Below are 70,035 nucleotides of genomic sequence, written 5' to 3' on the forward strand. Positions count from 1 at the left end.
TAGTTTTATGATTAGTTTCCTCTTTTTCCAAAGGGAAACTTCATACCGTACCAATTACCTTATCTGGAAAATGGAGATTAAGACTGCGAGCCCCACCAGGGACAACCTGATTACCTGGTATCTACCCTGATTACCTGGTATCTACCCTGCACTTAGAATGGTGTTTAGCACATAGTAAAGAGCTAAACGAATACCATAATCATGATTATTGTTATTATTATTATCATTATTATCATTATTATTACCACAGTGAATACAAATAAGCTAATGTGTGGTCTAGTGGGTAGAGCATGGGTCTGGGAGGCAGAAAGACCTGGGTTCTAGTCCTAGCTCTGCTACTTGTCTGCTATGTGACCTTGGGCAAGTCACTTAGCTTCTCTATGCCTCAGTTACTTCATCTGTAAAATGGGGACTAAGACTTTGAGACCCTTGCAGGACATGGACTGTGTCCAATCTGATTAACTCAAATCAAGCCCAGGGCTTAGAACAGTGCCTGGCACATAGTAATTGCTTAACAAATAACATAAAAAATCTAATTTAGTAATCTTAATCCACTTTTCTTTCAGGCTCCCCTCCAGAGCTGTCTATCCTCAGAAAGGGAAATAGCCAACAGGTGAGGGGAGAGGAAGATGAGAAGGAAAACAAGGAGGAAAAGAAAAAAAGAACGAGGAGGAGGAAGAGAACGAAGAGAAAGAAGAGAAGAAAGTGGTGGTCTGGACAACCACAAACTGGATAATCAGTACTTGAATTATCAGTTAACTGTCAAATGATTTTTTAGTTTGCCTTCTACAAATCTTAGGGGATGTGTTTTCTTAAAGTCACAAGGATTATCTGGCTAAATTACAGGAGAGCATATAATGATAATAACTGTGTTATTTGTTATTAATCACTTACTGTGCCAAGCTCTGTACTAAACACTGTAGTAGATACAAGATAATCTGGTCAGGCAGGGTCTCTGTTCACAGTCATTCATTCATTCATTCAATAGTATTTATTGAGCGCTTACTATGTGCAGAGCACTGTACTAAGCGCTTGGAATGAACAAGTTGGCAACAGATAGAGACAGTCCCTGCCGTTTGACGGGCTTACAGTCTCAGTCCCTCTAGACAGTTAGATTTCTATAAAGAAGAAACAAACCTGTAAAGTTCCAAAATTTTAGTCTGTGAGCTGATGTCTAATTTGAGATGAAAAATAAAATTGCTCCATAGATAACAATAATAATAATTGTGGTTTTTGTTAAGCACTTACTATGTGCTAGGCACTGTACTAAGTGATGGGTGGATACAAGCTAACTGAGGCAAAGTCCTTGTCCAACATGGGGCTCACAGTGTGCGGGCCCCTTTGTCACCCCAACACTGGGATTTGGATCTTATGGCACTTGAGAGGTTTACTCAAATTCAGTTATGCTACAAGAGTCAAGGAACTCACATCACATTTCTATAAGCAGATCAAAGTGTTCTTAAGTCATTCATACCAGCATATGCTTCCTCTATACAGTCTTGCACATTCAAAACTCCTCATGCTCACACACAAACATACCTTTTCACACTCTTAGCTACCCATCTAAGGGCAAGATGCTGTTCTGGAAATCACTGTGTGTGGGTCTTCGACAGTGGAATCATCCTGAAGATTTCGGTTCAAAGGCATTCTCTATATACTAAACTTGTCTTTGACCGTTCAGGTTCTTTATGTACCAGACTTTTGTCTTATCTCTTAATTACTTCTATTATCCAAACTCTCCTCATGTGCATATACAGGAAAATTTTGGTACACTGGGATATATCATTGAGTTTCTTTACAGTCTTCTCCAACGTCTTCTGTCCCTTTTTAGCCATAGTAATAATAATGTTGGTATTTGTTAAGCGCTTACTATGAGCAGAGCACTGTTCTAAGAGCTGGGGTAGATAGAGGGTAATCAGATTGTCCCACGTGAGACTCACAGTTAATTCCCATTTTACAGATGAGGGAACTGAGGCACAGAGAAGTTAAGTGACTTACCCACAGTCACACAGCTGACAAGTGGTAGTACAGTCATGTTCTTCCAAATATATTCACATACACACAAACTCATTGTGGGCAGGAAATGTGTCTGTTTACTGTTGTGCTTTCCCAAGTGCCTAGTACAGTCCTCTGCACAAAGTAACCACTCAGTGTATATCATTGAATGAATACCCATACACCCTCTTTGAAATGTATTACTCCCCACTTCCCATCTAACTTTATAATCTCCACTGAGGCCCAGCCCGCACACTTTGCTCCTCTAATGTCCACCTGCTTATTATATCTTGATCTTGTCCTGCCTCATCATTTTACCTTGCTCATGTCCCTCTCTAGCCTGGAACTCTCTCCCTCTTCATATCCAACTGACCACATTCACCATCTTCAAAGGCTTACTAAAATCACATCTCCTGATTATTAGGGGAGACTAATAATCAAACATTATTTGATTATTAGCCCCAATTAGCTTGTATCCACCCAGCACTTAGTACAGTGCCTAGCACATAGTAAGTGCTTAACAAAAACACAATTATTATCATTGTTATCTATGGAGCAATTTTGTTTTTCATCTCAAATTAGACATCAGCTCACAGACTAAAATTTTGGAACTTTACAGGTTTGTTTTTATATCAAAATAATCAGGAGACTAATGTGAAATCACATTCCCTGATTAACCCCTCATTTCCCTACTATGTGCCCTCCCTTCTGCACCATCTATGTAACTGGGTCCACACCGCTTGAGCACTTTGATTCTCTCCCCACCTCAGCCTCATCTCACCCTTAAACATTATGATGCTCTGATACTCACCCCCTCCACTTAGGTACATATCCTTATACTCTGACATTTCCCCAGGTGTAATTTATGCTAATGTCTATCAACAAGAATGTAAGCTTCTTGAGGGCAGGAATCATGTCTACCAAATCTATTGTATTGCTCTTTCCCAAGCACTTAGTACAGTGCTCTGCACAGAATAAGCACTCAATACCATTGATTGGTTAATTGATTAATTTTGCTTTTAGTCAATTCATCCAAAGTACTTTACAAATGAATATCTTTGGGAATAAGTCGGTGCCTTGCACAAGGTCCAGGGCAAGTTGGTGGTGAAGATGGAAGAAGCTGAGCAAATTTAGAGAGTCTAACATCCCTAGGGCCATGTTCTAGGTCCTTGAATTCATAGAAGGATCTTGAGTCTCTCCTGACTGCCATGGATTCATCTTATAAAAACCGTCTGGTCATCAGCAAGCTCATTCTATTTCCTAGTGAACAGGAGTGTTGGACACCAGGACACTGATTAAGAATCTGGAACTCTAATTGTCTGCTGGTGGATTGTCTCCTTGGGGAGGCGAAGGATTGAATGTGGATACTGGGCAATAATTGTTCCTGTTGTTCTGTAGTGCAATCTTTCTAAGCAATATCATGGCTTATCTTCCAGGACAAATCACATCATGCTACTGAGCAGTATAACTATTCTCAGATAAAAACTGAAATGGAGAACTTCATCTCTCCACTAACAATGAGTGTGAGAAAATATGAATCCCACCCCAGTTAAACACAAAATTCGAGGGTTTTGATTAGCTGCATGTAGATCATACATGCAGAAGGTGAATGATATGCCGATTTTATGTTGGGTATTAATGTTGTTTAAAATCACTTCATCCTGGGTGGAGTCCCTGATGATTTATTTTTTGTCAGTCAATTCTGGTTCTGAAGTAACCATTATATGGAAATACTAATACTTAATATTATTAATACTAATAAAATCTTTGTAGTGAGCTTTCATTTTTCCAAAGTGGTTTTACACTGATTTTGTTTGTCCTCACAACATCCTTGTACTCCACCTGTCCTTCTACTCTACCATTCTCCTTATCTGTAATTAAATTTAATGCCTGTTTCCTCCCACTTACTATAAACTTCTTGTGGCCAGAGATCGTGTCAACCAACTCTCTTGTAGTGTACATCCCCAAGCACTTACTATAGTGCTCTGCACAAAGTAAGTACTCAATAAATATCATTGAGTGGTTGATTTGATTAAGTATTTAGAAGGGGCAGGTATTACTATTCCCAGTTTACAGGAAACTCAGGAACAAACTGATTAAGTCATTTGCCTGAGTTCACTTGGCAGATTATTGGATGAGCTGAGGGTGGGATTGTCTCTATTTGTTGCCGAATTGTACTTTCCAAGCTCTCAGTACAGTGCTCTGCACACAGTGAGTGCTCAATAAATACACTTGAATGAATGATTCTTGATGTTCAGAGCTTTACCCTTTCCTATAGATCATACTTCTAGCAGACCATATGTCTATGTCTGTGTAATCCTGAAAAGATATTAATTCACCAAAATATTTTCGAAACTTGAAGCATCATCCTCCCACTGGAGTATATAAATGTGACTAGGCTCCAAAGGAAAAACTCCTTGAATTTCAGTCACTTTTTCTCCATGCTGAAACTGCATTTCTGTTTAATCCCAGTGGTCCCTTTGAAAATTTACAAGCAATGTAACAGACTTTGGACATCAATCACCAACCAAGGAGAACTGCGGATAGAAGAGAGAGATTTTGCTCACCTGTTTACTAAAAGGCATCATGATGGTCATGGTTCCTTACCAGTCCTTCCAAAAGGCTTAATAACAAATGGTTAAAAGGCAAACTCATTAAAATCAATTATTGATGGATCATTCATCTGCAATTCAGTTATCAACAATCCAGTTGTCAACAAAACTTACCCATATCCCTAACTCTTAAACCCTAGTCCTGTCGCTAACTCTAGCTCCACTTCCAACTGGTAATTTAAATTGATTGTGAATGTTTGATGCTAGTATGCGAGCCCCATGTGGGACAGGGGCTGTGTCCAACCTGATTTGCTTGTATCCACCCCAGCGCTCAGTACAGTGCCTGGCACATAATAAGCACTTAACAAATACCACCATCCTCATCATTATTATTATTATTGTTAAGTAGGATTGAAATTTATCTCTAACTCCCCTTTAGTCTCTTATTTTCCAAGCTCCATCATGTCACCTCCCATGACACAACATTGAGAAAAATAAAAATCCACGGAATCGGCAATGTTTGATAGCTACTGAATATTTCCAGTTGTCATTTTTTACCTTTAATGGGACTTTGTCAGTATTCATCTCATTTAATCTGTTAGAAAGTGGGAGATCAAACGTTATTCAATCATACCAAGTCTTTGATATTATCTAGCACATGCCAAATTGCTTGCTGGCAATGCAAAGTCAAAGAGCTGTTACACAAAATTAAACCTTAAAATTTTGTCACTTGTAATTGCCTGTGAGTTGTTGATCTCAATGAATCATAGTGGATTTGTAATGTGGTATTGCATAGCACTGCTTAGTTAACTTTTAAATCTGGCAAATGAATTTTCTCTTTGGAACAATGGACTATATATTGCTTTCTTGATTTACACAAAATCCAAAATGTCATATCAAAAATAGTAGTGAACTCCTGTAAGGGTTATAGCAGTACATAAAATAGAGGCATATAGTAATCATAGCAATTGCAGGAGACTAAACAGCTGCCTGGCCTCTACTCAAAAGAGCCTCTGTTTTTAACACACAACTTGAAAGCCTCTGGGTTTACTTTAAAAAAAAAAAGGAAAACATGAAAATGTAAAGGGACACATTTACATAGTAAGTTATTAAATATTTAGGAAATAACATTTAAATAGAAAATAATATTCACATTTAAAGTAAAATCTCTAAAACATTTCTATGTCTCTATTTCCAGAATATCCTCCATGTTCCCTAATGCATTTAAAAGCATTTTTGAAAATGGTATATCCTTGTGACCTTTTGCATATAAAAATACTCCTTCTATTTCCAGGGATTCTTAAATGATCATTGCCTGATGCCTGTAAACACCATAATGAGACAATATTCTTTCGAATATTGGATTTTACATAGTACTTAAGATTATATAGTTCATTATAAAGGTGACATAGGTAAGAATGATAATTATTTAATATATTACTAGATCACTGGCTGTGTGAGAGCCACTTAAAAAAAAGCAACTAAATCCAGAGACATTTTGAAACTAAGATTCATTTTCTTATTTGTACTGAGAATTGTTAAATGTGTTCAATGAAAAATTAATTAATATGTGCCTGACCTCTACGTTCCTAAAATCAACTACATTTATCAAAGAACTTCTCTTTCCTCTCCGCATTTTCGGTCTATGAGGGTCATAAGTTCAAAGTAGATTTTCTTTTTTTCCTAAGGAAATACATTAGAGCATCACTAGGAACTATTTAAATCGTGTGAATTATATAGTGTCGATGGCTTACGTGTCCTAAACCCGTGTCCACTGCCTACCACAGGGATTCGCCTAACGATACTGGGAATGTACTAGACAGACTTGGCGCCTGACACCTGAGGAGTCCCAGAGCAGGGCTATTGGATGAAGCAGCACTAGATATTCTGTTATATTCGTTCATTCATTCACTCGAATTTATTGAGCGCTTATTGTGCAGAGCACGGTACTAAGCTCTTGGAATGTACAATTCGGCAACAGATAGAGACAATCCCTGCCCAACGACGGGATCACAGCCTAAAAGTTATATGAAGGGAGCCTCGTCCCTTTCTGATATGAGCTGAAGCAAAGAACTCTCTGGGGCTCTTAATTCCAAGGAGAAATTTCTTTCTAGCCTTCTATCCTTCAGTCGCCTCCTTTGCAGCAAGGGTTCAACTAGCAAAGTGGACACACACAAATACGCACAAACACACACAGAGAAACACACATATACTCCCTCACCCCACCGGGGCCGCGATCCTGGCTAGCTAAAAAGCTCCTAGGCGCACATCCTGAGACGTGCCCAGAAGGAAAACCGAGATCCTGGGGACTCTAGAGTCCTGCAGGGAACAGTCTGAATTTTCCCCGAAAAAAAAAAGGTCGCCACCCGAAAAACCTGCCCGGATTAAAGCTCTGGCCAGCTCAAAGATGATTCCTAGAAGAGAAACGCAATTGCCTGAGCCGGGACCGGCTGGACAGACCGGCCGGGCATGGGTCCCAGGGCTAACGTGGGCACAGCAGAAATTTGTAGGAACGGCCCGGATGGTTTTTTAATTCCTCTTATCAACTACAGCTTCAATGCCCCGAGTCCCTTTCTCCCAGTTAGGGGCTTACACATCAGGGCCCACCATCCTGCTGGATCCGCAGGACCCTCTGGAATTGGTTCAAAGCTGCTGGGCCTGTGAAAGCCCGCGGGCTAGAAGGGTGGATGGGGGCCGAGGCCGGAACTCCTGAGTCCCCGCAGGCGGGAATTCGGAAAGAAAGAAAGAACCCTGGCACAGTCCAGGACTAAGAAGTGAGGCAAGATCGGGGCTGGACCAGGGCTGCCGCAGGAAGAGGACATGGGAGAAGAAAATTGCCCGTGCCTTTGTACATGAATATGTGACTGCATCCTCGGGTGTGGATTCGAGAGTGTTTGGGTGTGAATTGTTGTGTTTGGATGTAAATGTGTGTTTGCGTATGCGTGTTTAAGCGTGTGCATTTGAATGTGGATGGGTGAGAGTATGTTTTGTGCAAGAATGTGGGTGCAACTGTGGCGCGGCCGGCCAGTGTGATGAGAAGTGTTTGGGTGGGTGGGTGTTCGGAGGTGTGAATATGAGGCAATGTATGCTTGCGTGTGTGCGGGGGATGAGAGGGAGAAGAAGGTGCTGATTTCTCCCTACAAGGGAGTCTTGGTGGGTCCGTCTCCGCGGCTGAACTTTGTGGGTTGGTTTTACGCCCGGTTAAGGCACCCAAACGCCCTGTGGGAATGTCTTGGGAATCGCCAGAAGAGAAAGCCCGAAAAATCCCCGAGACAAATGCCTGGAAAAACCTTTCTTCCCAGACCACTGTTCCCTAGCCAACTAAAACCGAGGCCGACCCAGAGGCAGGGGGATCTCTCTTTTCTAGTTCCCCTTTTCCCTCCTGCACCTAGGAATGAAGAATTTGGCTTTTCCGAGCTTTTTTTTTAAAAAAAAAAAAGAAAATGCCCAATGAAAAATTACTATATCCTTCAGACCTGCAACCAATGCTAAGCTCTAAGGAAATCAGCTGGAGTCTGATTTATGAAAGGATTTGTGTGTGTGTGTGTGTGTGTGTGTGCGCGTGTGTGTGAGTGTGTGCGTGCATGAAGGTGCTTGCGTTATCCTCGTATGTGCCCGGGTGTATGTGAGTGTATTTGCGCGTGTGTGTAAGCGTGCATTTACGTGTGAGTGCAAGTAGTGCGTGAGAGCATGTAAGCGTTTGTGCGCATATACATTTACCCAATCTGTTTTTTGATTATTTTTTTTTTCAGGAAAACATCATCCATGGGGACTGGCTATTCCCACCTCTTTCGAACTTAGGACTCTTCAAGGAAATCTCACCAAGAATAGAAACAAGATCTGGAGTTACTATTTGCAAAGGACCCTCCCCTGGCTCCCAAAGAAAAGCTTCCAGGAATTCCTGGACCTTTCATTCTGCCTCCACCTCCCTTCGAAGCCTGGAGGCAGAGGAGGGGAAAGGAAAGGGAATCGTTTGCCTCTAGAAACCACGCGTGTAGCGGCAAATAGAACTTATTTTCTCCCTCAAAATACATAGAGACGCCCCTCTTTCGGGGGTCCCTCGCTGCCGGTGTCCCTCCGAGGCAAACCTTGTGCCTCGCATGGGCAGCAAAGGGTCCGTAAGCAGCGCTGCAGCCAGGTCTGAGTTAACAGGGTTCTTGGGCTTGTCTTCCCACTGACCGCAGAGCCAAGACGTCGGCTGGCCACAACCTGGCCCCAGGCAAGCCCTGGCCCTGACAGTCCCCGACCCCCGGCCTGCAGGAAAGGAGAATGTCACTCAGTTTCTACCAACACCTTATGGAGAAGGCTCGATTTCGGTAGTCTGCAGAGGCCGGTCATTTCCCCAACAACTGCGGAGACGATTAAATCTGTAACCCACGAGACACCAAACCATTTCTTAAGGAAAAAAAGAAATCAGCCCACCAACCTGCACCTTAATATGCATAGATAAGTAATTGAATAAGTAAATATTTCTCGGCATCTGGGTGCTAACTCCTTTCCCCCACCCCCAATCTCCGCCCCCACCCACCCACCCCCCTTCCACTCCCCTGCCAGGAAGATCTGTGTTAGAAAATCCTCGCTAGGTGGTTCCCAACTTCCATTTGACATTTGTTAATAATTACACCTACCACCGTTATGCAAATGCTAAAATATTAAGCAATACTAATGCAGGTGTTGGGATATCGTTACATTAACAATCAGAACTAAGTAAGCTTTCTGTCAAAGGCGATAGAATCGTTTTCCTTTCTAAGAGTTCTGAATGGCTCTGGACAGCTCGAAAACATTTTATCTCAATGGCTGCAATGTGAAATTAGAGCTGTACTCTAATGTATGTGTGTGCACTCGCCCGAATACATGCATGCGTATGTGTATGTGCGTGGGGGAGGGTGTTCGGAGGGGGGGGTTATAAATGGGTGAAAGTGCATGTGTGCTATTTGTGTTTACATATCTATGCATGTGTGACTACGTGTATGGGTGTGAGTCTGTTGGTGGGTGTGTAACCTGGATTTCAGACGAATACAATTTGCATCACTGCAGCATTTCTATGAAGTTTAAAAAAAAATCACAGCCACGATGGTCCTGTTGTGTCACTGCCTTCTCCGCCCCATGAGTTTCCGGGATTTCTAAGGATGGGGTTCAGTTTGGTGTTATGTCTAGGTTTATTTGTAACCATGCCTCTTAGGAGCTGCGAAGGGGCATGGGATCGGGAGGGGTGAGGACTTCTGGATTCTTTCAGAAAGGAGAAGAGGGAGCCGCTGCAATCTAATCTCTCTCTGTGTCGCTCTCTCTTCCTTGTCCTGCCCTCCACTCCCTGAACTTGGTTAAACTTCGGGAAGCGGAAACTGGGAATATTTTGTTCCCCGAGAACTCATTACAGTGGAATCTCGATACAGGGTATCAATTTCCTGCTCTAACTAGAGCATCTAATGTATCAAATCCTCATTTACTAACAGTCTTAGCCTCGGTTATGTCAGCCAAAGGTCAGCTGGCTATGCCCAGCAGGGCAGTTGATTTGTTTAATATTCTAAAGGCTCTTTCCCTTTTTAGGCCCCCCTCAAAATAAAAATCAGAAAGGCTTTCCTATGGTTTCCATTCAAATGAGAGGACAGGCAAGGAAGAAATCCCGAAAACACCGAGAGTTTGTGGTTTTGTTGTTTGTAAACCTTTACAGATGGTATGTTGTCATGCATCTCCCGAGGAATGACACCTAGATATTCTGGAGCCGGGGAAGAGAGAGGGGGGAGAGAGGACCGAGGGGCAGGGGGGTTAAATGAGAATTGTCAGCACTGCCCGCAGGGATTCAGGTAGCTGTTGCGTCTCCTCGAGTCGGCCCGGGAAGCAGAGAAGTCTCAGGCCATTCGGCTACAAATCACAAACGCAGTGTTTCTCCGCGGCCTGTCCGGGAGAGCAAATTACGGATATTGAGGGGGACGGAGGAGATGGGAGGGGGGTGAAGGAGAGCTGGGCGGAGGGAGGTGCGGGGCGGGCGGGGAGAGGAGGAGAAAACCTTCATTCAGTCTCTCCAAAACAAAACCTCAGCAAAAGAAGAAGAATCAGGGGGCTGGGGGGGGGGGGGGGGAAGCTCCGGCGACCTTGCTTTCCAACCTTGCAGAGAGGGGCAGCGGCTCCCTAGTCCTGTCCTGTTACCTGGTGATCCATGAAGTCGCCTCCTAGATTAGGCAGTCTTTGCTGCCGGACGCTAAAACACTGAGCTGAGCAAGTCTGCCGAAACACAGAAAAATAAAGTCTCTTCACACAGACACATAGACACACACACACACATAGACACACACACACACACACACACACACGCATTTACACACAAACCTACAAGGGCTTAGACATTAACCTACGTACAAACAGGCAAAAATCAGTTGTCGGAGAAACGGAAGGATTTGCACTTTCTCCCGTTAACTCCATATAGAGAAAATCCCACATTAACCCAGGCTCACCCACACATGCCCACTTCGCGCCCACATTTCCACCCACCCCTTTTCTTCCTCGCCCACTCCAGGGCCGGGACGACGCAGACGGGCCGGGGGGGGTCACTCACCGGGCTGGTGCTAAGAGTTCAGACAAGCCTGTGGACTGCGGCCCTTAGGGGCGGGCAAGAGGAGGGCTGATGGAAAGGGACTGGGGGAAGGGGCGCGGGGAGGGGAAGGGGGGATCCTCTTTGGTGTGGGGACAAGAAGACCCAGGGCTCGCTTTCCCCCGCCTCCACAGCCCGCTGAGCCAAGGCTGAAGACGCAGCTGGGGATGTCGCCGAGTAGGTCATGAGGGCAAGACACCTTCTCGCCCACCTCTCGGGGAAACTAAGTCCATCCCACTCGACCCGAGGTGGAAAATCATCTGGAAGCAGGTCCTTTCCCCCAAGGAAAGCAGCGGCTAGAGCCCCCCTCCACCTCCCAAATCCCAGGGTCACACAGAACTTCTTCCTGTCCTTTGGGAAGCTTCGAGAGGTGCGTGGGATCTCCAGCCCACGGCCCTCGGCGATGCCCAGTTTCTGCACCCCAGCTCCCCTGGCCTCCTACCCCATTGGGGACAGCATAAATAAAGCCCTGTGGCCTCTCTGTGGTCCTGTCGTAGCCTTCCCCCGACCTTTTCCCCCCACCGTGGTTCTCTCCACTCCTGAGCTGTACGTTCTCAGAGGTGGTGAAGGCCGTGTGCTGTCCGGAGGGGTCCACGCCACAGCCGCTCCCCGGGGAGGTGGGAGGGAGCGCAGAAAGGGCCTTGGGAAGAAGGGAGGGAGTGGCAGGGGGACTGGAGGGCAAGATGCTCCTTATTTGGCGTTGATAAGACCGGAGGCAGTTGCCGAGCGGGTTGGCTATCCCGTCCTCTTACCCACGGTCACGGCAAAAAGGCGTCAACACGCCCCTGAGAAAGAAGTCACGGATTCGTGGAGATGTCTGGCTTTTATTTTGCTTTCTGCAAAAGAAAATGAAAACACACATTCTCTCTCTCTCACGCACACACCGATACACACACGCTACTCTCATATGCACACATTCACCATAAATCAGAGGGGTTCGCAGGTTAGGTTTGCCCCCATATTCCACCCCGCAATTCACAGTGGATTCTCCAAGACCGACAAGTCAAGATCTTGGATTCAGCCTGACGTGCCCCTCCCTCGGCCCTCGATCCCGCAGAGATGCTTCGCCACACGACCCCACGACAAGCACCTTCCCGCGTGACCAGAGAATCCCACTAGCAGCTCGGGGGCGGGAGGAGGGGGAGGGCTGAGCAGGTTGCTTCGGGAAAAATCTCCCATCACTCGATTCATCCAGCTCCAGGGCCACAGGATAAACCCAGACCGAAGGGCAGGCCGAGACACTGGCAAACCGGACCCTTCCCCACCCACCCCCTTTCCTCGAGGAGACACCCCTCGACGCCCAGCCCCGGGTTGACCTGGAAGCCCGTGGAAGTGGAGAGCTGAAGAGCAGACCGGGAAGGTGGGAAGAAAGGGAACGGGGAGAGGGGGCGGATGCGCTCCGAGCCAGTCCTTGACAGTGTCTCACTACTAGCTGAATTATGATGGTTATCAGTATTGTATTAATAATGCACAGTAACAATTACTAACCGAAACGGGCCTCCCTGGAGAGGTGAAGACAGGCACCCCCTCGTGCCCGCGTCCGGACGACCCCACGGGTTTGGAAACCCCTTCCCCACCCCTTCCCACGCTTCCACCCCAAACTCCGGCCCGGGAACCCAAGAGGGTCCCGGACCCCTGGACTACCAGGCCGCGGCGATGGAGACGTTGTTGACAATGTCTGCGGAGAGGCCCGGCCGTCTCTGCAGAGAGCCACACGGACAGGGAGACAGAGAGGCAGAGAGACGGAGAAAACCTGCTCTCAGGCTGCCGGCTATTCCCCATTGCTATTGTGGCCTGACTTTTAACCAGCGCGGGCTGAAAACAAACACGTGCACATCCCCTCCCCCTTCCTTCCAAACTGTTTTGGGAGCCCAGCCAGCATCTGGGCGGGTCCGGTTACCTTCTTCAGCCGGAGGGAGGGGGGGGGGGGAGGAGGGAGAGGAGGGGAAAGGGGAGGGGGCGAGTCATACATATGCAACAACACGTGGTGCCGGAGGGCCCGAGTTCGAGCCCGGGAAATGCGCATGCGCCCCCCCCAAGCCACCCCCACCCCCTGACCTACCAGAGCCCAGATTGGGGGTCCTAAAGCAGTGGGTTTTATTGGGGGGAGGGAGGGGTCGGGGACAGAGGATGGGGGCCAGTCGTGCCCTGGAAAGCCGAGGGCACCCTGCGAATCTAGACTCTTTTCTCCTTTCCCCCAATACCTCTCCCCCACCACAGTATCGAAAAGCCCCCCAAAGCAGCGCCAAACAAGTCAAACAAACCGTGGTCTCTGATTTCCAGCCTGGGCCTTTCTCCCTCCCCCTGGCAGAGGGGCTGGCCAGAGGGGAGGGAGACTCAGCCGGGGCCTGCGCAGTCCGGGAGGAGCGGGGCAGGAGGGGAAAAGAAGGTGGGGGTGGGGGGTTACTATTGTGACTATTGTTATTGTTGTTATTATTGTTGTTGTTTTCCCGAGGCCCCCTCCGCCTTCTATAGCTTAATGGGAATCGTTCCTCGAGAAACATATGCTGAAACTGGGTTGGCCCAGGTCTGACGCGCTGGGGGGACGGGATGGGGCTGGCGTCTGATTTCGGAGTGAGACACACACGCTCAACAGATGATCAGACACGAACCTGAGGTTTGGGAGAGGCAGGAGGGGGGTGGAGGGTGTGAGGATTCAGCACAACAGATCTCTCTCTCTCTCTCTTTCTCTCTCTCTCTCTCTCTCTCTCTCACACACACACACACACACACTCTAAGGAGTCTACCGGGGGAGTGGGTGTGCGTCTGCGTAAAAACATCTGTGTACAAATATAAGTGTTATCTATAGAAATAGACCAAATATGCAGCTATGTATGGAGACGTGTACCACATTTATGCACATAAATAGACACGCATAGGAATATACGGGCTTAATTCACCGGCTCCTCCATAACCAGGCAACATATTTCCACATAATATCTCTAAAAGGTAGTTAATTTGATTTATTATTCTTGAAAAATCCCGTCCCCAGTACAGGCGTCATCTGGAAACTTCATGCCATTTTATACTATCATTCTAAAGCCGAAATAAATGTTACCAATTGATGACAGATTCCAGCTGCACGGTAAAAATAGCCCCCTGGTTTCGCATGATCGTGTTTCTTGTTACCCAGTAAGACAGACTGAATCAAACCAGCCTTACATAGTTCAGTTTAGTGACTTCATGCTGTATATATTACACCGTCAAATCTGCAATAGACTTTCAGGAAAACGCTCCACTATGGTATGCTGGAGATCTGTCAAGGAATGAACATTTTTTTTTCTTATTTCTTGTCCTAAACCCTGTCACAACTATTTAGCGATTGTATGCATTGCATTACTGACTTACTACCAATGCGTACTTGTTCGTGGGGATATTATGCACATAGACAAACGTATATATGCACTTTACTTGCAACGGATACCTTGAACACACACGAATTCGAGAAAGGATGAAGACTAGGACCAACTAAAGGAAAACGCACCGAATAAAACGGGGCGTTTTAGAGATCCAGTCTGCACCGAATGAGGGAAGTTATGTGGTTTTCTTTCCCGAGCAGAAGGGATCTGCTCGATGTTTCCGAGGCTGCCGTAAGAGGATCAAGCCGCGTTTTCAGGCAGAGCTACAAGTCATCCCTTCGGGCCAGGCCTGAGCCCGGACCCTACCATCCTTTCCTCATCCAGTTTAGCGCTTGGAGATCCCAACACGGGATCTTTCCGCGGAGGGCAGGGGGATGTGAGCAGAACGCTCGGCTTAGGAAATCCGCCTTTTCTGGCCAGTAGCAGCTACTCCTGTCCACTCCTTCGGTACCACAGCCTAGCCAGGGGGATTCACAGTTTCCCGGCTCCTCGGGTCCGCTCTGTCTCTTCCGAAACCCACGTAAAACTCTCTCCTGAGCCTCACCGAAGGAACGCTGGAAAACCGGTGGCTGGGATTTGGATTCTTCCCTAGTGCTTTAGGAATCGCCTACCTAATAGTGGGGCTCTTAACGTGGTCACCCCACTTATTCGAGAACCGCGAGTTCACTGCCCCCTCAGAACGCGCCAGAGAAGGTGATTTCTCTTTTATCTTCGGGGAAAGGGAGGGAGGGGAGCCGTTGCAAAGTTTATAGGGATCTCGCAATCAACATCTTAAAAACACAATACCGAAATGCCAGACTCGCCAGTCCGGAAAGTCAGTACCATTTTGGGGTCAGCTAAAGTAAATAAAGCAAATAAGTGAATAAAACCAAATAAAAATGTAGACGATCCAATCGAAACGGTTGCACTTTGAGAGGGGTGCTTTCCTTATAGGTTATGTAAACGTTCATCTTATTCAAAAATAAAATCAAAATCAATTCCGACGCCTCGAGCAGTTGGGAGGGAGGGGAAAGGGCGGGGAGGATTGGAAAGGATCAAACAGAAGTTTTTGGAAAGTAGTTGGTATAAATGAAAATATAAAGGTGCGCAGTTCTACTGTTCCCATAAATCAATATAGACACAGGAAAAAAAAGCCTCTCTGATTCCTTCATTTTTCAAAACCATTTGTAAGCGCTCGGGCATATTATGTAGAAACTATATAACTTTTTAATAACTTGTTAGATATTCGCATAAATGGATGACGCCCAGAATAAAGCGCATAGCAATTGGAACCGCTGCAGCCTGCTGTCTAAATCAAAATACACAATCCATAGACGAAACAAGCTATTTACAGCGTCCTCAGCTTCTGCTAAATAGAGTCTAACAATATATTTCGCTGTTAACATTCATGTATTTCAAAACCTAATAACCCATGAAGAAAAATATGAAAAATACATCTCAAGAAGCAGACATTAAAGGTACGAACGAAATAATAGACTACATTTAAGTTCGAAAGGCCATTTTAGACAACCTATATTATTAATGTTGACTTCTGCAACGTGTTGGTTTTCTGTGTCATCTCAAGATGTTAATTTTTCCTGGAAAAGTTTTCGGGTTAGGGTAGGTCATGTTAGACATCCAGGAAGAGAACAGAGTATCCTTTTTCCTCCGCAAGACACCACTCAAATGGTTAATTCGGTTGTTTACTTCTACTGGTCCACGAGAATATTGGAACCGTCGAGGACATTCGAATGGAGTATTTTTCATTTTATTTCAAAGCACATTCCGAAATTAAACGATAGAGAGTCCGAGAGATAGGTCGCTATTTTGCGATCACGGCCTTTCCAAAAAAAATTAAAAACCCAAAACATATCAGCTACAGACAGCACTAAAAGATACGGATGTTCCACCATAATGAAACGCCTCTTCTTTAGAAACCTTGAAAAGAAAAATACCAGACCCAAATAGATTTTTTTAAAAAGTCCTTATTTTAAGTGCTCACCCCTAGGGACCACATATTGAAGTTGAAGGAAACTTCCAGTATTTATCTTTTGTATGTTATCTCTAATAGCTTTTAACCTTTTCAGTGGAAAAAAAAGTGTTATCTTTTCTTGTTTTCCCCCATCTCGTCTCTCATTTATATCACGGTAATTACTGGGCCAAGACACTGGCGTTTTGGATATCAAACCGGTCATCAATTTCAGACCCCTAAAGCCTGCCATTCTATAAGGGCAGCTTCTGGTAACATGGATTTCTTTCACGCGCAGTTATTTCTGGTTCATTTCCAGGGGCTTGGAATCGTCTTTAAATCTCGCCCAACCCTGCAAGGTGGCGCTCTTTTCTTTTAAAGCAGATATTAGTCTAATAATAAGAATAACATTTTTGAGAAAGTAAAGTGAAACTACACTCTTCCCCCAGTTTCTAGAGAGCTGCAGCCTTCACGCATTACGAGCTGCGGCTGCCGCTTCTCTAAGCAAGTGAGACGTGTTTGTTTAACGTGACATCTATGAATATGCAATATGAAAGGGTTCAGGTAGATTCGAGGTTTAAGAAAATCTCTCCATCCTCTGCTCGAAAGTATCTACAAGCAACGTGCACGACATGCAGGGAAGACACGCACTTTTGGTGGGTTTTTTTTTTTTCCTCCCCCAGCCCCCCATCCCCCACCACCCCCCATCCCTCATAGCAGTTAATGTGCCTAGGACGTTGCCATACACATAATATTTCTTTAAAGAAGCTGTTAAAGTGTCATCTTGGTCTACTGGAAGGTCAGTTTCTGCATTTCACTCTATGACATATCACACGCACTCGCAGCTTTAGCCAAGCTCATGATTTGTGTTGTCTGTTGATATGTTGTCTGCTTAATGGGGCGATCATGCGGGCTACCGCGAGGAACAAAGCCCAACAGTTCCAACAAGCGTAGCTAAGTTAGTGGAAGCAGTATAGCTTGCAAATCTATCAAACTAAACTGCAAGAAAGACAATCTGATTTAGAGAAAAGGCGTTCTGCTACAGTCATTAAGCACAAGTAATTTAGATTTTTTATATTGTCTCCTCATTTACAAATTTACTGTATCAACGCCAGCCAATGGAACGAATTTCTTAAGTAAATGAGAAATAAATAAAAGAGATAGAAAGATAATCAAATTACATAAAATAATTCTTCTCCCCTAGATTTATTTTTTGGGAGAAAGCTAATAACACAAGCAAAATTATAGCAATAATAACATATCATACGAAGTAATTAATTTAAATTAACTTCACGTTTTGAGGAACATAAGTAAAACGTCTTTCTGCAGGACCCATGTTTTCCTTCCCGAACCCCAGTCGCCACCGACAGGCCCTTGGCCCTTGGCAAGCCACGAGACTACATCATGAGAATTAGTTATGGCCATAAATGTTTTCATTTAAAACGGCAACTTAAAATATGATATTGTAAATCTCTTAATAGGTCTTGCCCGAATTAATTTAATTTGGGAACACTGCGACGAAGCTAGCCTGCGAGTTCATTTGCGATGGTAGAGTATGGAGAGCTTTGCTTTTACAATTCACCCACATTAATATTTATGGAGAACATGCAGTCTATTTCTGTTATTTTTATGGTTGTTATTCTATGTCTGCAAAGGTCATTTAAATTATACTGCGGCCGAAAATTTGTTTCATAAATTTTGATATAAATACTAATTACACACTATACTAGTGCCAGCGGGGAATCTTTCATTTATCACATTTATATCACCGTCGCTGCTTTAGTGATGACAGAATGGAAAGCAGTAAAAAAAAAAAAAAACGGGTACAGTTTTATTGTAATATACTAAAGCTAGCTGAAGTTGCAGCAGGTTGATGGAGAGAATAAGAAATTCCTACCACAATTAATGGGATTTTAAGAATCTTTAATAAGGTACGAAATGTTACCAAACAGTTCTGTAAACTAAATTTTACATACGAACCCTTCTATCCATAAATATTGAATATCTGTAACATGTATAACCGGCCCTTTACATGCGGATAAATATGGAAATTAGGAATTATATACATTATGTCGTTGTATTTGCCAAAAGCAACGGACAGATATAGTTTATATCTTTTTTTTTAATATCACTTTACATAAACAAATGTAACAGTTTGACACGCAGATCCAGGCTTGTACTATACGAATTCTTGACAGGACGTGTAACAACATTTTACTGCACTATTCAGACTGGACGGTGGGACGAAATGTTTGCACTTTATACAAAAAAAGCACATTAATACCAATAATATTCTGTTAGGTTGACGTTTAGACTGTCATCATACAAAGGAATTCACATTTTGGTACACATTTACTAGAACATTCTTGCCATTCAGTACAAATAGTTGAATTTCTGTCTCCTCCCTCCACCCTTTGCCCTCCGCCCCCCTCCCCCCACATAAATGCCAAGACCACGATTCCACAGAACCCCCTCCCCTCCCCCCCACCCCACCTCCCTTCAACTGGGATATAACTATTTACAGGATTCAACAGTACAGGGTTCAACTAGTAATTCTGTATTTACAACCAAAAAAAAAAAAAAAAACAGGCCGCCGCCGAGCAGCCGGGTTCAGTCAGAGCACAGAGGCGGCACAGCTTGTCTACCAAGCCTCTGCCAAAAAAACAAAAAACGTTTGATGCTTCACTGCATTCGGTCCTGGGTCTAAAGCGACAGCCTTTGCTAGAAAAACCCCCTCGAAATTAAGATTACGGCGGTAGGGTTTTGCGAGTGCTCTTTGTTTGGATGGGGGGGGGTGTATGTGTGAGTGGGTGTGGGTGGGTCGTGTTTTGTTTTTTGTTGGGTTTGTGTTGGGTTGGGTTTTTTTTTTTTTGGCGATTTCGATTCTCAGCGTTCATGATATTTCTGAGGAGTCTTTTAAATGGGGCTTTGTTTCGGCGGGGCTGATGGGGGGGTCTGCTTTCACACATACCATTCGTTAAAATTGGACGAGAGCGCGCTGTGTCCGGACGTGTGATGGACGGCGGAGGAGGCCGGGGACAGGGAGCTGGCGGTCTGCGTGTCCGTGGACGGGGACACGATGGTGGGTGGGGTGGACGACTCGTAGCCCGAACTGGCGGCCGGAGACGGCTGGGAGCCCTGGGTCGAGGATTCGTGGACCTGCGGGGAGAAGCGGCGGGGATGGGTTTAAGGGTCGGAGGAGAGGAGGGAAGAGGCCGGACCTCCCCCCTGACCCTTCGCCCTACAAGGCCTCCTCCCTTTCGACTCCCGGGGCCTTCTCGGTTTAGGGCCGCTAAACCCAGCGGAGCCTTGTCCCTCCCCGTTTCCCGCCCGGGCCTAGCCGGCATCCCCCGGCCTCCTGGTGCGGCTCGTTTGCAGAAAGCTGTGCCATGAAAGGGCTGCTCCCCCTCAACCGACACTGCTCCCCCTTTCCATTCCCCCCCCCCAAAAAAAACCACACCTCCGCCTCTCTCCCCTTCCCTCCACCCCGCCATCCCAGCCTAGAGACCTGCGAGCTTGGCGTGTGATTTAACACAGAATTCCCGCAGCACCTCCCGAATCCCACCTCGCCTCTCTTCCCCTCTCCGCCTCCTTCCCACCCCCCACCCTCCATCCCAGCCCGGAGAGGCGAGGCAGAGTGTAGTGAGCGCCGGACAAGGAAATCGCAAAGGGTCCCTCGGGCCCTGGGGCGACCCACCGCACCCCACCCACCTCCCGGGCCCAACCATGGCGAGCTTGGGCGCCCACCTCCCTCCCTTCACCCCATCCCGAAGCGGGTATCATCTCCCTCGGCTTAGCCGGACCTCCGGACCCCATCGGCCCTAGACCCCCCCCCCCCCGCCCATCGTCGGGCTGGGGGATGGACGGAGAGGGATGGAGGGACTGAGGGATGGAGGGATGGAGGGATGGAAGGATGGAGGGCTGGAGGGATGGAGGGATGGAGGGATGGAAGGATGGAGGGCTGAAGGGATGGCGGGATGGAGGGATGGAAGGATGGAGGGATGAAGGGATGGAGGAATGGAGGGATGAAGGGATGGAGGAATGGAAGGATGGAGGGATGGAGGGAGGCCGGGCTGCGTCTTTTTACCTTCATGTGTTTGCGGAGCGAGCTGGGGTGGGTGTAGGACTTGTCGCACATTTTGCAGAGGTAAGGTTTGTCCGAAGTGTGCACATGCATGTGCTTTTTGCGATCGCTGCTGTTTGCGAAGCGCCGGTCGCAGCCCTCGAATTCACACTTAAAGGGTTTTTCACCTGGGGCGGGGGACAGGGACGGGGACGGGGTTAAGAGAAAGCCAAGGGGAGGCTTCGCCACCCCGGGCCGGTCCTGCCCACCGCCCGGCAGCCGGGTTTGTAGTCCACGGTGCGGGAGCGGAGGGAGGGCGGCCCGGTCGGCGGCGGGGTTGGCATCCTGCTCCGGGCGATGGAAGGGCCCTCGGGGGAGCTCCGAGTCCCGCTTTCAATGGCTGGGTCTTCTGCTTTTCTCTCCCCCGCGCCGCCACCCCCTTTCCCCCCCTCCCCCCCATCCAGGCCCCCCGCGCACACACGCACACACTCACACCCCCCTCGCACACGCAGACACATGGATCTGCTGGCAGATTGGTAGAGGCCCACGCACACGGTGGCACACCCGCACCCTCGCCGGCCGGCTCGGGCACGGGCTGATGCCCACGCGTCACCCTGAGCTGCCCGCAGCCTTCCCGCGCCCACCCCGGCCAGGATGCGGGTCCCATCAGGACGGCCCGCCAACCCGGGTGGGGGAAGGGGAGGGGGGCGGGAGGGGAGGGTGCGGGGCAGGGGCTGGGGCTGGGGGGCGGTGGGGAAGGGGTGGCACGGGAGGGCAGAGGCTCGTCTTGTTGCTTTCCCGTTATCGCCCCCTTTCTCCTCTATCTCTTCTCCAGGAGCGGGCCCTTCCCCGTCTCTCGGCGCCTCTCTAGGCCTCGCCGGGCCCGGGTTGGCCCCCACCTTGCCCCCCTCCGGGGGAGGGGGGCGATTGTCCGGTCCTCCTCGTCCCCACTCCCCCTCCCCTCTCGGCAGAGGTCTCCCAGGGCAAAAGAAAAAAAGAAAGTCTCCCTTCCAGGAGCCGGGGCCCGGCACGGAGGGGTCCGGGAAGCTCCGCTCCGCTTTGCCCGCGGCCTCCGGGGTGGAATTCCCGGTGGGAGTCCGGGGCGACCCCCCCCCCCCCTCCCCCGCCGCTCAGCCCCGGGCTCCTCTGACCCTGGGCCTCCCCCACTCCCTGACGGGCACCCCTCCCCGCCTGCCCCCAGACCCAAAGAAGGCGAAGAGGGCAGCCGGTCCTTCTCCCCCCACCGCATCCCGGGGCCCTGAGGGCGGGTGGGGGGACTTCCCCTCCGGATCCTCCCGTGCGGGGGTCCCCTCCCCGCATCCATCCGCACACAGGCAGACCCAGAGAGCCAGAGGCAGAGAGCCAGAGACGCCAGAGAGCCAGAGCCCCAGAGCCGCCAGAGAGAGAGCCCCAGAGCCGCCAGAGAGAGAGCCCCAGAGCCGCCAGAGAGAGAGCCCCAGAGCCCCCAGAGAGAGAGCCCCAGAGCCCCCAGAGAGAGAGCCCCAGAGCCGCCAGAGAGAGAGCCCCCGAGCCCCCAGAGAGAGAGCCCCCGAGCCCCCAGAGCCAGACCGAGAGATCCGCCCCGGGCAGGACGGTCGCGCTCCTCACCCGTGTGCGTCCTTTTGTGGATCTTGAGGTTCTCGGAGCGGGCGAAGACCTTGCCGCAGCCGGGGAAGGGGCAGGGGAAGGGCTTCTCCCCGGTGTGGACGCGGATGTGGTTGACCAGTTTGTATTTGGCTTTGAAGGGCTTGCCCTCGCGCGGGCACTCCTCCCAGAAGCAGATGTGGTTGCTCTGCTCGGGCCCCCCGACGTGCTCCACCGTGACGTGGGTGACCAGCTCGTGCATGGTGCTGAAAGTTTTGTTGCACGCCTTCTTGGGGCTGGCCAGCTGGTCGGGCTCGACCCACTTGCAGATGAGCTCCTGCTTGATGGGCTGCCGCATGTAGCGGAAGAAGGCGCCGGCGGCCGGGTGGGCTGCCATGTTCACGTTGACCGGGCCGTAGCCGTGCAGCTGTCCGGACCCGTAGGGGTCGGACCTGGGGCTGGCCACCTGGCCGTACTGCTCGGCCCGGCCGTAGACGTCCCCGGAGAAGCCCAGCCGCATGGGCCCGTTGACCACCCCGGGCGACGCGTGTCCGGCCGCCGGTTCGTGCAGGGCCGGGAAGAGGAGATGCCCGGCGGCGGCGGCGGCGGCGGCGGCCGCGGCGTCGGGGCCGTGGGGCCCGTGGGGCCCGTGGGGGCCGTGGGCGGCCGAGAAGCCCCCCGCCGCCGCCGCCGCCGCCGCCGAGGCGAAGAGGCTGTGCTGGGCGCTGGCCGCCGCCGCCGCCGCCGCCGCCGCCTCCCCGAAGCCCCGGTTGCGGAAGAGAAAGTCGCGGGTGGAGTTGAAGGCGGCCGCGCTGGAGTACGACCCGACGTGGCCGGGGTGCGGGTGCGGGTGCGGGTGCGGGTGCGGGTGGCCCAGGGCCGCCGCCGCCGCCGCCGCCGCCGCCGAGTAGCCCGGGGGCGGAGGAGGAGGTGGAGGAGGAGGAGGAGGCGCCGGCTGCGCCGCGAAGGCCGCCTGGCCCCCCGGGCCCAGCTCGTGGCCGCCCGCGTTGAGCTTGAAGGCGCCCATGCCGTCGGCGAAGGGGTTGAGGCCCAGCGCCGCCGCCTCCCGCTCCGACGCCGCCTCCCCCGGCCCGTGGTGGCGGGAGGAGCCGAAGGACCCCACGCCCAGCCCCGGGTACTGCGCCCCCGCGTCCAGCAGCATCGTGGCCCGGCCCCGGGAGGACCGGCCCGGCCCCCGCGGGAGAGGACGGCGGCCGGGGACGAGGGCGAGGCGCCAAGGACCGGCCGGGACGGCTGGACCCGGCTCCGAGGGGCCGGGAGGGCGACGGTCACCGGCCGGACCGGGAGGGCGACGAGCGACGGCCGGACCCGGAGGGCGACGAGCGACGGCCGGACCCGGAGGGCGACGAGCGACGGCCGGACCCGGAGGGCGAAGGCTGGGACGGCCGGACCCGGAGGGCGAAGGCTGGGACGATGAGCGCCGGCCGGACCCGGAGGGCGAAGGCTGGGACGATGAGCGCCGGCTGGACCCGGAGGGCGACGACGGGCACCGCCTGGACCCGGAGGGCGACGAGCACCGCCTGGACCCGGAGGGCGACGAGCACCGCCTGGACCCGGAGGGCGACGACGAGCACCGTCTGGACCCGGAGGGCGAAGGCTGGGACGATGAGCGCCGGCCGGACCCGGAGGGCGAAGGCTGGGACGATGAGCGCCGGCTGGACCCGGAGGGCGACGACGGGCACCGCCTGGACCCGGAGGGCGACGAGCACCGCCTGGACCCGGAGGGCGACGAGCACCGCCTGGACCCGGAGGGCGACGACGAGCACCGTCTGGACCCGGAGGGCGACGAGCACCGCCTGGACCCGGAGGGCGACGAGCACCGCCTGGACCCGGAGGGCGACCACGAGCACCGCCTGGACCCGGAGGGCGACGAGCACCTGCAGGGCGACGAGCACCTGGAGGGCGACGAGCACCGGCCGCACCGGGAGGGCCAAGGCTAGGACCAACACCACCGGCCGCACCGGGAGGAGCACCACGCCTAGGACCAACACCACCGGGACGACGAGGACGACTAGGACCAACAGCAACGGCTGGGCCGGGTGGACCAAGACGACGACCAGGGCTGCGACCAACACCAACGGCTGGACCAAGAGGAGGAGCGCGGGGACCGGCTGGCCCCGGAGGACGAGGGCTGCGACGACCACCGCCGGCTGGACCAGGAGGACGAAGAGGAGGGCTAGGAACGGCTGGCCCCGCAGCACGAGGACCAGAGCTGGGACCGGCTGGCCCGGGAGGACGAGGACCGGGGCTAGGACGCAGAGGACCGGCCGGACGCGGACCACCACCACGACCAGGAACGGGACGGGGTCCGGACGGACGGGCTCAGGGGGCTCCGGACAGGTGCCCCCGGCCCCCCTCTCGGCCTCCGGGCGCCGGGCCCCAGCGGAGCCGACCCCGGCGGCCGAGGCGAGGACCAGGAGGCTCCGACCCCGGCCCCCCTCAAGGGCCCGGCCGACAAGGACCGGCTAACTCCCGCTCAGATCAGGCTGCGGCCGGAGAGCGCGCAGACCCCCAAAAAACTTCCTCCCCACTGGCGGGCATAGAGGGGGCTGCCCGGGGCAGCGTCTCCTTCCTCCCTTCCTCCCTCCTTCCTTCTTCCTTCCTTCCTCCCCTCCCTCTCTGGCTCCCACCCTCCTTCCTTCCTCCTTCCTTCCTTCCTTCCTTCCTTCCTTCCTTCCTTCCTTCCTTCCTTCCTTCCTTCCTTCCTTCCTTCCTTCCTTCCTTCCTTCCTTCTTTCCTTCTTTCCCTCCTTCCTTCCCTCCCTCCCTCCTTCCTTCCTTCCTTCCCCCCTCCCCCCGCACTCCCGGCTCCTGCGCGATGCGTTGCCGCCCCCGTTCCTCCCGCCGCCCCTCGGCTCGCCTCCGCGCCCCGCTCGCTCCGCTCCTCCTCCGCGCACCGCTCCGCTCCGCTCCTCCGCGCCCCGCTCCGCTCCGGCTGGCTCCTTCTCTCCTCCTCTCTTTCTCCCTCTCGCTCTCTCGCCGTCTCGCCCTCTCTCGCCCTCTTTCTCCCCTCCCCCGCTCCGTTTTTTCCTTTTTTCTTTTTTTTTTTTGGCTTTTTCGCCCCCCCCCCCCCCCAAAAAAAAGAGGAAAAAAAAGAAAGAAAGGCGCAAATCATGCACAATATTGTCTTTTGCGGTTTATCTTCCCGGGGAGAAACTTTCACCTCCTCAGCCGGGCGGTGAGCGCGAGACTGATAGCGGCAATCATTCCTGCAGATAAATGAATTGAAAAGACGACACCGGCCCCCCTCCCCCCCTCCCCTCCCCTCCTGCCCGTCCCCCGCCCCCACCCCCAGCCCCCCTCCCCCCCTTGATGAATGGGAGAAGGGGGTGGAGTCACGTGCCGGACGACGTGGGCTCCGATTGGTCCCGCTGAGTTTCCCCCCCACCCCCACCCCCCCCTTCCCCTGCAGCCTCTCCAACTAAGGGCGCGCAAAGGCCCAGCTCGCCGCTGATTGGCCGGTCCCGCTCATCCATCCCAGGTATTGTAAAGCGCTTGACATCTCCTTTTGACAAACAGGGCTTCCAGGAGTAGCAACTTTTTTTTTTTTTTAGCCAAATTTTTTTTCCCCTCTCCTCACAGAAAAAAAAAAATATACATAGATCTATACATCTCCACATACCTAGATGTCTCTATCATATATACCTCTCCATGGATCCTTTCTTCTCTACCTCTTTTTTCTTCCCCCCACCCCCACCCCACCTAACCTGTTCCTTGATGGTTATTTGATAATGATGATGATAATGAGGAGGAGGAGGAAGAGAAAAGGGGATGATGAGGGTAAACATGGCTAAAGGCACTTCCAGAATGTCCAGATTCAGCAACTTTCTTTCTCCCTTCCCTTTCCTCCTTTTTGTCTCTCTCCTTTCAGGGTGGCAAAAGACTCTTTTGTTATTTTCCTCTTTTGAAGTTTTTTTCTCCCCCTCCCTTGCCCCGTCTCCCCCCTCGCACCCCCACCCCACCCCCTTGTTTATAATTTAAGATCTCAGGAGCATATGTGCACTTCCCTCTCCCTTGACAAGAGATGTGATTTCTCGGGGTAACTCCCATCAGTTCTTTTTTTTTTTTTAACTAAATCACGGGTCCTGTGCCCATTCGAAGGCAGGTGGGTGAGAGAGCTTAACTTTGGAGGGATGCTTTAATGGGCGTTTTTATTGGGAGGGAGGGGGCGGCTGTCATTTTTTTTTCTTTTCTCTCTCTCCCCCTACTTGTTCGATTTTCCTTTCTGCCTCTTTCTCTCTAGCACTCCCTTTTATTCTTTTTTTTTTTTCAATTTGGAAACCGGCTCTTATTGTTCAGGTAAAACTGTAAATTTACTAAAGCCGTATTGTCTTTCTCGGCCGCGTGAAGCTTTCCAGTGATCTCCTAAGACTTTTTTTATTATTATTTAAAATCCTCGATAGCTACGATCAATGTAAATTTTCTGACATTCAAACCTTTTCTGGTTCACAAATCAGTCACCCTTGTCACAGTTATTGAAATTCCTCCACTCGCCGCACCAGGACGGTGGATAAAGCAGGCGGGGTCTTTGTTGCGGAGCAGGCTTTTGATCGCCAGAGAAAATTTACTTACCTTCAGATGAGTGAGCAGAAAAAGGAATAACACTCCCTTTGATTTAGTTAGGAAAATGCAGACATTTGGATTCAGTGCAAACATACAACACTTGGTTGTTTTCTAGATGCAGTCCTCGATTAACCTGTCTTTCCTCAGCTCAAAGTCTATTGAGAAACTGCGCAGAGTTCGTTTTTGTCCTCGCTACAAAGAGCCATTGACTATATATTAAAATGACTGTTGAAAGGTAGAAGTATGGCACTTAAAAGCAGAAAATCTTGGTGACTCAATCAATTACGCTGAGCAACATTTGTACTTTTTTTTTCCTTTGCGTTATGTGCGGACGTGAAAAAGAAAAAAAAAACCAACCAACCCTGTTCCCTTTGGCGGCACATCTATTTTTAAAACCCCGCCGTCCGTGCGTTTCCTAAATCGCCTGCATATTCATTAGGTCTAATGATTTTCTAGTAACGAAAACACAAAAAGGCAAGACTCGGAATTATTCCATTTCCTCTTTGTCTGAGACTCCCTTTAGCGGCTTTGTCGCTGAATCTGAGCCCGAAACTCTTATTTCGAAACAAAGAAACTTTAACTCCTTCTTTCAAAGGAGTCCCTTCCGCGAGATGCCCACGGCAGGTAAAGGGGAGAGAGCGGGGGAAGGCGACCGGGCGGAGGAGCTCGCCTGGAACCTGGTCGGGCTTGGGGCACGAGGCGGGCGACTCGGCTGGCATATCTCGGTGCCGATTTGATCTGATTTTTCATTGGCAAAAATGAGGTTGGGTGGACGAGGGAGCTATTTTGGCTATGGAGATCGCCGGCCAGTCCTCAAATACAAGAGTAGAGCAACTCTTGGTGGGGTGATTTAAGCAGATTCAGCACCCTCCTCTTGCTGCCCCAGGTGCCCTGGGGGGGGGGACTTAGAAGAGCTGGGGAAGGTGGCGGGGGGCACCCAGAAATCCAATAAAGATGGCACAGCAACAAGTCCACTCTGCTGCCCGTGATCACGTCTCGAGAGTCACCCACCCTCCGACAGAAAGAGGCATGGGAAGGAGTTGGGGGGGCGAGGGAGGGGAAATGGGGACGACGAGCTTCGGGTTTTAAGGCGATTATTTTTATTTTTATCAACCTAGGAAGCACGTGGAGATTTTTTTCTCCCGTCTCGGAGTGGAAATTGGGTGGCGGTTTCACTCCAGACGTACAAAGAAAAAGTATTTTTCCCCCCCCTCCAAACCAGCTCCATTCAATCTGGGGAAAGCCACCCTGAACATTGCCCCCGCCTCCCTTTCCCCTCCCGCCTTCTATTTATATACCTAAGGGAGTGGGTAGTGAAAATCCTCTAGAAAGGAGGGGAGCCTCCCCCCACCAGTCCCGCAACTGCGGCCAAGAGGGCTTTTAGGGAACAGGTCCAGCAGGCAAGAGAGAGAGTGGGTGTGAGGAGGGAGGGAGGAAAAGAGGAGAGAGAGAGGGAGGGAGAGAGAGGGAGGGAGAGAAAGAGAGAGAGAGGAAAGTTGTGGCTGTAGAAGTTATCAAGGGGGATTTGCGGCGTTCTCTGCAGGAAACGAGAGCGGGCTCCAGTTCAAAGCCACATGCACCAACGTGACATATAAGCCATTAAAATATCATCCTGACGGCTCATTTCTGCTCCATCCCCCATCCCCGATCGGCGCCCCCGAAAGCCAGAAGAGGCGAGATGAGGCCGGGCCGCCGGGCCGGAGCTGCCCAAGAGCCGGTCCCTGGGCCCGGCCCCTGCCCTCGCCGCCGCCCCAAGTGACGGGCCTGAAGGAGCAAAAACCAAGCAACAGGTGAAGCGGGGTAAGTATGGAAGGAAGGGACGGAGCCCTGCCGCCCCAAAGGTCGGAAAGGGAGAGGGGGACGAGGTGCGGGAGACGCCCGGTGGTGATGGTGGTGGGAGGCGCTCTGGGGTTTCTCTGTCTCACGCCCCCAACCCCCCTCCCCGGGGATGAGGGGTGGGGGGAGAGTGGGGGGCGCTGGGGAGGGGGGTCGTCAACTGGAAGAGCTGGGACGGGGCTTGTCTCCTCTTCTTTCCCTCCCTCCACCCCTCCGCCCCTCCCCCGAACCCACCGTGGGAACCAGACAGGGGGCTAACTTGGGGCAGGGCCGAGGGTCCACCGGGGTGCCGTCGCCCCTCCCGCTATCCCTTTGCCGGGGGGAACGGGGTTTCGGGACCCCCCCCCTTGCTAGACGCTCCGTCCTGGCTGGGGGTCGGGTGGGGGGCTTCCCTCCCCCAGGGCCCTCCCAATTTTGCTTCCCTCCCCGGTCCCGACTCCCCCGGCCCCACTTAGGGTACCAGACCCCGGTCGTGGGGGACACAGGGGAGCCTGTGATAGACTGATCCTGTTCGGGGTGGGTTGGGAGGATAGTGGCTAGGGTTAGGGTTGCTCTTGGAGCCCACAGCGTTGAAGGAGCGGGGGAGGGCGATGGGAGCGGTCGACCGAGTCCCGGGAAAAGGATCCCGCGGGTCCTGCGGGGAGGCCACGGGATCAAAGCAAGGCTGTTGATGGTGGTTCTGTCGGGGTCCCCACTTCTCCCGGGGCCACCCACGGGAAAGACAGTGACCGGAGTCTGGCTAAACTAGATGGCGGGGCCACCCCCCCGAAGATGGGGTGACAGCTTGGCCAGCCGTGGTGGGAAGGGTCCGAGAGGATTGAGGGTGGAGGGAGGAGCCGGTGGGGGTGGGAGGGGGTCAATCTTTAGGGAATTTCCTCCTCCGAAATGCTGCCCGCGTCTTGCCACGGGGGAAAAAAAAAGGCCCCCATCTCTGGTGTCCATCTCCGGGGAAGGGCGAAGCTGAGTTAGAACGTAACAAACAAAAAAAAGAAAACAAACCCCAAACTCTCATCAGGGGCGTCCAGACCGACTTCTGGGAGAATGCAAGGTCTAAAACAGCGAGCTGGAGGAGATGGCCAGTTCTCTCGGGATGAGAGGGACCGAACCCCAACCAGTTCCCCTCCTACGGCCTCGTAACCAGTCTCTTCCTCCGGGGGTCCGACCGACACGGGGGTTGGGGATGGGGGTGTCCAGGGCAGCCTCAGCTCCCCCCCCCCTTTACCCCACCCCCGGGGTCGGTAGGGCGATTAGAGGAAAAGTCTCCGGGGATGCCGCCTAAATTGCCGCCAAAATGACCCGCAGGGGAATAAAATCAATTCCATCTGCGATTCAGACTCGCATTCACCAGCTTCACGCTCCGGTCCGGGCGACTTAGATTAAACTCCAGGGGACGACCCTGGGGAGGGAAGAAAGATGGGGAGAAGGGTGTCCTCGTCCCCCAGGGTGGGTTGTGGCTGCGTGTGTCTGTGCCTCGTAATGATGTTTTTAACCATCAGATCAGTCAGTGGTATTTATTAAGCCCGTACTGTGTGCTGAGCACTACACTCCGCGCTTGGACAGTAATAACCGATAGAGTTTTTGAGTCTCTATGATTGTTTCTGAGTCTATGTGGATGTGTATAGGCCTGGTATGTATGTGTGTCGATTTGGTTTGTGTGTGTGCGTGTGCGTGTGTGTGTGTGTGTGCGTGTGGCGGGGGGAGTCTGGTGTACGGGTGTTCGAGTCTGGATTGGCGGGGGGTGGGGCGGTGGGGCGGTGCAACTGAACATTGTCCTGACACCCTTTTACCCCTGATATATATACACCTTACACATTTACTCGTCATATTCATCACTAAACAAAGATAATCACATAACACACGCCCAGTGCTGCACACCGATAGACGCACTCATAGACCCACATATTTATATCGTTCTTGCACCTACGTATGTCCGATATGTTCTTCGAGCATATCGACCCTTGTCCGAGAGCTAACCCCAACAGCCAGCTGCATTTTCCCTTCCCCGGGGACCCCAGTGAGGCCGAGCGATAAACGTCCGGGGAAAAGCTGGAGTTACCTGGGCCCCTCGCAATCAAATTTCAAGAGTTGGAGGTCGGTTCACAAGCCATGGGAGTCAAGGCAAACTGAATTAGCCCCAAAGAGCCGCGGGCCGAGGATCAGATCAAAGCCAGGCTGGACACTTGTCCTCCGCCCCATTTGTTCCAAATCCTCAGGAAAACTCAAGGCGCTCTGAATCGGCCAAGGCCCCCCCTGAGCCTTCCCATTTAGAACTGCCCAGAGAAGGAACAGAACCTAGCAAATGCAGGCGAGGGCTTGGTGGGGGGGAGACGAGAGAGTTGGGGGTGGGGGGGGAGCCTTCCGGCGCCGGGTTGGGGGGCAACTCCCAGCACCGCCCAGCGTTTTCAGTGGAACCTTTTCTCTTCCCCCTTTCCCTCCATCCGCACCACACAGAGACGAAGTCAGAAAATGAGATTCAAGACTTCCCTGGTGATGAGGAAGAGATTCCGACTTTACCGAAACGCCCTGAAAGAGTCAAGTAAGTTTCGAATTTCTGATGAAGACGCGCGGGAGAAGGTGCTTGAGCTGGGCCGTGGGTTGAATGTGTCAGCTTTAAGGCGCTAGCTTGCTTTGCGGCTTGATGGTTAACGTACTTACATAAACATAAACCCGCGGTCTTCCTCTTTCCCCCTCCCCCCCAACTCCCCCGCACCCCTCTCCTCTCCCTTCTCCCCCTGCAGCCGGTTAATCCGGATCAATACCTTCTCATCTGGGCGTCCTAGAATTAATATTTGAAGACTTTCTCATTGAAGTCCTCCAGCCCCTGACCTTCTGAGATACCACTGTCACATTATTCTATGACATATTCATCTTGGATTAATTTACGGGCGATTTGATTGGAATGAGATCTGACATGTATTGGATCCCATTAAAGAAGAAGACTTTGATCTTGCTGATGGGGTTTACATGATACGTATCATCTTGACCAGGGAGGCCAGCCTTGCACAATGCGGTAGCGACCAAGTTTCCACATTGTGTTGTCGGGGGAATCAGTGACTGACGTCTCTTCTGGCGGGTACCTCGGAGGATCTCTTCCTGCTGAAGGACGACAGTGAATATTGGATTTAAAATAAGCATGTGATTTGGGATCTCTTTCTCTCTCTCTCTCTCTCTCTCTCTCTCTCTCTCTCTCTCTCTCCCTCTTGCTGCTTCTCGCAAGTCTCTCTCTGTGTCTCGCTCTTTCTGTCTGTTTCTTTCTCTCCCTCTTGCTGCTTCTCACAAGTCTCTCTCTCTCTCTCTCTCAGTCTCCCCCTCTCTCTTCCTCTTTTTGTCTCTCACACCCTCCTCTCTCTCAGGCCGCTCTCTCCACCAGTAGGAAACTCTCCTCCGGAGAATTGTTGCTTCCAAAGTTTCCCAGGGCGCAGAGGAAGATTCTCTTTGGAAAGAGTCGCCCGAGCGACAGAGAGGCGCTCTTCCCCCTTAGGTTGAGGGCAGAGAGGGAAGCGAAGTGGATCTCAGGCTTTGCCCCGGAATTCCTCGGGAAATCCCCCAGAGCGACCGGTCGGTGAATTTCCGAAGCTAAGCGCCCTTCTAAGGTGGTTGTCCGCCAGCCCCTGCCGAATGCACGGCAGGCTGGCGGGCACATCGTGCTGAGTGGACAGGAAATGTAACAGCTGGAATATTCAGTTCGGTTTGCAAGCCGCAACTAAACTCTCCCCTTCCAGACCCACCTCGTTATCCGCCCAAGGCCCGACCCTCGCCCAGGAGCAGATAGAGAGGGTTGGCTGCGTTAGCCGCAGAAAGGTCCCTAACCGGGCCCTCGGGGGGAGAGGGGCAGCCAGGGATGGGATGGAAGGCGAGTCTGGTCCAGGAGTCGGACGACTTCCTCCTTCCCCCGGCTCCATGTATCCGGGTTCAGTTCCAACCCCGCCAGAAAGCAGCCCAAACAGAGCCGCCGATCAGGAGGGTCACATCCCCAAACGTGGCTCAGCGGGAGACCCGCGCTTTCTCTTCCACCAAGCGATTTCATCTCAAGCGGGATTCTCTTCCTGGACCGCAGGAAAGACCCGCGGCTTTCCGAGATAAATGCAGTTTCGTTGAACGATTGTGGGAGAGAGGAGGGACCCGGCAAAGGCTAGTGGGATCCCCCATTATGGGGGAGGGGGACTGTCTCTATTTTAGAAAAGACCCCCTTCCTCCCCGCCCCAGAGGTTCCGTCCCCTTGAACTGGCCCCGAGCCCCAAAAGAACAAACTTAAACTCCCTCATAAGCGCAGATTGGTAAGCTTTCTTATCTCGGGGAAAGAGAGGAAAGAGGAGGGGCTAAGAGGCCTTTTTTCAGTGGCGTTTCTCTTCCGCCGCTGAATTCTCTGTTACAGAGAATTAAATCTCTAACGCTTTCACCCCTTCAACTCCACCCAGGCTTACTTTCATCCACACATGTTCAAATAATAATAATAATGGTATTTATTAACCGTTTACTATGTGCCAAGCACTGTTCTCAGCGCGGGGGGAGGAATACAAGGTGATCAGGTTGTCCCACGTGGGGCCCACAGTCTTGATCCCCATTTTACAGATGAGGTAAAAGAGGCACAGAGAAGTGAAGTGACTGGACCAAAGTCACACAGCTGACGAGTGGCAGAGACGGGATTAGAACCCAAGATCTCTGACTCCGAAGCCTGTGCTCTTTCAACTAAGCCACATGCACATTCAAAGATGCAATAATCACCACCCTTATAGCTGCCCATCTCCTTCCGAAGGCTAGCCGAGGACTGGTTGGTTTTATACTTCAACAGGAAAGTGAACCGATCTTATTCGGCAAGAAAAAGAAAAAAGCAAAGTTTATTGATTACTGATAATTGGATGCCGACGTTTCTGCCCCCACCCAGCGATCCCTCCTAGGACTGATTTCAGGGCTTTTAAGAATAGGCTCCCGGGAAGTACCCAGCTTTCTGCAACTTTTCCCATTGGGCCTGCCCGCCACCCTCCACCCTCCACCCACCCTTCTTCGATTCTGCCCTCTCGGGGGCGAACCCGCCCGGAAGGCCCCTTAGCACTCTAATGGTGGAACAGCAGTCCCCAGAGAAAATCCCTTCCGGCCACTCCCAAGTCCCGAAACTCCAAGGGGGTGATTAGGAGAGGGCAGGCAGCAGCAACCCCATTTTACTCCCTGCCCCCTTCCCCTCCCGCTCGGGTCATTCCCTGAGGGTCTCCCTCCCAGGCAGGCCCCAATCCGCCCTTCATAAACTCCTTCCAGGTATCTGCCCGGATGCGGGACTCCTTAGCCATCAGCAGGGGGTCTGCTGGTCCCTGCCTGCCACGGTTGTCACCAAGCTCTTGAAAGATTTTGATTCAGGGAAATTTCTCCTTTTTTAAAAAAAATGGTATTAAGCACTTACTGTGCGCCAGAAACGTTACAAAGTCCTGGGGTAGATACAACCTAATTTGTTCATTCATTCAATCGTATTTATTGAGGGCTTACTTGTGTACAGAGCCTAATCAGTTTGTCACAGTCCGCCATCCCACATGGGGCTCACAATCTTAACCTCCCTTTTTATGGATGAGGTAACAGGCACAGAGAAGTGACTTGCCCAAGGTCACACAGAAGACAAGTGGTGGAGTCGGGATTAGAACCCAGGTCCTTCTGACCCCCAAGCCCCTGCTCTGTCCATGAGGCCAAACGGCTTCTCCCACTTCTCCCTTGAAAGAGAGAGCAGCGGTGCCTGATTGAAAGAGGCACTGGGGCTCTGTGAATGGTTAATCTTCTATTGTAAACCTGTAATGGCTTTGAATGTGTGAAGATGTCACTATCATTGTTACCCATACAATAGTTCCGCCCGGGCTGGACACGACCAAGCCCAAGGGTGCCAGGGTGAGCAGCAGCCCATTCCAGAGACGCTAGGGCTAAACGAGGCCTAAAAGAGGCCCTGCATTCTTTCAAAGTTTTGCATGAGGAGGAGGGAGCTAAAAGTTGTTTTTCTCAACAAGGAGCACACATGTTGGGCAAATAAAAGAAAAAAAAAACCCTAGGAGTCAGCCAGAGGTAGCAGGTATAGGTTGCCAGAGTCCATAGATCGCCTGGAAAAGTCCTGGCCCAGGAGAGGAACGTCTTTTAATTGTTCGTGCACTGGTCCAAGAGTTTCGGCCTTCGGGGAGAGCAGTCAGCGTCTCAGGGGACAGAGCAGACATGGCTCCGGGCCCCGAGGATAAGAGTTGGTTTAGAGGCGAGGCGAGGGATTTCTAGCAGTGTAGAAATCCCTCCCCCGCGGCTTAGGGGGGCTCTGTGGTCAGCCTCTGTCTCTTTCCCCTCTCCGTGAACTTCATCGGGGAATCAGGGAGGTTGGAGCCCAGCCAGAGGTGGCAGAAGCAGGCCCAGAGAGGTCATCTTTCCCCCGAAGCCTTGCTCTCTCGGCCTCCAGTCCATCGCACACCAAGCTAGGGCAGAGAGGAGAGAGGGAAAAGCGAGAAAAAGAGAGGGAAAGGAAGAACCTGCCCAGGACGCTGGCCCTTCAAATGGACTTCCTGTGAGACCTGACCAGGACCGGGGAACTAAGCTAGCCCCGGCCCCTACCCCAGAGTGGCTGGGGAAGTTGGGGTGCCCTGAGCCTTGTCGGTGAAATCGGACCAGGCCTTGGACCCACCCCATCCCACCCTGCCCCAAGAGAGACGCTACTCCCGGGCTGGGCCACAACGTTCCGTGGAACTCGAGAACGGGCCCAGCGGATGAGGTGTGAGCCCGGAAGCTTAGTGCTTGCGACCCTAGGGATTTGGGTGAAGTTTGCGTTTTTACTGCAAACGGACCCTTCCCCTGAAGCAGAGCCTGGAGGGTGAGAGGGGAGGGCAGGCGGAGTTGGGCAGGAGTACCAGTTGTGGAAGCAGCATGGCTCAGTGGAAAGAGCATGGGCTTTGGAGTCAGAGGTCGAGTTCGAATCCCGGCTCTGCCACCTGTCAGCTGTGTGACTGTGGGCAAGTCACAACTTCTCTGTGCCTCAGTTACCTCATCTGTAAAAATGGGGATTAAGATTGTGAGCCCCACGTGGGACAACCTGATTCCCCTGTGTCTACCCCAGCGCTTAGAACAGTGCTCCGCACATAGTAAGCGCTTAACAAATACCAACATTATTATTATTATTATTACGAGTTCCTGGGAAGGGCTGCGCATCTCTGCCACCTCCGCTGTGGTGCTGGAGACACAGGTCCATTCAGAGTGCTGAACTCGGGCCCCCCTGCCCCTCTTCCAAATCTTCCCCCCACCCCCCTCGTTTCTTCCTCAGCTCTCTAGCCCGGAAATGGCATTGGCCAAGCCCCTCCTGGGGATGAAGGAGGGGCTTCTTTAGATCACCAAACCGGGACCCCGCAGTGCCCACCCGCCGGGCCCCGGAGTCCTGGGTTTGGGCTTGGACCCACCCCCGAGCCAGGACCCCGGGGACCAGCAGGGTCTGGGCTAGGGCCTGCCGAGTCTGACTGAGCCCGGGAGGAAGCCGTTTAAGGAATGCACTATCCGGGAGAGGCAGACAATGGAAATTATCTCCCTGCGGGTGCGGAGCCAGCTCAAACTCCGCCTGATCTTGGGCACCAGGAATACGAGGGCTCCCAGTCCCGGCGGGGGCCCGCGGAGAGGAATTCTCTTCCGGGACTGAAGCCTCCCGGGTTTGGGTCATGGTGTGGCTCCCTTAGGAAGCGAGAGCTGGAGCGGCGAGACAATTAATCCTCAAGGCAACAAGTGTCGCAGGGAAGGCCCTGTCCTCCTTCCTTCCCGAGAGCTGATCCCAAGACATCGGGATCCCTCTTGTGCTCCTCCAGTGGTCTGCTGTATGACCTTGGGCTAGTCACTTAACTTCTCTGTGCCTCAGTTCGTTCATCTGTAAAATGGTGATTAAATTGTGAGCCCTTTGTGGGACAGGGGCTGTGTCCAACCAGATTATCTTGTATCTACCCCAGCGTTTAGAACATTGCCTAGCACATAGTAAGCTCTAAACAAATACCATTATTATTATTATTTTGGCACCGGTCCGGTCAGAGTACCTCCCGAGAACATAGGGCCTTGGGGAAAAGCCTGCTCTCTCCCCCGCTTTCCTGCCCCCCCCCCATATCTCTGTTTATCTCAGTCTTTCTGTTTCTCCCTGTCTCTCGGTTTCTCCAAGTCTCTCTCTCTATTATTGTCTCTGCCCCTTTGTCCCTCTTATAGGGTCCCGGGAACCCCGGCAACCCCACCCCTAACTCAGGGTTAGACTCAAACCCACCTTTGGATCTTCTTACGGCCCTCTTAGGGGTTGCCTCTGCCTAGACTCGGGTAAAGCGGGGAGAAGTCAGGAGACAGAACGGAGAAGAGATTCGGGGAGAGGAGATAGCTAGGCAAAGAGCTAGGGGGAAAATAAAAGTACCATGGATTTTTCGGTGGCAGGTTTCTGGAGGCTTCTGCTCCCGCCCACCCCCGCAAATGCCCTGCGGGCACCTCTCTGAACTTGACGGGGTCACTGAACACCTCCCAACCTTTCCCGGATAGCTCGAGTGGAGGTCCTGTGGACATAGCAATGAGAAGCAGCGTGGCTCAGTGGAAAGAGCACGCGCTTGGGAGTCAGAGGCCATGAGTTCTAATCCCGGCTCCTCCACTTGTCAGCTGTATGACTTTGGGCAAGTCACTTAACTGGGCCTCAGTTACCTCACCTGTAAAATGGGGATTAAGACTGTGAGCCCCACGTGGGACAACCTGATCACCTATCTACCTCAGCGCTTAGAACAGTGCTTGGCACAGAGTAAGCGCTTAACAAATACCATCATTATCATTATTATTACCCCCAACTTGCAACTTCCCGCAAAGACACAGCCTGCTGCAAAACGCCCGTTGCTTTTGGTCTAGAGGTGGGAGGAAGTGTGTGTGTTGGGGGGGGGGGTCATGTAGAGAAGACAGAGAAGATGGGTTCAAGCTAGAGCGCATGTGCAGACTGTGTGTGTTTTGTGTGTGTGTGTGTGTGTGCGCGCTCGCGTGTGGTTTCCCTCTCCAGCTTAAAGCTTTTCATTCTCCAGCGGGACCTGTCATCAGTGACGTCAATCACCCGGCGCCAGCCTATCAGAAGGCCGGGTGATTGTTCGGCTCCCTGGGCAGCAGCCAGGCTCGTGAATCTTTATTCTCCTCTGAAGCGTATGGGATTCCACGGAGGCATCAAAAAGAGGGAACAAGAAAAAGGCCAAAACTTCCCCTCCCCACACACACACATACACAAAAAAAACTTTGCCAAAGTTTTTTTTTTTTCTCTTTCCCTCTTCCCCGCTGTCAGGTGGCTGTAGCTCCGGGAGCCCTTATGGGATGGGCAGAGGCTAAATCCTCCGCCCTCTCCCAGCAGAACCGGCCCGGAACCGTCGTTGATCCCTCGCCCCCCAGGGGGGTCACCGAGTCCGCTGGGACAGCTCCACCACTACCTTCTCCTCTTCCTCCACCTCTGGCTCCCCCCTTCTCCATTCCATCCTCCTCCTCTTTTCCTTCCTTATCTTCCTCTTCTTCTTCCTCCTCCTCAACCTCCTCCTCCTCCCCCTCTTCTTCTCCCTTCCCCCCTTCCTCTCCTCTCTCTTTCCCCCTTCCCCCACCATGGCAGGCCCTGTCGAGGGGGTCTCTAGCCCAGAGGGAACCGTCCACCATGGCAGGCCCAGCCGAGGGGGTCTCTAGTCCAGAGGGAACCGTCCCCAGGGTCCCCTCCCTCTCTTCCCTCCCCGCAGGCCAGGCGCCGCAGGCCCCGGTAGGGGCTGTCGAAAGCGCAGTGGCCTGCCACCCCCGTCCTCTCCCTCTGTCCTCCCCCGCGGTCTCACCATGGCCCGTTTGTCTCAAACGCAGGTAGCCCCTCCGGACATCATGACCGCCACCTCCGCCCCGGCGTTGGGATCCCCTCTCTGTTCCCCGGACTCCATCAGCCGCCTGCCCAGGCCGGCCCAGGAGGCCGCCTGAACGGACAGCTCAGGCCGGGGCCCTCTCTGGCCGGGCCCAGCCGGGCTGAACCTTTCAGCCCCGGGGCCTCGGCCAGGACCGAGCCTTCCTCGACGGCCTCCCTGCAGAGCTGCGGGGGCATGAACCTGAACGTGAGCCTGGCGGCCCACGGGGGCACCGGCGCCTTCTTCCGCTACCTGAGGCAGCCGGTCAAGCAGGAGCTCATCTGCAAGTGGCTGGAGGCTGGCCCGGGGCCCTCGAGGCTCTGCTCCAAAACTTTCAGCACCATGCACGAGCTGGTCACCCATGTCACCGTGGAGCACGTCGGGGGGCCCGAGCAGAGCAACCACATCTGCTTCTGGGAGGAGTGCCCGCGCGAGGGCAAGCCCTTCAAAGCCAAATACAAACTGGTCAACCACATCCGCGTCCACACCGGAGAGAAGCCCTTCCCCTGCCCCTTCCCCGGCTGCGGGAAGGTCTTCGCCCGCTCCGAGAACCTCAAGATCCACAAAAGGACGCACACAGGTCGGTATCGAGAGCGGGCGCGCCCCAGTGGGCTGAAGGCAGGGGCGGTATGTGAGTGTATTTGTGTCTCTCTGTCTGGGTGTCTCTGTTTGTCTGTGTCACTGAGTGAGAGGGAGTATCCCTGTCTGTTGGGGCTCGCGCCCGCCCCTTGCTAGCCGGGTTGTTTTGTGTGTGTTTTTTATTTTCCAGCTCCAACTCTTGTTTTTCGTTCACTGTGCCAAAGGCCATAAAATATTCATTTTGCGTTACTATTCTTGGATTCATTCAAGTTTCCGGGACTTTGTACGTCGGTATCGGATCTGGTTCTGCTAGGGTGGGGTGGGGGGCGAGGGACAAAGAAAGACAGGCTGACAGACACTCAGACGGGCAGACCAGAAGGCGAATCTGCGCGCGCGTACGACGGGGTGTGAGAGGGTGTGTGCGTGCAAATACGTGCGCAGGAGTGTGTGACCGAGATTGTGTAGCCGTGAGTGTCGTTACGTGACCCGTGGTCACGCGGTTTGAGGCTGTCTCAAAAGATGTAGAAATCAAATCATTGTGCAAACTCCCGACTGGAAGAGAAGCCGGAGGAGAATCGCTTTCCCAGCCTTTTTGACTGATGGAGCTGAACCGTTCCAGCTCCCAGCTCGGTGGGAACGTAGCAGCTGCCACTTTGCGTTCAACAGTTACCTTCAGGCCTCAGGGAAAAACACACACAAACATCCCCCTACCCTACCCCCCACCCCCACACACATGCACACCCCCTCCCACAAAAACTGTGGGTATATGCACATATACGTACATATCTATATATGGAGAGGGCGAGAGAGTGTGTGCTTGTGTGAGAGGGTGTGTGTGTGTGTGTGTGTGTGTGTGTGTGTGTGTGTGTGTGTGTGTGTGTGTGTGTGCAGGGCGCCGTTCATAGGCAGGGCTCGAGCAAGCCTCATCCCCTCTTAGACGAGATCCCAGGGTGCTTCGGCCCATCCATTCTCAGTATCATTTGCAGAACTGTAAAGAGAAATGGGACCACGTGTCACACACATCTGTTCGTCCCGGGGAACCGAGGGGAAGGTAGCTGGCTGGCTGGGAGACTTTGCCGCGCTTGAACTCCTCCGGCCGGCCAGAACCATCAGAAATGATGGAAAATTCAAGTAGGAAGTGTCCCCTTTTTTCCAGGCCAGCCTGCAAAATCGTATTAATTCCTTTAGCAGCCCGGGTTTGCCATCATGTTAAGCTTTGATTTTCTTCTGCGAAAATCAAAGAAGCAACACCACCTCCCTTTCCTCCCCCTCCACCCCCACCCCCCTCCGCATTGGCGGGGATTTCAATCTTTTCCAGCAGAGTGGCTGCTTTTCCTCTTCCTCATTCTCCTACTGCCCCCTGCCGCTCCATCCCTGTTCCCCCTTGCTAAACGACCGAGCCGATCGCCGTGAGCCCCAGTACTTTCCAACACACCCTGTCCAAAGTCCCGCTTCCGACGACGGGAAACGAGAGGCCCGGGCCGCCCCACGGACAGCATTGCTACCGCCCACGGGGCGGGGAGAGGGGCGAGCTCGTCCTTCTCCCTGCTCCTCTTTTCCCTTCCAGCCCCTCGTTTGCCCGCCTCCTTCCCGCTCCACCGGGGGTCCTGGGACTTCTCCGCACCCTGCGGTAGCATCTTGCCCCCCGGCCACTCTGCAACACCCCCGTTTTTGTTCCATTTTATTTCAATTCCTAGTAGCTGGGAGAGGAAATTCCATCGGCCACCTCAGTCCCCTTCTCATGGGGCCAGAGCAGGATTAACAGCCTCGAGCCAGTGCCCACGTCCTCTGCCCTGGTCGCCCAGGGAGGCGTCGGGGGCGCTGGGCGAATCGGGGACCGAGGTCTGCAGCCCGGAGCGCGGTGGTCACTCCGATGGCCGGAGCGAGGGTGGGCGTCCCAGGAACAGCCGGGACAGAATAGGGTGGGAATGTGGAAGGGAGGCCAGACTGGCTTTTCCTTGGCGGCCCTAGGCCGGTCTGGAGGGACAGATCCCACGGGCTCTCTCTTGCTCCAGGGCTGCTCTCCAAACCCCCGGAGTTGTCGACCACAAAACGATTCGGAAATTGCGATAGTAACTGGCCACAAATTATTCATGAAGAACGTTCTATAGCTTCCACGGGAAAATAATTGCCTTTTCAAATATTAATGGCGTTTCCCTTGCGCGAGGAGGCGTGGACGGCCGGGGCTTTGAGCTTTCCCGGGGCGAGCCTGGGCCGAACGGACCGGCCTCCGCCCCCCGGCCGGGAGGACGGATGGACGGGCGGGCCTCGCTGGCGATTGGCGGGGCCCGGGACAATGGTGGAAGAGAGGAGAGGAGGGAACGGGCTTGCAGGGCAACGGACACTCAGCCTGGCCGCCGGGAGCGACGTTGGCTCCAGCCTCCACTCACTCTCTTCCTCGCCCCCGGCCAGGGCCGCCCAAAAAAGCCAGGCCGGGCACGAGAGGAGGAACAAGGGGGAGCCGCCTCCGGTGGCCTGGGTCCACCTACAAGTAGCTTTTCGGCCGGCGGCGCGGCGGCAGGAGCCTTTACCGGGACCGAGCAGGGCCGGGAGACGGGAGGAGGGCGGAGGGAAGGGCGAAGGATGGACGGGAGGCTGGGAAGGGAGCCGGAGGTCACCGGGGCCCCCAACGGCAGTGGATGGGTCAGCCGGGCGAGCCAAGACCGGGGTCAGCCCGGGAAAGATGGGCGATGGGGAGGAGGAGATTGTGGGTGGGGGCGGATTGTGGGGGTCGCTGCTCCAGCTCGAGGAAAGCGGGAGTGGCAGTCGGACCCGCATTCAGTCTCCGAACCAGGTACCAGTTTGGAGAAGGGGACCTGGTGGGGCACAAAATCCCCTCCTGCGTGTATTAGGCCGTGCCGCTCGGCAGGTCGGGCCTCTCTCTGCCCCACGCAACTCCCGGGAGGCAAACACCCGAATTTGGTTTTATTATTGTTCTTATTTTGAAGGGGAGAGATCCCTCGAAACCCTCCCCCCGCTTCCACACCCTTTTCTCTTTTTCAGGAGTTGGATACATCTTTTTTTGTAAGTGATTTTATTTTACGAGTTTTGCAGTCATTCGTGGCGTCCGGCCGGGCGGCGAGGGGCGCATGCGGACGGCTTGGCACCGACCTACTCTGCCATCCGCGGATTTCCTAAAACAAATGCATCTGCATGAGAAATGGGAAATGGGAAATGGACGGCGCCTTGGCAATCCCCCAAATCCGAGGGCCAGATAAGGGCGGGGGAGGTGGAGGGCGGAAAGGGTCGGGGTCGTGGGTTGCAGGCGCAGGTCACTTCCCCACGCAGCAAAGCCCCGCGGGCGTCGGCAAACAACGCGTTGATCGCCTAACACGCACCGCCTTTTCGCCTCGATTTGCGCTCGTGCTGGCCGGAGGCTTTGTTTCCATCAGCCCAAGCCCAGATCGTTTCCGTGAATGCATGGTCCTCTGCAAATGGCTTTCGAGAAAACCGCAATTCCCCCGTAGTCGGCGTTTGGCTCGCGGCCTCTTCCGAATCGCGCATCCCAGCTGCTTTTTTCCCTCTCGGACTCCAGCGGGGGTCTTTCCTATCTCTCCAGGAGGCCAGGTGTAGCCAAGCCCTCGGCCCGGGCCACGGTTCGCAATCCGTCGATCCGCGGAAAACTCGCGGCCCGGACCGGAGGGATGCATGCGTGGCTCTTCCCGGGGCAGGCCGGTCCCGGCACCGCGCTTCCGAGCTGACAAACAGACAGACATGTCCCCTCTGGCCTGCCCCAAGGCCGAGCGATCCCAGTTTGGATGCCGAGGATACCCCGCGTCCCCTCCCTCCTGGATCACTTGATGCGGGACTTCCGCTGGCGTGGCTCTGAGACATTTTTTAATGGTATTTGTTAAGCGATTCCTAGGTGCCGAAGGTTGCACTGAGCTCTGGGCTAGATGCAAGAAAATCGGGTTGGACACAGTCCACGTCCCACGTGGGGCTCGCAGTCTTCATCCCCATTTGTCAGATGAGGGAACTGAGGCACAGAGAAGGTGAATGACTTGCCCGAGGTCACACAGCAGACAAGTGGCGGAGCGGAGATTAGAACCCGAGTCCTTCTGACTCCCGGGCCCCCGCTCGTCCCAATAGGCCACACTGCTTCAGAGACTTGCCTTCTCTGCCCCAGGGGTGGCCGGCTTTGTGGTCCGTGAAGACAGTCCTTCTCCCTCCACGAGCTTGACACCAAACACCCCACTGGCCCTTCCTCAACTCCAGCAGGCTGAGCTGAGGGAGGCCATTGCCTCCAAAGAGTGCAATCTCACCGCGAGGGCCCGTCCACTAGCAAGACTGGAAGACTGGGGAGAAGAAAGTGCTAAATGTTTACCCTGGGGGATGAGGAGGCTGAGGATAGAGCCCCAGATAGAGTCTGATAGAGTGATAGAGTCTGACTGATAGAGTCAGGATAGAGTAACTCAGAGGGAACCCGGGACCCATCAACAAACATTCTCTAAGAACAGTTCAGGCTGGGCCCAGGGAGACGGGAGAGGGTGCAGGGGAGTAGGCTAGAATCGAGAATGAGTTGAAGCCGACGGAAAGACAGTTTACATGGGGACAGATGCGGGCATGGACGAGGGGCGAGGGAGGCATGTTTGAACTCCAAAGCCTCCTTCGCCCCCTTTTTGAAGTAAATCAATCAATGGCATGTATTAAACGCTTAATGTGTACAGAGCACTCCACTGAGCGCTTGGGAGAGTATAACGGAGTCGTTAGACACGATCCCTGCCCTCAAGGAGCCGAAGTCCCCGACGCTTGGCGGGAATGCTAATTTGAAGACGGAAACAGATCCGATGGGGTCGTGAAAGATAATGATAATAATAATAATGGTATTTGTTAAGCGCTCACTATGTGTCAAGCACTGTACTAAGCGCAGGGATAGATACAAGGTCATCGGGGTGTCTCACGTGGGGCCCACAGTCTTCATCCCCATTTGACAGAGGAGGGAACTGAGGCACGGAGAAGTGAAGTGGCTTGCCCAAAGTCACACAGCTGACCAGGGGCGGAGCCGGGATTAGAACCCACGACCTCTGACTCCCCAGCCTGTCCTCTTGGGTGGGGGTGGGGGGACCGCGTGGAAGGGCGTTCCGCTTTCCACCTGCCCGCCTGGTGCAGGCCTTGCTCACGCCCGTGTTGGTCGCTTGCGTCCTTGCAGGGGAAAAGCCTTTCCGCTGCGAGTTCGAAGGCTGCGACCGCCGCTTCGCCAACAGCAGCGACCGAAAGAAGCATTCCCACGTGCACACCAGCGACAAGCCCTACAACTGCAAAGTGCGAGGCTGCGACAAGTCCTACACCCACCCCAGCTCTCTGAGGAAGCACATGAAAGTGCACTGCAAGTCCCCTCCGCCCAGCTCGGGCTACGACTCGTCCACACCGACCCTGGTGTCCCCCTCTTCCGACCCCGGCCCCGGGCTCGCCCCCCACGAGCCGGCGGCCGACCTGAGCGAATGGTACGTGTGTCAGGGCCCGGGGGCCGACCCCCGCGCCGCCGCCCGTCGAGCCCACCGCCCCGCACCGCCCCGCGCCGCCCCGCCCGGCCTTGGACACCGACGGCTCCCACGGCCCCTCCTGCAGCCCCCCGTCGGATCCCCCTCCGCCCCCCGCCCCTCCGCGCGGTACTGCGGAGCGCCTCTTGATTCGAGGAGCCGGGGTCCCGCTGGGGGACAGAAACGAGAGAGAAAGCAGAGGCAGAAGGGAAAGAGATTCCCCAAGGCCCCCGTCGGGCCCGACCTCACCTCCGTCTGCTGGGTGGGAGACCATTAGGTGCGTCTTTGGGCCTCTGGGAGAGTCTGGGAGCCGGACCTCTTTTCTGTGTCCCCCCACCCCTTGCCCCCTTCCCCCTTCCCCCTTCCCCGCCACCGCAGGCTGCTTCCTCAGCCTCCCGCCGCCTGGCTTCTAAGGCCCCGACGTGGCCCTTCGGATGGCCGGGGTCCCATTCCGGTCACTGAGCCAGACTGAGCCGAGGGTGTCGGCCATGGGAGTGAGGCCTTGACGGTCCGACTCCTCCAGCCACATCGGCCGGTCCCGGGGGTTGGGGGTGGGAGCCGAAATGCGGGGGTGGGGAAGGTGGAGGACCCAGGAATAAGGACGGGATGGTCTTTATCTGCAACGCACCACCTCGGGCCAGGGAAAGGGCTCCGCTCCGTTCCGGCCCCTATAGACCGGGACAATAAACTTTCTATATGGACTAAAGCCCCAGCCCAGTCTGTGTGTTGTCCATCGCATGGGTCAGGCAGGCCAGGGGAGGGTGGGGGACGGGGGAGGGGCTGCACCGGGGACAGTTTCACTCCTGTCCAGGCCGAGGATGTTTATTCCCTTAGGGTCTTGGGCAGGGGAAGCTGGCGCTGCTCTTGGCCACGGACCTGCGACTGGGGATCGTCTTTTCCATCCCACCTCCTGCTCAGATCGGAAGGATCAGATCACAGGGAGGGATTGGAGGGTGCCGGCTTTTTGGCACACCCCATAGGCCGAGCCCACACAGGGAGGGCAATGGAAGTGGAAGTCTTCCTCTTTCTCCTCTTCCTCGTCCATTTCTTCTTCCTCCTCCTCCCCCTTCTTGTCCTTTTCCCTCGCCTCCTCTTCTTCTTTGCCTCCTCCTCCTTTTCAGTCCAATCGTATTTATTGAGCGCTTACTATGTGCAAAGCCAGTACTAAGCGCTTGGGCGAGCACCATTCAATAATAAACGGACACATTCCCTGCTCACCTTTTTCTCCTTTTCCTCCTCCTCTTCCTCCCCTTCCTCCTCCTCCTCCTTCTCCTTCAACTCTTCTTCCTACTCCTTTCTCTTCCAACTCTTCTTTATCCTCCTCTTCTCCCTCAACTCTTTCTCCTACTCTCCCTTCTCTTCCAACTCTTCTTCTTCCTCTCCTCCTCCTCTAACTCTTCCTCCTACTCCCATTTCTGTTCCAACTTTTCTTCCTCCGCCTTTTCCTTCTACAACTCTTCCTCTCTTTCCTGCTGTTCCTATCCCTTCTCCTTCTCCTTCTTTTCCTTCTCCAACTCTTCTCCTTCCTCCTCTCTCTCCTCTTCTCCCTCCTCTTTTTTCTCCTCTCCTTTTCTTCCTTCTTTTCGTCCTCCTCTTCTTCCTCTTCCTTCGAATGTCGCTAGGCTGGACTAGCTTCTGTTCCCGCCAACCCACATCTTCGGCCAAATGTTTTTCGCTGGCTAGAGAGAGGAATCCCTTCCCGAATCCCTGTAGCCGTTGCCCTGTCCTTGGAGAGTGCGCCCTTCAGAGGACGCGCTCGAACAGCGTTTCGGCGAGTTTGAGGATCAAGTCCGGGAACCCAGTTCAACTTTCCTTTCCGAGTTTCTCGGTGGACGGGAAAGGTTGGCGGGAGCAGGGGGCGGAGGGCCGAGGGCTCTGGAGGGGCTGGGGGGCGAGGAGGGGGAATGCAAGGGCGGAGCCTGGGAAAGACTTCATTCCAGATGAGATTTTTAAACAATGTCTCTCCTTCCGAGTGCTTTATGACTCTAACCCCCACCCCTACCCCAACTCGTCTAAAATACAAATATTTGTCGGAGGAGGTAAATCACCTTTAATTTTTCATTCGCTTGTTGCAGATGTCTACGACGTGGCTCTCAAGGTAGAGGAGACAGCGCAGCTGAAAGGCCGGATCCTCCGTCTTAGACATCAAAGGCAGGCCGCACAAAGAAGTATTTCTTCGCAACGGTGGATCTTCATGGTAAGTTAGGATTTCTATGGCAATGGGGAAGCCTCGTCCAGGCCTTTCATGAAGGACATAATATTTACGTCTAACAGGCCTTTTCTCTTGTGTATACAAGTATATATTTTTGTTTGACGCGAACTAAATCATTTTCGTTTAATTTCCGGTAAACAAAACCCACGCGAGTTAGCCCTTGTTCCGGATCATAATAAAAATGGATAATAACGGCAGGAAGAAAGGAGCCTCTTGAATTGAAGCATCAACTCACTTTGTCTCGGCTCTGTGCCGGGATCAGAGAGAGCGTTTCCCCGGGCCGGCGGCGGGTTCTAAAGGCGAGGAAATGGTTTTTCAGGGGGAAGAAAAGGCGAAAGGTCTAATCAAGCCTGGGTTGTTCAAAGAGTCTGATTTTGGGGTTGAAAGTGTGAGTTTTATGGTGATCAGCATGCCACGTTAGGATCGCTATGGTAATGAGGGCAGCAATACGAAGCTGCCTTCAAAGAAGGCACACTCCATTTGAGACAGTCTATTAAGATACATTTGCGCTGACCTTTGACTCCAGGCTAGTTTGATACAGTCAATCCGCTCCCGGGCACATACACCCTCCTCTGAAAAACACTTTTTTTGCAGACTGGGGGCTGGGGTGTTTGGGGATGGTAGTGGTTTACTCCACCTTGACTTGGGGGGTTTGGGGGCTATCCTGATCGTTGTGCTCCCGAGATGTGGTGCAGGTGTTGTAGTGTTGTGTTTTGCACAGCATCGGTTAATTAAAAAAAAAAAGAAAAAAAGGAGGAGCTGGTTTCTCGGGCTATCCTTAACCCCTGGATGAGTGAGAAACTACAAGAGGTCCCTTGGAAACACCTTTATACACAGAAACTCTAAAGCATTTCACGCTTCCATTATAAGCGTGTTAGTTGAGGGGCGTGGAGGTGGGGGCTCTGTCCCAGTCCTAAGGGGACAGCTCCCACCCCTTCTTATCCCACACCCCCCGCCCCCCATCTCCCCTCTCCCAGAAAAGTGTCCCAGGGCAGTCTGGCTGGCCGGGGTACTCTGCCATTTGCAAGCAGAGTCTTCTGGGGGCTGGAGAGATCGCTCGACGGGCTTCTGGCGGGGAGGAAGGTCCCAGGAAAGTTAGGAGTCCATGTTCCCGTAATTGTCTTGTTGTTTATTTTATCCAAGTGCCCCAGTGAATAGGGGAAAAATAAACACGGGGGAAAAAAAATTCAAACAGTTGAGTCGTCTTTAGTGCCAGCCCTTGTGGTTGAATCAAAAAGGATGGTCCGCTTTCTATTGAGCTGGGAAATCTTTGAAGTGGGACTTATTATCTGAGACATTCCTGCCCGTCGCCCTAACAACGCTGATGAAACGGAAAAGGTTCTTTGTCAGTGATCTGTTCCCCTCTCTGTCAAACTGCCCGGCCCGCCGGCCTGAAACCGTTTCTAAAGAGAGAAACCTAACTTTCCCTCGGATAACTTCAGGCCTCTCGGGCTACACAGCAAAGGCCGAAACTAAGGGGCCAGCAGGGATGAGACCCTCTTTACGGCTCCCTCGTACCCAGCTGGATGCGAAGCGGAGGGGAGAGCGAAAGCGAAGGGGGGTGGGGGGCGGGGAGGGTTTCGGATCTACACACACACACACACACACATACAAACACACACACACACACGCTCACAATTGCAGGTCGGGCAAAATTCGCCGTCCTGCTTTGATGTGCTGTGGTCAAACCTACCGACAGCTCATCGGCCTTCGTTGTGCCCTCGAAACAGGGCCCTGGAGTAGTTTGTGCCTCGGGATTTTCTGTCCCAGTGACCCTCAGTAACCCCCTCCCCTCACTCCACCGCCCGGCGACAGGCCAACACCGCCCAAAAGGGCCACATCGACTTCCCAATCACCACCAGCTCGCAACCGACTGGCCCTTTCCAGGATCCACGATGACGGAGCTGCCATGGGGAGAGGGTCACTGCCCGGGGCGCGGTCTCCCCTGGTCCATTCGACTCGAATCCGTGAATTTGGGCGGGGAGCCGCCGCCAAGCGATGCGTGCGAGAGAAACCCTGCGCTCTCCTTGGGTATCCGTCCCCTTGGTGTACACTAAGGGGAGAGAAAGTCCTCTTGGTGTGCTTTTCTTAATGGCTTTAAAAACAGGGATGTGTAACGTTTGTGTGTGCGTGCGTGTGCGCATGGGCGTGTGTGGGTATGAGTGTGTGTGCGTGATAAGTAGACCACTTGTACAGAAGTTTCTTAAAGCTGTAACCCATGCTGTTATTATGGTTGCTGTAAAATGTCGTCTTTTATATTGATTTTTATCTGTTTGCTGGAGATTCCCATATGTTTGTTTACATCGCTAATTTATGGGAAAATGAAATGATCGCAATGAATGTGAATTATTCAGACAGGAAAACGTTTTGTAACCGTAACTCACCCGAGAAGCCCTACTGAATCGTTTTACTGTGTCGTTCCCTCCCAGACTAGGTATGATTTATCTCTCCACCGTAGCCGGAGTTCAAGAGCAAAAGTCTCCTTTCCCCTCCCCCAGCACCTCTATGCCCCTTCTGCATCTGTCCTATGACCGAGTGCGAATCGGTTTTGCAAAGACGCTAACACTACTGAGAGAGCTTAGATCATTCTTACTGTAAATTTGTACAGAATCGCCCAGTCTGGCCTTCTCCTTCCAAAGATGGTTCTTTACAATTGTATGTGGGGTTTCGTTTTTTCAATTTTCCGTCTGAAATAAACGGCATCTGAGTTTTTTGTTTTGGTTTTGGTTTGTTGTTTTTTTTGTTGTTGCTGTTGTTGTTTTTTAAATTCTCTCAGCGCTCAGTTTCCTTGGGCACCAGATCGGGGCCGGGACAGGGGATTGGTAAGGGGCGCAGGGAAGCTCTAAGGGACCGTGCCGGTGTCCCTGGGAAAGCAGACGGTTAGTGCTCCTCCTCTCTATCCTAACCTGGTCACATTAGTCAAGGCAGTCAGAGGGCTGAAAACCTAGACCCATAAAAGGTCACTTTTGGCTCATGTCCAGTAGTTTTCCCAGCTACCTTTCCTCCGACCTTCACGAACACCTCCCGAGCCCTGGGATATTTTCCGAATCGAGTGGTGGAGAGAAGACAGGGAGAAGAGACAATACGAGGCTGCTGCTGAGTTTGTACCCTATTCCAAAGGAGTGTAGCGGCCCTTCCTCACCCTCTGCCCCCTCTTTTCCTCTCCTTCGTTGCGTCCCACCTCGTTTTCTCCATTTCTCCCCTTTCCCCATTCCCTCCCCCTCCAGCTTCCTCCATTCCCGCTTGCCCTTTCACCCTGCCCCCGTTCTCCAGTTCCCCTTCCAAATGCTTACAGGGACCCTTAATACCCATCCCTGCCAACGGCTGAAACGAGCCCAGCTTCAAGGCTACTGTCCCCCGCCCCCAAGAGCTCAGTGCCTGCCCCTCGGAGCGGCGCCTCAAAATCCGTCCCCCCACCCTCAGGGGAGGAACAAGAATATTTCTCTTCCCTTCCTCCAGGAGATCTTGGAAAAGGCAACACTCCGCCCTCCCGTTCCCACCCCGGAAGTCCTTGCTTGGCGTGCTCTTGGTCCCAGCGACAAGTTGATGCACATCATCACTTCTATGTGGGGTGGAAGAATTGGGGCGGGACGAGGTTTGAGTCGTCAGAAAGGAAAAGAGAGTCGACTATCATCAAGGTGGGTGGGGAAAATAAGGATGAGAGAGATAGACGAAGTTTGAGAGATGGAGAGAGAAACAAAGAAATGGAACCTAAAGTGGATTGCAAATGACAGCAATATGGACTCATAAAGCAAAACAAAAGGAGTTGTGAGTGCGACTGCGAGTTTGTACGGCTATAGTTTGCGTGTCCCAAGTACTAGTGCCCGTGCGTACCTGTGTTACCTACCTGTAGAGTATGTCCTAGTGGCTAGAGCACGGGCCTGGGAGTCTGAAAGACCTGGGTTCTAATCCCGCCTCTGCCATTTGTCTGCTGTGTAACCTTGGACAAGTCTTTTAGCTTCTTTGAGCCTCAGTTCCCTCGGCTGCAAAGTGGGGATTAAGACTGTGAACCTCATGAAGGAAAACGGACTGTGTCTATCCCGATTTTCCTGTTTTCACCCCAGAGCTAAGTATAGTACCTGTCACATAGTAAGTGCTTAACAAATGCCACAATTGTTATTAGGGTGGTGTGTTTCTGGTTCTGTGTGTTTCCGTATGTGAGTCTGTCTGACTGTTGAGTCTGTCTGTCTCTCCCTCTCGAGATAATTGGTTCACGCTCCTCCAAGGCCCTAAACTCGGGGCTTCGTGTGCCATTTTGGACGCGCCCTGGCACGTGCAGACCGAAAGCAGTGTGCGTGGCTTCACTTTGTCCTGGCTAAGTTGATGACATCCGTTTTGAGTTGGGGGAGGGGTGCTGGGCATGAGCCTTGACTAATAAACGATTTATCACTGGGTTTAGGGGAGGAGAGGAAAGATCAGGAAAGGACAGGGAAGCGCCGGAGAGAGCCGGGCTAACGTTGAGTGGCAGGAATAGGAATTCAGACCCTCTTCCATCGCAGCTGCCCCTGGCCGGAGGCATCACCAGCATCATTTTTCGGGACGCCTAGGGCACAGCCCACAAGAGTCGGGAAGTTTTCCCTCGCGCATTTTTTGCTGCCCCTTTGGAAATGTCGGTCCATCTATCTCCGCCAGGACAGAGTCTGTCCCTTTGTTCCTAGCCTGGGACTGCCTGGAGAAGAACATCCCGAGTGCCCCGCACCTACGGCCCCATCTCCCCTCTGTCTGTGTCTGGAGGTATCGGGATCCGGACACAGCCCGGCTAGGTCTTCTGAGCACCAGGTTTTCCCAGGCCCCCTGGAGGGGAAAAATGGTTCTCCGGAAGGGATACTTTACTCTATCAGATTTAAGCAGTCCCTGCCTGATCCACACTTCTATAGAGGTGCAGAACTGTGCAGCCACTGACGCTCAAGGGGGTATAAATATATGTTTAATTCCACTTCGAAAAGTGTGGGTATAGGCACTTATGTGGGTATGTCGTTGTGAATGTATGTTCGGATGCTTGAATGTGATTTGCAGTTACACGTGTGTGCCCATGTGCATTCTTGTCTGGCTGGAGCAAAATTCCATGTATTTATGTATGTGTGTGCTTGATCACAAGGGCATATATGTATATATATACATATATATATATATATATATATATCCCCGTGCAGGTATGTGTTCACGTGTGCCCATGTGCATGAATGTTTACTTGAACCACTTACTGGAAATCGGAGTGCCACGCCTTCCAGCGGGTCACCGCAGAGATACGTAATTTATTTTTAAAAGGCCCAAGAAAAATTAGAGGGGATCGAGTTTATTTCGATGTGGATTGGAGCTGGAGCAATCAGATGGCCTTAATGTCACCCATATGACTTGTTAAGACGCCGCAGCTCTAGTAACCGTCCTTAGCTCGTCTAGACCATATGTTGATTTATTTCGATCATAAGTACGTCCCGGAGAAACGGCCTCCGAGCTCAGCGCCCGGTGCCAAAACAGCCGCGCGATCGAGCGAGCGTGTACGACCTGGCTAAAGTCTCTACAGAGGTACTTTGTTCCCGGTAGTGAAGGGCTCCTGCTCAGATCTGAACGAGAGAGGGTGCTTAATCCCCAGATTCCTTGCTCAGGGGCAAGAAGAGGCTGGGAAGAGGAGATGAGGAATCCCACAGGTCGCCGCCACAGCAACACGTTTTTAGATTCCCGGCCTACTCCCTTCTAAGTGCAGGGAGGGAGCGGACCCGACCCTCCCAGGGGTTAGAGGAGACCCGTTCGGGGGAAGGTTTTGTCCTTAGGGGCCGGGAGAGCTATAACCAGCCGTTCAGCGCTGAGAGGCAATATTTATTCCTAGGAGACGAGTTTCTGGAAGCTCTTCCGCAGATGTTTCCCGGGGGGCGCAACTCGGCTAAGCGCCGGTCCAGTGGATAGTTGGGAGGCTGCAGATGTAACTTATAAACCATGGCGAGTAGCAGGAGCAAACCATCCAGGCTCGCCAGCCATGGAAGGGTCGCAGCGCTCCACCACCCTTTCCTAAGAGGTGGGCGAAATAAGGACGAATTCTTCCATCCCCACTCCCTCCACTCTCAGAGTGGCCTTTTGTCCGGTCTCAGCCCCGTTCTCCCTAAAAACAAGTCCCACCATTACACTGCTAGAGCTCCCTGTCTCTACTTCCCTTTCCCCCGCCCCGCTATCTCCCTCCTCCCCCTCCACCCCACCTTTTCAAGCAAGGGACCTCAATTCTGTGACCAAAGGGAATGAGGAGGTGGTGTCCAGTCCCGCGGAAACTGAGGCTCCTTTGAGGACCTGGGTGGATCCTTAGCATCGGTTTCAGTACCTGCTCATCAAGTTTGATTATTTTTTTCTGTTAAAGCATCTCCCCAGCCACGGATGATCCGCGGTTGGGCATCCATTAGCATCCTGTTCAGCTATGAAATAGAGGTCTGGGACCGGAGGGCTGCTTGGCTGCAGTGACGACCCTGGGGCTCGGCCGTGCTCCCGACGAGGAAGCCCACCAATGCCTAATAATCATGGCATTTGTTAAGCGCTTACTATGTGCCGGGCACTGTATTAAGCGCTAGGCGGGACGGCCACCGGGCACGGGCACCTGCGATGATGGCAGCCTTTCTAGTGCTTCCTGGCGTTTCCCCGCTAGGCACTTTCAACAACCCCGTTGGGCAGCTAGGAATCCGGAGTCAAATGCTTTCTATTGTGAAAAAAAGCAGACCAACTTTTAACACACACACACACACACACACACACACACACACACATGCACACTCAGGGAGGGAAAAAAACTGTTGTAGAAAAACAGAGCCTCTTTTAAGGGTGAAATATCATTTCATTGTAAAGAGGAAAAGAAAAAGGAGTCGGTAATCCAACTTCCGGAAACTGTTCTGAATTATTTCACCAGACCCTTTTAAAAGGGGATTAGCAGGGCTTTAGGAGCAAAACCCTTCTGTTTTATTCAATCTCAGATTTTATGTTATAATTACTGGATGTAAAGGCTCTCGAATTAGTATGCAGAAGTGGTTCAGACATTATGCAGGTGCTATTCTAATCATTCAGCTTTTTAATTAAGGAAAGAGGTAAGAAAATCGAATCATAAAAACACTTTTGTGGGACCTGGGAAATTGCGAACGGCTGCCTGAATGAACCCCTTTCAGAGAGCCAGGCAGGTCAGACAGCAAGCGTCTGACTTACGACCTTTTCACGATGAAACAATGCTGACCAGCTTTCTCACCTTGTCCCCCATTGCACCTTTTATTCTCGGCCAGAATGGATGCCGTCGCCCTGAGATGTTTTCCGGTCACAAAAGCTCCTGCGCCGCCACCGGACACGGAGCCGTCACGGGGTCCGGCGATTCCCCCGAGTCCCCGGCCTGGCTGCCCACACCACTGGGACCCGGGGACACTGGGGAGATGGGGTGACCGGGGGGATGGGATGGGGCGGGAGGGGGAGGGTGTCCCCGGAGACCCCAAGGGACGCAAGTTGGGCTCGGTGGACAGGTCATTCGGGCTCTGGGCCGGGCAGGACCGGCCTGGAGAGGACGGCTGCTCCCTTGGAGTGGCTGGATCCGGACGGCCCTGGGTCATCCCTCTTTGGGAACGGGATGACGGACGTCTCAAGGGAGCACCACCTCCAGCCTCCCCTTTCCCAACTGGGCCGACATTTCGATGACTTTCCCCTCCTCCGACTGCGAACCTTCCCCTGTTCAGCTCCTCCCGGCCCTCGGCCCTCTCCCGCCCTGCAGACCCTCCCAGACCCCCGGGCGACTGCTGGCACCCGGGGCCAGCGCCGTGAGGTCCGGCGGATCCGGGGCGGAGAAGAATGCGGGAATTAGGATATCAGCGGCCCTCGAAATGATCCCGCGTTAAATTATTTTGCTTTCACGGATGAGGGGGCTTCTTTCCAATGTAAATCAAGCGCTTTAGTTATTAAGTCTGAACACTAATCTCCAACAACCTTTACATAATGCGGCCGAGCGTGCCGCCGCACTTCGCACCTGCACCCTGAATAGAGGCGCCTTTCAATGCGGGACACGCTTGTTACCCTCGCGCTCCCGCGCGCTTGTCTGAATAAGTCAAGCGCCCTGAATACTCGGGAGCGCATTCTCCTCCGCCTTTGATCACCGAAAATGTCTTCTAATTTGTCCTTTCTCATTGGAACAACGTTTTCCAGTCCCTTTTTAGTTTCCGAACCACATATTTATAAAGAACAAAAATCGCCCCCGAAAACAAAACCCGAAGAAAAAGTCGAGCGCGCCGTTGGGGGCGCTTCGGGCCTGGACACTTTGTTCTGGGCGAGGAGGCTGCGGCCTCCTGCGCTGATCGGAGCCGGGGGGATGGACGGATTGGCGTCGGGGAAGATGGGGAGCGGCCCGAGGTTACGGCCCTCTATCCGGGGACGAAAGCTGGAGGCGGCTGGCATCCGTGGGGAGGGGCGGTCAGCCGAATCCGATGGTTGGCCGGCCCGCGCGGGGGAGGGTTATCCGGACGCCCCAGTGACTTCTCGGGCAAAAGGGACGGGAGATCGGAAAAGGTTTCCTAACTGGGCTGCTCGGAGATGGGAGCCCAGAGCCTATCCAGAAACTCGAACAGATTGAGAGGGACGAATCGTGCCCGCTGGAACGTGCGGCCAGCGGGCTTCACCCCAAATCCATTGACGTGGGGGAATATTTCGAGAGATCGGGGCGATCTCTCCGACTGTCTTTCCGCTGTCTCCCTCTGGCTCTGGGTCCCTTTCTCATACGCACCCATGCAAACGCACTCTCCCTCCGCACACCCACACACACGTGCCCAGCAGACATACAGATATTCCCGCATTTAGGCGCTCACACGCCCACGCACTGGCAATAGGCGCGTTCCCGATGCAGGTCGAAAGCAGAGGACCCGCCCCGCCTTCCTAGGGGACTATGCGGGAGAGGGCGAGGACTCCCCTTCCCCACTTTCCCCGCCTTCCTCTCTGACCCTTCCTCTCCTTCTCGGGGCTTTAGCTCTCCCCATAGACCTCGGCCCTTCCTAGCTCCGGGCCGGACTCTGGGTGCAGTTTCATTCCCCCATCCCCACCCCCCTACACCCAGAGAATCCCATCTTTCCCGGAGGATCCGAGAAGTGCGGGTTCGGGAGGGGGAAAAAAAACAACCCACACACCAAAACACCTTCGACTTGCTCCACTCCTTCGGGTGAGACACACGCTTCCCTCCCGGGAGAAGTCAACATTTGTTTTTCACGTTAAATGCTGTTTGGATGCCAGGAAAGGTCCCGCTCAGGACACGTTTTAATTCGCTGGAAGCCAACCGCAGGGGGCTTGCGGGTAGCGTGCGCGGCGAGAGCCGGAGACACAAATAACCAAATTACCAAAACGGCGGCCGATCTGCCCCGTCGGAGCGGCCCCATGAATATGGAGGAGAAACGCACCGCACCCGCTCCCCCCGCCCCGCCCCCGCCCGCGGCGGGCCTGGGCCTGGGGCTTGGTTCCTCATCGCCTTGGACCAGCTCTCCCAGGGCTCGGAGCCGGGAGGTCTCTGGGTTTCCTCCCAGGAAAAATAATAAATTAAAAATTAAAAATATCACCGGGCTGGGGGCGGGGCTGGAGGGGTTGAACAACGAGAAACCCACGATGGGAAAGTTTGTTTCGTCTCGGAGATAAGTCACGTAAACGCGGCGCTTAGGCTGTGAATTGGGACCCTCCTTGCGCAGCGCAGTGCGCAGTCCCCAGTCCCGCACTTCCTATCCTCTAGCTGCCCTACAAGGCCCCTCTCGCCATGATCCGCCTAGTCTAACCAGCCTCATCCACCCTGGTCTGTTGGACGAGGACATCAGCCGTTTTTGTTTTTTTTTTCCTCTCCGCAACCCTTCGTAACCCTCTTTGAAAGTTAAAAAAAAAGTTGGGTATTTCACTGTTAGTTAAGTCCGATTTTTAGGCACAGAATGCACGCGCACATATACGCACACACACTCTCACTCACACCCAACCCCATCACAGATAGTCACAGACACTGCAAGCACCCACATCCGCCCGCACAACTGTCTCGCCTTGCGCACACAGACTCTCGCATGCACCGTTACGCACAAGGAGACTTCTTTGGGGGCTTCAAACGGACCCCTCGAAGGACCAGGCACCCAGAGAAGTCTGAGGGGCTTGCCCAGGGGCAACACCTGTGTGTGTGTGTGTTTGTGTGAAGACCCGGAGGAGGAGATTCTCTGCGGGGCAGAGTGAAGCTGGGTCCTCGCATTCCGGCACAGAGCTCACCGGCCCGCCGGTTCGCCGGGCCCAAAATGAGGCAGTCTACGGCACTTCTCTCCCTCCCCTAAGTGTAAGAAAGTGTGTGGGAACCCTGGAGGGGAGTTGAGATAAGGAGAGAATTCCAGCAGTGAGGAGGGGGAGATTTAAAGAGACTCTCTTGTCTCTCCGTCCACTGACCTCTCTGACCAACACTGTCGCGGTGGGCCCTTGAGGACCAGGAAAGAGGCGCAGGTTGGATACTGCCCTGCAAAGAGCTCTGGGCAGAAAGCCCAAGGGGCAGCGCTGCGTCCCTTCTTGGGCCTCCCCCTCTCCCCCGCACCCTGACTGACCATCTAGGGCAAGATGAATCCCGAGCTGCCACTATTTGGGATCGTCGGGAACCCTGAAATCCAGGCAGCTGTTGATCAGGTACCTGTTGGGCCGCTGGCCCCAGCCTGGGCTCAGGAATGGCCCTGTTTCGGACGCCTGGGGATGGGGGTTGGGGGGACTGGGACATGGGGTGGGGAGAGGAGTCTGATTATTCTTGTCCCGAGAGGCGGGAGGGCAAAATGCTCCTCATTCGGGCTTTTTCCCCTCGATTTTTTTTCCGAATTCGTTTGCTAATAGTGAGGAAATTCCCTCGCATAACAGTAGCTCCCAAGAACTGGAAACGACTCAGAAAGTCAGAGGGAATGAGGATGGAGAATGTGCAGTCAAAGCAAAAAATAATAATAATAATAGTTCACTTGGATTATTCTTTCTTGTGGCTGAAGCCTGAACGAGAGTGGAGGAGAGGAGCAGAGAAGAGCAAACAGATGAGACAAACATCCTCCCTCGCGGGAGCGCGCGTACGCACGCGCACACACCCCTGCACACGCGCGCGCGCGCGAGCACACACACACACACACACACACACACTCACACATATACGCGTTTGTATCTCACACGCGTTCATCGTTCATGTTATGTTTCCCGGAAGAGGCCCCTGAATCCCATCAGCACACAGTGCTATTTGTTGCTATCAGCCCTCGAAACCTAACAAGGTTTTATTCTGCAATTTCAGACGGGGAATAGTTTTTAATTGATTATTCCCTCCTTCCGTGTGTATTTGATTTCTCTAATACTAAATAGTCAAGCTATCTTTTTCTTGCATAAGTCATGGCGGGGGGGTGGGGGAGAAAGTTTGCTCTCACGATACGTTTTCGATAGGGAAAGTCTCTGCAGATCTATAATGTTATTTATCTGACTTTTTGTAGCTCAGGAGGCTATATACACTATATAATTGCTTCACAATGTTTTCATAAATTACATTCAGAAATGTGTCATAGTAAATTACCTTTGTAATAAAATGTAAAAAATGCAAATGGCTGTTGTCTTTATTACGTTTTAAACCATTGGTTTATCTGCACTATTTCACTCGTCACTTGCACAATATGTTGTATAAAAGGAAAGCACAGTTTGATAACAGATAGATGGGTTCTGGTGTGTAATCTAGCAGGCATGCACATTTTGGGTCATTTCCTCATCTCCCGCAGAAAAGACATTATCCCTCTCATATTTACATACTTTTCAATATTTGTCAAACAATCATAAATTATAAATTAATGAAATGTTCGACAGTCTTCAGAGATCAGACTAATGAAGACATTTACCTTTTTGGTGATTTTGAGTCTCATCTCTGTAAGTTTAATGACATTTAGACTCTCACGGTTTATTAGGCTTTATTAGATTTGTCCTTCACTCCCGCTGTCATTCAGATGTCTCTGCATAAACATCACCTGCTTCAGGTATAGAACAAATCGGCTCCTTCCCGGAAACCAGGAGACGAGGACTCCTGGGTTTCCAAATGGACTTGGGGTTCGGGGGCCAAGAGCGCCCACTCCTTCCCCCTCCCACCCCCCCACCCTCAACCCAGATCCTAGGATGAAGGATCCTGGTAGGAGAGAGTGTTCCAGATCGGCTAGAATTACTTTGGGGTCGCCAGAGCGCTCCGGGGCTAGCCCTAACCCCATTCAACTTTAAAGGAGCTTCTGTAACCCCCCTAGGCCCAGCTGAGCGCCCCTCGCATACACCCCAGCCTGCTCGCTGGAGACCGAATTGGGGAGTTTTCTGGCCTGCAAGCGAATCCAAAAATCTCTTGGGGGACCGGCGGGCCGGTGGCCCTTGGGGACCGGGGCTCGGGGCTCGGGAAAGGAGTCCGTGGTTAGTGGGAGGCTTCCCCCCGGGTAGGGCGGAGCCGGCGAGGGCCGCCTGGCTGCGGGGTGGACAACTTAGTCCCCGGAAACGTTGTCGCCACATGCGTTCGCGGTGATGGATGGCCCCGAGCTTTTTAATAAAATTATGGGTGATAAATTCGGTTCAATCCGGAGAGGTCAAACGATCAGCGTCGACTTGGGAAGCGGATAGTAAATCACAAGAGGCACAGGCAAGCCTGCTCTCAGTCTCCCTGGCCTCACTGGCGCCATCTTAGTGGGAACAAAGACACGGGCCCCAGGAAGGCGAGAGGGGGATATTGGGGAGGAGGCAGGGGTGGGGGGAGAAGGAGCTGGTGTAGGGGGGAGGAATTGGGGGGAGGGGGCGAAGGCTGGGACAAGATCCTGGATCCGGTTGGTAAATTCCATTATCCACTCTCAGATTTCATCAGTCTGCCTCAGCCCTCCCCCATGGATCGATTCCCGGGGCGGCCGCCCCTCCGGCTGGAGCTGGGAAGGGTGGAGAGGCGCACTGCACAGGCCTCAGTTTCCCGACCCTGGCACGGGCGGGGGAAGCACAGGGGAAATCGGAATCCCCCTCGGGCCCCGTCTTCGCCTTCACCCTCTTGTCCATTTTACATCGGATATTCATTTAGCCAATGAACCAGGGCTCATTGCGCGTCCCCTTTCCCGGACGCCCTGAAGTTGTGCACGCCCTGAACAGTAAGAACAATAACATGATATTAATAATAATGAAAGGATTGATTAAGAACTGAGATGTGCCAAACCCTGTACTAGGCGCTGGAGTTGAAAGCTACTTTCATCTAGTGTCACACCACCCGGCTGAGAGGTCTGCCCCGTGGCTGCGGGCGAGGTGAGCAGCTGCTCTGGTGGCCAAGGACGGGCACCGTCTAAGAAAACGCACTGGGGGCCCACCCGCGGCCCCCATCTCTGCCAACGTCTATACCAGGAGCGTCCCAGCGTCTCCCAACGTCTCTACACGGAGCCTCGCACCCCCAACGTTTGCCAACGTCTACACTGAGCCTTTCACTCTCAGAATTTGCCAACGTCTACAACAAGCCTCGTACCCCCAGCGTTTGTCAACGTCTACACTGAGTCTTTCGCTCCTAGCGTCTGCCAACGTCTACACCGAGCCTTTCACCCCCAGAATTTGCCAACGTCTACACCAAGCCTCGCACCCCCAGCGTTTGCCAACGTCTACACCGAGCCTTTAGCTCCTGCCATCTGCCAACGTCTACACCGAGCGTTTCACCCTCAGTATTTGCCAACGTCTACACCAAGCATCGCACCCTCCCCTCCGTTTGCCAACGTCTACACCGAGCCTTTCACCCCCAGAATTTGCCAACTCTACACCAAGCCTCGCACCCCCAGCGTTTGACAACGTCTATACCTAGTCTTTCGCTCCCAGCGTCTGCCAGCATCTACACCGAGCCTTTCACCCCCAGAATTTGCCAACGCCTACACCAAGCCTCGCACCGCCAGCGTTTGCCAACGTCTACCCGGAGCCTCGCACCCCCAGTATCTGCCAACGTCTACACCGAACCTTTCGCCCCCAGCGTGTGCCAACGTCTACCCCGAGGGTCGCACCTTCAGCGTGTGCCCACGTGTACCCGAGCCTCGCACGTGGCGGCTCAGCGACCGGTTCCGGCCCTGCCCATGCCAAGCTCGCCGCAAGTTCTCGGGACGGTTCCCGCCTCCTCTCCTGGGCGCGGGAGCGGGACGAGTTGCCCGGAATGCCAACCTTCCTCTCGGGTGCGTGGCTTCCCGGGAAGAAACAGGGGCCGGGGGCGCTGGGGAGGGGGCGTCCTGCTCCCTAGGGCGGACACATTTAGATTTGGAACCCCCCCCAAACTCTGAGCTCCTTCTGGCCCTGTTTGGAAGCTCTCGAAGTTATGTCTTGGGAGGAGGTTCGTGTCTGGTTTTTTTGGGTTTTTTTGCGGGGTGGGTTGAGGTCGGGAGTCGGACGCGAGCAACTGAATTGGTCCCCACAACTGGAAACCCGGGAGGTCTCGGGACCTGACGACTGGAACCTAGCCTCGATCCCGACCCCGCCACTTGTCTGCTGTGTTACATTGGGCGAGTCACTTAACTTCTCTGTGTCTCAGCTACTTCATTTGTAAAATGGACATTGAAACTCTAAGCCCTAGGTGGGACGGGGACTGTGTCCAACCTGATTTGCTTGTACCCACCCCAGCACTTAGGACAGTGCCTGGCACATAGTAAGCGCTTAACAAATACATTATAATATTATATTAATAATAATAATAATAATTCATATTCAATCCATCACTAAATCCTGCCGATCGCCCCTTTATGACATCGTTTAAATCCTCCCTTTCCTCTCTATCTAAACTGCTGCTAGGCTAGTACAGTCACTCATCCTATCCTGCCTTGATTACTGTATCAGCCTCCTTGCTCACCTCCCAGCTTCCTGTCTCTCTCCACTCCAGTCCATACTTCCCTCTGCTGCCCGGATCATTTTTCTACAAAATCGCCAGGACACGTCACTTCTCTCCTCAAAAAACTCCAGTGGTTGCCCATCCAACTCCGTATCAAACAAAAACTCCTCACCATTGCTTTTAAAGCACTCCATCACCTTGCCCCCTCCTAGCTCACCTCGCTTTTCTCCTTCTACAGCCCAGCCCACACACTTCGCTCCTCTAGTGCTAAACTTCTCACTGTGCTTCGATCTCGCCTGCCTCACCGCCGACCCCTGGTCCACGTCCTACGTCTGTCCTGAAACACCTTCCCTCCTCAAATCCGGCAATTACTCTCCCCCACTTCAAAGCCTTACTGACGGCACACCTCCTTCTAGAGGCCTTCCCAGACGAATCCCCACTTTTCCTCATCTCCCACTCCCTTCCGCGTCGTCCTGACTTGCTCCCTGTGCTCTGCCTTCCTCCCAGCTCCACAGCACTTATGTACCTCTCTGTAATTTTATTTATTTGTATTGATGTCTGTCTGCCCCCCTCTAAACTGTAAACTCGTTGTGGGCATGGAATATCCCTGTTTACTGCTGTATTGTACTTTCCCAACCGCTTAGTACAGTGCTCTGCACACAGTAAGCTCTCAATAAATACGGTTGAATGCATGCATGCATGCATGCATGAATGAATATTATTATTATAGAATTATTATCTTCCCGGGAAATCGCGTCGCTTCGTGCTGAGGTGGGGGAAGAGGAGTCCCTCTCTCTGGACTCATCTCCCATTCTGCAGGCTGCAGGCAAGTTTTAGGGCCCGCCAGGCTCCCGGGGAATAAAGAACAGGGGTAAGAGCTCAGAGTCCCGATATGCCACCTGAGTCCAATGGGGACGCCTGATGGTGAAGCGCGTTGCTGGATTTAGGCGCTTCGAGATTTAATCTTATCGGGAAAAGCAAAGCTGGCCCAAATGGGGCGGAGCTGAGCTGGACCCGCCTGGGTCCGCGTCCGTGGCAGGCCGGCAAGGCGCCCACGGACACCCAGGAGTCGTCCCGGGGCACAGGTTCCCACGGCCTCTGCGAGGGCCAGGTGGGACGGGGATGGGGAAGGTGTGGAATTCAGGCCAAAGAGACCTGGGCGGAGCGAGGGGAGGATATTTTCAGAGGTGAGAATGCGAGGTGCGAGGAGACGAAATTTGGGACCGAAATCGTCTCTGCCCACCTGCAGGAAGGCAGGGTGCCCTCTTCTCAATGTCATCCTGGCTTGTCCGGGCACAGTGGGGGCAAGAGAGGGGAATTCAAGACCCCTGTGATCTGTGGCCGCAGAAAATTAAGGCAGAAGGTTCGGGGCGCCTTCTCCCTTATGTGCATATCCTTAAATTACTTGTTAGAAATTACTTATCCATAATACCTCTATCCCCCTCTAGACTGTAAGCTTGTTATGGGAAGGGAACGCGTCCGCTAATTATATTGCACTGTTCTCTCCCAAGTGCTTAGTATAGAGCTCTGCACATAGTAAGCGCTCAGTAAATACCACTGATTGATCTAGCCGAGTCCGGAGGTCCAAGCGTGGGCCAAGACAGGAAAGTCCAGGCTGCCTCTGCCCGACTTTTGCGCCATCTCCAGTACCAACTGGCGTTTCTACGGAGTGGGAGAGGAAGCCTAGACCATCCCGGCAAGAGACACATCCTGAAGAAGGAGGAAGAAGAATTTGAGTTCCTTGCTCCTCTTTTCGCATCCAACTCCACGGGCCGGGCCGGACACGGAGGCTTCCCGCTCCCCATTGACACTGGCAGTGACTCTCCACCCCTCGGCCTCCTCCCACCTCTCTGCCTCCTCTCCCCGTGGCCCCTCTCCAGCTCAGTCCTCTGACCGGCCCCAAGTCCAGATCCCGCTCTGGAACTCCACTCCCTCGAGTGGCTAAACAGTGATTCTAGGACGGTTGCAGAGGAGAGGGGTGGGGAACGAATCCGCTTTGGATTTTGGGTTTCTTTCCTGCAGCCTCTCCATGGACCGAGCTAGGAGATGCATGGTGATCCTTGGTTCTTCCCCTTCCTTGCTCGTCTCCCATGGAAGACGGAGAGTCCGGTCAGGATCTGTCTGAGCTCCCGGCTCCCACATTTCCCCTTGCAAAGAGTCCTTCGCCCTTGTCAGTCAAAGCTCCAGGATTAGGGAGCTTTTTTTTGCCCCAAACCGAATCCCCCCAACCTCCCAAATCCTCAGATCGATCTTTCTCCACATTTATGGTTCTTTTCCTACCCGACTGACTTTAAACGACTAATAGAGCAGGTGAAGGGGTACTGAGGAGGGAGGCTTTCCTCCGCAAAGTCCCCGTCTCACAAAAGTTTTCTATGGCTCCCATCTCTCATCTCCCTCACTCCCCGCCCCCCGTTTGCTCGTCCAAAGCCCTGATGAAGTCTCTTCCTCGGGGTGTTTTCTGGGGTCTTCCCACTACAATCAGGGCGTCCACCCCCCCCCCCCCCTTGAGCGATTGCTAGGGTGAAGAGCGATCTCTCCAGGCACTTCGAGTGGGGGGTGGGAGGGCTTTCCTTGAGAAGGGGGTCTCTGATTCAGGGGGCTGGGTTTTCAGAAATCTTAGTTGTAGGAAACCTGTAAGTCTAGAATCCGGGACCCAAGGATCGCGGCGGGGGTTGAGGCTCGAGAGTGGCCCCTTCTGATCTAGTGAGAAGCCCTGACACCTGCGATTCTCTGTTCAGCCCGAAAAAAAGTCTGGCCAATTCCGAGGAGCAGGTCCAAGCAGAAACTCCCCGTGAAAGGAGAGAAGGAAGGGCGGGGAAAGGAGGGGAAAAATCAATTGAGAAAGAAAGAAAGGAAGATATTCTTCGGATTAATAAAGCTAAGAAGGTCAACTGGCGTGATTCTAGATTTGGGTTTTGAAACCCAGAGGGTTCAGTGTACCTTTGACCATCTGGCTGGTTTAAGCCGTGCCCCATGCTGTATGATTTTAGCTTAAAATCTCTTCCGTTGCAGCCTCGCTTTTATTGAATTCATCAAAAGCAAAGTTTCCCTGAGTTTTTTTTAAGAAGGGCTAAAATAATAAGTCGACCACTGAGACATTATCTGAGTCTAGCCCATTTTTCATAACGCAGCTGATTCGCTTTTGTGCGGCTTAGGCGACTAAACAGATGAATAACGAGAAAAGTCTCCCCAAACTAAGCTCGCAGTCTTCTCATCTTTAAAAAGTGAACTGAGGGGGTAAGGGCACAAACACTTGGCGTCTTCTGGATGGCAATGCTGTTTTAAGGCAACTTTCTTCAATTACACAGACCCACACTCTCAAACTCACACACACTCTCTTGCGCGCTCAACTCTAAAGCTAGGGAAACTAGACAGGTGGCTTTGAGAGAATCACGGGCAGTGACATAAAGAAAGACAGAGCGGAGTGTGAGATAAGAACAAAAAAAACAAACTTTGTTCGGTACCTGCCCGGTTGAATGAAAGTTCCTGGAAGGAGGACTGCACCACAAATTCGCGCACACACACCCACACACCCACTCACACACCCCTCCACCCCTAAAAGAAGACTCAAAGTGTGTAAAGGACGCCCCAAGAGTAGTGTCGTGGCAGGTTCAGGTAAGTTTACTTTTTCCTTCTGCTTTTTTGTTTTGGTTTAAGAACGAAGCGTTTCAGAGATGGCCTGGAGGGTGGGGAGGGGGGAAAGAGTCCAGCCTTAGTCCACCCGGCGCCGGGCTGACGACTAGCCAGACGAGTGGGGAAGTGTTTTCGGCGGTTTTCATCCAGGGGCCAGGCAAGGGAAGCCGGCCGCTCCCCCTGGGATCGCGGCTGGATTCGGGACCGCCGGAGCGGGGACGGGAGCGGAGTCTGCGGAAGCATCCCAGACCGGGAAAAGCGGGTTTAGGAGGGCATCCACCCCGTGACCCCGTGTTCTCAAAGCGCCAGAGGTAGAAACGGCCACAGGGTAAGCCCCTCTCCCGCTCTCACTCTAATAAACGAGGGAAATCCCGAGTTGGGCCGAACCTCCCACGCTTTCCTCCCCCTCCCCCCGGGCCTCCCCGAACAGGAGCCCCGAGGAAGCCGGTCCTTTTTCCCAGAGGACGGGGCAGGCAGACTCTGGCAGAGTAAGTGAAACTCGGCTCCAAGCGTCTCGCCCCCTCGAATCGCCGCCTCTCTTGTCCTCTGACCACGCAGTTAACCTGCGGGTCCCGGCCCCTGACCTCCGGCTGGGGCTAGGAGGGGAGGGGGTTGCAGGGCTGAGCGGGAGCAGTGTTGGCTGGTTGATTCGTTCCCCCTAGGTAGCCCACCCCCTTTCCCTCTTCCCCGCCCGTTTTCCGGAGAAAAGGAAACGGGAAAACACCACGTGGACCCCCCGCCCCTCCCCTCCCTACGAGGGACAGCGGCTCAGAGACTCCGGATCTCAAGGCGGCTATGGGCCTTTTGGGAAGGTGGGAGGGGGAGGACGGAAGAAGTCCCCTGTTCTTCCAATCCCCTCCCCCACCCCCCTCCCCCTATCTCCCCACCCCCGTACTGGTCCTAGTTGCACGGCCCGCTGGAACTGAGCACTGAACGGGACTTGACCTTCGCCTCTCTGATTGCTCCAGTGTTTGCCTAAAACACAATGGCCAGGCCAGGACGGCGTTCCCGGTGCCGCCACCTAGTAACTGGCTGGATGGTCGCCCTCCGCCCCCCGCCTGCCCCCTCCGCCCATCAGTGTCCGGCCGGACCCCTCACAGGTCTTGGTGACCGGTTCAGGTCAATCCCGTGTCCGCGGAGGCTGGCCTGGGCCTCCCTCCGAACCAGCTGCAAGACTGGGCAGACCTGAGCGGGGAGCGGAGCAGAACCTTTGATCCCAGTGAGATCCGAAATAAATAAAGAAATAGATAAGCGGTGTGGCTTAGTGGAAAGAGCGAACACTTGAGAGGCAGAGGACGTGGGTTCTAATCCCGCTCTGACACGTGTCTGCTGAGAGACCTGGGGCAAGTCACTTAACTTCTCTGGGCCTCAGTTCCTTCATCTGTAAAATGGGGATTGAGACTGTGAGCCCCACGTGGGTCAACCCGATTACCTCGTATCTACCCCAGCGTTTAGAATAGAACTTGGTACATAGTAAAGGCTTAATAAATACCATAATACAATAATTATTATTGTAATTATAAATATTCTTGAATGAATGACTAGTTAGACCGACGAACATGGACCGCAGTTTGGAATGGGACGGAGACAGGAGACTGCTCCTCAGCGTAATAGGAACTGCGCCTCGGGGCTCAATCCTAGAGAGGAAACCCCGAGGGAAGCTGTAAGGGTGTCTGAGTGCCTTGTCTGGGCAGGAGCGAGGCTCCAGTACAGTTTTATTCTTATTATTAGCTCAAATAGTCAAATCACAGGGGTCGGGGCGACTAGAAAACATTTTCTTGGGCCAAGTGGACCTCTGGCGTCTGAACTGGGGCAGGGGAGCATTGAGTCATTGAGGAATTGGTGCTTTAGGGCACTGGAGATTTTGGGCAAGGGGACACTGAAGAATTGGGACACTGGAAGGCAGCAGCACTGAGATATTGGGGTCCTGGGACACCGGGAGCAATGTGGCAATGAGTGTCTGGGATCTTGGCATTCGCCTCTGCAATATGTAGATCATTTAAATTTAGTGCAACAGCATGGCGTAGTGAATAGAGCAAGAGCCTGGGAGTCAGAAGGGCATGATTTCTAATACCAGCTCCGCCACTTGTCTGCTGTGTGGCCTTGGACAAGTCACTTAACTTTTCTGGGCCTCCATTACCCCTTCTGTAAAATGAAGTTTAAGTCTGTGAGCCCCATGCGGGAAAGGGACTGTGTCAAACTCCATTTGCGTGTATCTACCCCAGGGCTTAGTCCAGTGCCTAGCACAAAGTAAGTAGTTAATAAATATTATTCTTATTATTTATAAAATAGCAGGGCTACAAAACCCATCTTCCTTTGGTTCCAAAGGGGAGAGAGAGGAGTGACGAGGCAGACTGGACTGTGGAGTAGGAGACAGTGTTGAGGGGAGAAAAGAAACGTTTTAAATCGTTATTAGCAGGAACGTTGTCCATTCCTTCAAGGTCATCCCTTGCGGCGAAGGAGAGGGCATTTTATTCGCCACCCAGATCCGTCCCATGGTTGAACCGGCAGACGGACTGAACCGCAATTGAGCCAGCATCGCGCTCACTTTCCCAAACTCCCAAACGCTATTGTGACAGTTCTCGTCGCGGCTGCCGAGCGCGACGATCTACCTGCATTTCGAGAACGAGAAAGTCTCGGTCCGGACCGAATCAGGGCCATATGCCAGTTCGAGTTCCAGTCTGAAGGAAAAAATGACCGTTGCCGCCAACCTAGTCCCAGCAAACCCGATTTGGACGGGCCAGGGTTTAGAAAGGTGTCTCCGGTTAATCGGGTTTTCCAGCCTAGGACATTTTTCTTTCGGGCAAAATCGGGAAAGGGTGGCGGCGTCCAACAGCTCCCTTAAACTCCCCGCAGCCAGAGCGACCACCATGTGCTGATCGGGATTCAAGGAAAGCCCATTTCTGACGGTACTTGGGGCTCAAGGACAGTTTTCCTCTCTGTGGACCCCCAGGGCGGAGAAACCAGCAGTACCTGGCACCCACACATCGCCCAATTTTTGGGTCGGGGCTGAATTACCCCCCCCCCCAAATTCTGCCCCCTCGTCTGCCGCGTCGGAAGCCCCCCGGCTGGACCAGAACCTCAGCTTTCGTTGCATTCGGAGGCTCGAAGCCCAGAGGGAGTTTATTCTTCCCAGAGGGGCTGCAGAAAGGCACAGTCCTGGTTATGGCAGCCCGGGGGGCGGATGGTAGGCGACAGGGGCATCGGGTCGGGGAGGGACGTGGAGGGAGGGGAGGAGCTGAGCCAACTCTCCGGACTTTCCAACTTCGTCTCGGCGAGCGAACTTCCCATAAGCCTAAAAGGATCCCAGGCGGGGTGGGTTTCTGGGATGGACTCTGCTTCGCCTGTCACCAGGAATTCCAGAGCTCGTGTCCTCAGAGGCCGGGCCAAGGGCAGGGGGTCTTTGATGACCAGAGAGATGAAGTTTTGAGGTTCCTGAAGCGAAGGGGCTTTTCCAGCTCCAACTTTCCCGGAGCCCGATCGAAGTGCACGGGGACACTACATTCTCTTATTTTGGCTCTGAGCCGCAGTCCAGGGTTCCGTCATTTCTCCTCTCCCCTGCCTCCCGCTCCTTGTCCCAGCTCAATCTGAGTTGCTGCTGCCGCCTCCGAGCTAGCCGATCTAGGGCAGCGCTTCAAGTGAGTTCCAGCCAAGTTGCGGAACACGTTTTCCTGATGCTTGAGGGTGGATAGGGGCATTCGCTGGGAGCTCCTTAGCCACTCGCCTAGTCCGAGGGAGCGACGGGAAGCGGGAAGAACTGACCATTCCTTCTTCCCATCCCCGACCCGCTCCATCCCCGAAGAATGAGGCAAATCATCGATCGGGGATAACTTTCTTTGTCGCCCAAGCAAAACCACAAAAAAGTTTTCCGCTGAGTCTCAATGTGCCTACGTGGAAAACGGCATAACAACGACCGTTTTTTCTTTAACTAAGCCTCCCCTTTAAAACTTCCCGTGACGCTGGAAATCTGACCGAGACACCAGAACAAAATGACATAAATCCGATCTGCAAACTGTAGAGAAAATGGTCGGTGGCCTCTGGACATTTCGTTAATTGCATTACATTAGCTTTCAATACTTTTTTTCTTGAGATGACAGTAACTAAGGATAATTTTGGGATTGGGAATGATTAGAAGCGGTGTGTCTGCTGTTCACCCGTTAATCCTCGCTACTTACCTAGGAACCTCTCTGTTAGTCCTAACGGAAAAAAAAATCGTTCAAAAGTGGCCCTTGTCAAACTCAGCCTGAGGATCGAGAAAATTATGTGGACAATTCAGTCAAGACAGCAGTGTGAAACTTTCAACCCTCAGAGCGTCTTCTTCCTCAAATATATATTTGAGGAATTATATTTGAGGAATAAATATATATATATTGCCTGCTTGATCCAGATTGCTTATACAGTAATAGTAAGTGCATTTACTGAGCGCTTACCTTGAACAGAGAACATTGTACTAAGCGCGGGAAGACAATATACACAGGTGGAAATTTGACACAGTCCCTTTCTCTCGGGGGATTGACAATTTAGGGAGTTTTCTAAACGATTCTAGAGTTGCTCTGCGCGCCACTTTATTTTGTCCCTGTAATGCAGTGGTGTCTCTAGTACCAGGGATCTGGGATGGATGCCTAACCCAGACCCGTTTCCGATGCCGACCCCAGGGGCCAACGGCTTCCGAGGGCGCCTGGGGTCGGGGATACTCGATTTTCGTTTCCATCTCTGACTGTCCATCTGGTACTCCGATAGCAGCATCTCTAAAGGAGTGAAACAGTGTCCCTAACCACCCGCTGCTGCTCGGCGGAGAGGAAGGTGTTTGGGAGGGATGTATGTGTTTATGTGTGTGTGTGGGGGGGATGTGGGCGGGGTTGGGAGGCGCAAGTGAGGAAACAGGTGAGATTTTGGACAAGCCTATCCAGGAGACGGGAGTGGAAATCTAGACCGGTTTGGGCCACGAAG

At 53.3% G+C, this 70,035-nt stretch overlaps 2 protein-coding genes across 4 annotated transcripts; one reads left to right on the top strand and one right to left on the bottom strand.

Moving 5' to 3' along the window:
- Positions 1 to 18,345: 18,345 nt before the first annotated feature.
- On the bottom strand, positions 18,346 to 23,266 carry ZIC1 (Zic family member 1). Its single transcript, XM_029058694.2, has 3 exons — positions 22,115 to 23,266; positions 20,531 to 20,694; positions 18,346 to 19,602 (listed from the first exon to the last, which is right to left on the bottom strand). Exons 1-3 carry the CDS (start codon positions 23,250 to 23,252, stop codon positions 19,405 to 19,407), a joined length of 1,500 nt encoding a protein of 499 aa, XP_028914527.1. The 5' UTR covers positions 23,253 to 23,266; the 3' UTR covers positions 18,346 to 19,404.
- Positions 23,267 to 28,145: 4,879 nt separating this feature from the next.
- Positions 28,146 to 49,353, top strand: ZIC4 (Zic family member 4). 3 transcript variants are annotated; one of them, XR_003763149.2, is made up of 7 exons: positions 28,146 to 28,473; positions 30,961 to 31,045; positions 38,335 to 38,949; positions 41,952 to 41,972; positions 44,098 to 44,392; positions 46,504 to 46,625; positions 48,456 to 49,353. XR_003763149.2 is itself a non-coding variant. In XM_029076310.2 (6 exons), coding segments are annotated over exons 2-6 (1,002 nt in total). In that variant the 5' UTR covers positions 28,146 to 28,473; positions 30,961 to 30,975; the 3' UTR covers positions 46,505 to 49,353. The 3 variants fall into 3 exon arrangements, 2 of the variants coding, with proteins under 2 accessions (XP_028932143.1, XP_028932144.1); XM_029076310.2 differs by having other exon boundaries at positions 46,504 to 49,353; XM_029076311.2 differs by lacking the exon at positions 41,952 to 41,972 and having other exon boundaries at positions 46,504 to 49,353.
- Positions 49,354 to 70,035: the final 20,682 nt, after the last annotated feature.

Source organism: Ornithorhynchus anatinus, chromosome 1, assembly GCF_004115215.2.
Source record: "Ornithorhynchus anatinus isolate Pmale09 chromosome 1, mOrnAna1.pri.v4, whole genome shotgun sequence".
In the NCBI taxonomy this organism is placed as follows: Eukaryota; Metazoa; Chordata; class Mammalia; order Monotremata; family Ornithorhynchidae; genus Ornithorhynchus; species Ornithorhynchus anatinus.

Coding starts and splice junctions, on each gene's coding strand:
- ZIC1 (XM_029058694.2), bottom strand. CDS start 23,252: ATGCTGCTGGACGCGGGGGCGCAGTACCCGGGGCTGGGCGTGGGGTCC. Junction 20,695..22,114: donor CCACAAAAGGACGCACACGG/GTGAGGAGCGCG, acceptor CCCCCGCCCCAG/GTGAAAAACCCTTTAAGTGT. Junction 19,603..20,530: donor CGCTCCGCAAACACATGAAG/GTAAAAAGACGC, acceptor TTCTCCCCGCAG/GTCCACGAATCCTCGACCCA.
- ZIC4 (XM_029076310.2), top strand. CDS start 30,976: ATGAGATTCAAGACTTCCCTGGTGATGAGGAAGAGATTCCGACTTTAC. Junction 38,950..41,951: donor CCACAAAAGGACGCACACAG/GTCGGTATCGAG, acceptor TCTCTTTTTCAG/GAGTTGGATACATCTTTTTT. Junction 41,973..44,097: donor AGTTGGATACATCTTTTTTT/GTAAGTGATTTT, acceptor GCGTCCTTGCAG/GGGAAAAGCCTTTCCGCTGC.